The sequence below is a fragment of the Bacillus rossius genome, chromosome 10, assembly GCF_032445375.1.
Source record: "Bacillus rossius redtenbacheri isolate Brsri chromosome 10, Brsri_v3, whole genome shotgun sequence".
Classification (NCBI taxonomy): domain Eukaryota; kingdom Metazoa; phylum Arthropoda; class Insecta; order Phasmatodea; family Bacillidae; genus Bacillus; species Bacillus rossius.
The window spans coordinates 7,795,372-7,867,460 of NC_086337.1; the positions used below are offsets into that span (position 1 = coordinate 7,795,372).

The following is a 72,089-nucleotide window of genomic DNA, read 5'->3' on the forward strand; positions in this document are numbered from 1 at the left end:
GCCTCCACACCCTCTGGAGCTTACATCTGTGGTCTCTTCGTCCTCTGTACTCCCCTCTATGTACTTTGCTTCCCAATTGCCCCCATCCCCCTTCCCCCTTCAGCACCTTGAACATCCTGACCAACCTTTCCACTCTTCTTCTCCTCTGTAACGTTTCCCACCCCAACTCCTTAATCATTTCCGTTGGGCTATGCAGTTTCCCATCCTGCCCCTCCCTCCTTCTCCACATTCCCATCACCCACCTAGCCGCTCTGCGCTGTACCCCTTCCAGCTCCTTCACCTCAGTCACCAGGTAGGGGTCCCAGACAATATGATCTTAAGTTCTTTAATTTATGCTTAAACTGGTACCCCCATGGTCAAAAAATACGCGAAAATGTTGTTGGCCCAGCTGCCCAGCAGATGGAGAAGACACTCTGCTATTGAGACATAGTTTTTAAAGTAGTTTTGAGTGCACCCGTTAAATATTAGCTACCATAATACATAGCTATAATGATTGTGAGATGTAATGAATCCGCTATTATTAGGCAAACAAACCTGTGACAATTAAAACACCATATTTTGGTAGCCACATATTATCTGGTGTGGCATACTAGAAATAATGCATCTCCTACTCATTTATATAGATCATGCTTTCTTATTACAAAACATGAAGTGTCTTTTACACAGTTTAAAACTCTTTTTCTAAACATTTTTATTCGTGAAGTGGTTAAATTATCATTATAAAACTTATTTATCAGCCCACCCAAAAATAGCAAAATGTGTTTTGCTAATCTTGTTTTCAGTTTCCATTTAATTTCTACAGCTCCCCATTTGTTCTATGGCCCGGCAAGTCGACAGTAAACAAACAAGAAGTGAAGTTTATAATGCCGAGATTTACATTTACAAGAAATTATAAACTGTTTGTTCTTTCAAATATATTTTCTTTTATTTTAGGTTCAATGTTAACAGTAAGTTTGTTGAATCTGGATAGTTGCTCGAAATGTAATAATTGGCATAATTTAAATAAAAGCGATTCGGTCTTAACACGTGTTAACCAAAATAGTTATGCTCACAGCCTGTTGATCATAATTATAATCAGTGAACCAAGTAACTTTAAAAGGCGACAGGTAATTCGTGAAACCTGGCTTGAGTTAAGTAATAAAAAATTTGAATATAAACATTTTTTTGTGGTTGGTGTGTTAGGAGTGAATAAAGAAATAAAGAATTTGGTACTCCACGAGCAAAGTACTTATGGCGATATGTTGGTGCTTTCTAGTTTAGTTGATGTGTACAGCATGTTAACACGTAAAGTTTTAGAGACGTTTTTGTGGCTTCATCAAAATGTTTCATTTAGATATGTTTTGAAATGCGATGATGACTCTTTCGTGCGTGTGGATGATATAATTGTAGACTTGAAGAAAAACAGCAATGATAGACTGTACTGGGGTTTTTTCAATGGGAGAGCACGTGTACAGAGAAGTGGCAAATGGAAAGAAACCAATTGGATCTTATGTGACTATTATTTACCCTATGCACTTGGGGGCGGCTATGTTTTATCATCGTCTTTGGTTCAATATGTAGCTGAAAATGCCAAAAATCTCAGGTAAGTCAGCAAAGTTAGATAAATCCGATTAACTTGAACTTTTCCTTAAAAAAAATTCCGAAACTAGTTTTTTGTGTACTTATGATGTACTTTGATTTTCCCCAAAAAGGGAGTGTTGACATTCGTACTGATTCTGAAATACTCAGTTCTTGGTAAATATTTACAATCGCGGTAGATGCCAAAAAAAATGCTAAAAATCCGAAAATACTTTTATTGGTAAATCTGTATTGTACGGATTAGCGCCAAAAAAAATCGTACAAATATGAAATAACTTTCATTATATGCTCTTTTACGTCCTCTTTTCAAAACCGCCTGCGGAGATAAAAAATTCCAATTACTTTTGGAGATATCGCCGTTCTTATTTTGCAATACAAGCCCTATGTAATCATTCAACAGACGCCATTTTATATTTTGCCGTGTGTGCGTGAATGCCTAAATAACAGAAATTTTCTATTAGGTAAGGTTAGTTACATGATAAATACTTCAAAATAAACGGAAATTAAAAATAATATTAATTAATTTTACTTGTATAGTTTTAAGTATTTATAATGTAACTGACCTGATCTAACAAAACGGGACAAAGGTAGATTAGGTCAGGTCAGCTACAGTATAAATACTTTGAAACTGAACGGACATTAAAAATAATAAAATTAATTTTAATGGTTGTTTACTTTTAAAGTATTTATAATGTAGCTGACCTGACCTAACAAACCGGGAAAAAGGATGAACAGTAGGAACTCACGTAATTTTCTTTTTACGTGATGTAGTCGTTCAACTACGTCGCGAAAAAAAAAAAAAAAAAAATCATACTTGTAAACAAGCAACAATGGTGGAAACGCGGGAAGCCTACGATTCACTCATCCTTCTGGACATACCCGAATACTCACGTTGGCAAGCCTTCTTTCAACAGACGAGAGGCCAACGCCCGATCGTGCATCTTCAAGTTTTTTTTTTGTTTATTGTAAATAAATATGCAACTCATGAAAACTAATGGTCAATTAGGTTATGTTAGCTACATTATAAATACTTCAAAACATTGTGGATGGTTGATTTGGTTAGGATAGCTACATTAAAAATACTGTGAAATCATGTAAACGGTTTCCTAGCGCTGGATAGCTACATATTAAAAAGTTATTTGCTAAGCAACCATAAAATGATTTTACAGTTTTTTTAATGTAGCTATACTTACCTAATATAACCAACCATCCACAGTGTTTTAAAGTATTTTTAATTACTTCTTGCTAATTTTAAGAAAAGAAGGCTAGCCAACGTGAGTATTCGGGTATGTCCAGAAGGATGTGTGAATCGTAGGCTTCCCGCTCAAACTACGCATCAGTGCACATCACGAAAATTAAAAAATTCCATATCTCCTAAAGTATTTGGAATTTCTGATCTCCGCCGGGTTTAATGAAAAGAGGAAGTAAAAGAGCACAGAATAAAGGTATTTTCGGATTTTTAATTTTTTTTTTTTTAAAAAATCGCCGAAAAATGAATATTAAAAAATTCGATATCTCCAAAAGTAATTGGAATTTTTAATCTCCGCAGGCGGTTCTGAAAAGAGGACGTAAGATAGCATATAATGAAAGTTATTTCATATTTGTACGATTTTTTTTGGCGCTAATCCGTACAATACAGATTTACCCTTTTATTCTATGCTCTTTCACTTCCTCTTTTCAAATAAACCGGCGGAGATAAGAAATTCCAAATACTTTAGGAGATATGGAATTTTTAAATTTTGAACATGTAGAGTAGCGGTATTTGCGAAAAATAATTCTAAAAATCTGAAATTACTTTTATTATATGCTCTTTCACTTCCTCTTTACATTAAAACCGGCGGAGATAAGAAATTCCAAATACTTTAGGAGATATCGAATTTTTAGATTTTCATCACAATACCTGTGAATTCAGGCGGCCACCATTGTTTCTTGTTTACGAGACGAGTATGATTTTTTTCCGCGTAGGTGAACCGACCATTGTTGCTTGTTTACGTTAATGATTTTTTATTTTCGCGACGTAGGTAGAACGACTACATCATTTTCTACTAATGGCAAAGGAATGTACCCGCCTCTAACGTATCTGAGTTTTTAACGTTTCAAATTTTAATGTTTTATTTGTTGCGCAAGTAATAAGTAAAAAAATTACGTGAGTTCCTACCGTTCATCCTTTGTCCCGGTTTGTTAGGTCAGGTCAGCTACATTATAAATACTTTAAAACTAAACAACCATTAAAATTAATTTATATTATTTTTAATGTCTGCTTAGTTTGAAAGTATTAATAATGTAACTGACCTGACCTAATCGGCCATTTTAATTAATTAGGCATTCACGAACGGTAAATCAAGACGCACATAAAGTTCTGCCATTCCCGATTACACCCGAACCATTTACCTTCGGCAAACCTCGGTTTTATTTATTAATATTTATATTTCTCTGTTTATTTTAATGTAGCTATACTAACCTAACTAACCGTCCATAGTGTTTTAAAGTGTTTTAATGTAGCTAACCTAACATAACATAACTATAATAAAAGTATTTTCAGATTTTAATAGATACTCCTAAACAAGCAACAATGTAGTCGTTCACCTACGTCGCGGGAAAAAAAATCATACTCGTCTCGTAAACAAGAAACAATGGTGGCCGCCTGAATTCACAGGTATTGTGATGAAAATTTAAAAATTCGATATCTCCTAAAGTATTTGGAATTTCTTACCTCCGCCAGTTGATTTGAAAAGAGGAAGTGAAAGAGCACAGAATAAAAGTATTTTCAGATTTTTAGCATTTTTTTTTGGCATCTACCGCGACTCTACATATGATGAAATTAAAAATTCGATATCTCCTAAAGTATTTGGAATTTCTTACCTCCGCCGGTTGTTTTGAAAAGAGGAAGTGAAAGGGCGCAGAATAAAAGTATTTTCAGATTTTTAGCATTTTTTTTGGCATCTACCGCGATTGTAAATATTTACCCAGTTCTTTTTAACCCTCTGATGCATACCCTAAATTTTATCACTTATTACATACCCTGGGTCTCTCAGGCCCACATACAAAATAATTACATTTAGATAGGATTTTGTATACTTTTACCTTACTACTTTAGCACACTTTATTTTACATGAACTATTAATAATTTATATACATCTGTATGAATGATTTTATAGATTCATAAAATTTATCTGCCTTATTTATGATATTGTCAAAAATTCAATTTTGTAATAGTACATTTTTATGAAAGAAACTGTACTCAAATTACTTAGAAGCCTCATTTTTTCACACTTTATATTTACATAATATATTTATATACAACATACCGGTATATGAATGCACACATTTACAATAAATGAGATATTGTATCTGTACAACTTCTAACTTCAACACCTCCATTTGAAGCTTTCATGTTACACAAGGATAAGTTTTGGTTCAAAACATTATTCATTGTTCTAAATGCATTTTTGGCACACAATAAGCTATGTTCCTTGCAAACATTGGTGGTGCATTTGCAGCAAATCATAGCACACTTCCTTTCTTTTGATGAAGGACAAATGGAACACCTTCTCCTTTTTGATGAACTAGATGCAGCAGTTACATTACTAGGTGCGTATTCTGTCTTGCCTATAAACTTTTCCATATCTTGTTGAATGTATTTCTGAAGAAATGGGTTGGCTGCACGTTTAGTCATGTGTGTATCATTTCCAATGATAGATCTTTGATAAACAGTCTCCTTTGGTGTGTGACCCCTTGATGGTAAGTAGGATGTTGAAATCTGAACAAATATAGGTATTGTGTGTGTCAACGTCCAGTATGTTACTGCAAATAACAACAGGCCATCTCTTTGTCTTGCGTTTATAAGTATACAGGCATACTTTTTGGTCCATCAAGTCAACACCACCTTTTGTAGAATTGTAATACTTTATAATTTCTATTTTCTTCTTCGGATGCGATTGGTCAATGGCATTGTCATGGTGCATTGTACTCAACAAAAGCACACAATTGTTTTTTTTCCGGGATGAAACTAACCATTGTCAAATCATCTTTGAATGCAAATTTTGAACGAAACTAACCATTGTCAAATCATCTTTGAATGCAAATTTTGAATTGTACAAAGGTTGAGTTTTACACTCTTTCAGTTCAATTGGAACATCTCGCTTATTTTGTCGCAAAGTTCCTACAGTTGTCAAGTTTTTTTCTAGCAAGTATTCTGCTAGTGGAACACTGGTAAAGAAATTATCAGTTGTAATATTTCTTGATGTATTATGAAGGGGCACAACTGCTGGTTTACTATATTGAGAGCCAAATTCTTCGTTGGCCTTTCTCCTTGTAATTTACCAGTATAAATGCATCCATCAACAGTATAGCCAGTATCAGATTCGCACATCAAAAAAAAACTTAATCCCATACTTCCCAGGTTTGCTGGGCATGTATTGCACCAAGCTGCTACGCCCTCTGAATGAACCTAATTGTTCATCAATTGTTACACACTCTGATGGTATTACTGTATTTTTTCACTGTCATATAAAGAGATCCCATACATACCGAACTGGGGCCAACTTATCTGTTTGCAGCCTGGATTCACGTGTGTGTTTGTCATCAAACCTCAAACACTTTCTTATTGTTTCAAATCGGTTTACAGACATTGTTGCTCTGTAAATAGGGTTTGCACATTTATCTAAAAATAGTTCACGAGCAGCAACATCCAACTCTTTGTAATAACTACACACTAAATACATTTCTAAAAAATTAAAACTGTACTTGTTAGATGTGAATACTGAAACCAACTGGTTTCTCATGTATGTGTAGCAAGCTACTGCAATCTGGTGGCAAGCGATGAACCAACTACTTAGTTCACAAAATTAACCACAGATGACTGGTGGTATGTTTATCCAGATAGCTGTGCGCATAACAATGTGAAAAAAGTTTTGAATTTTTACATTTACCACCACTGCAATAATTACAAAATAGAAAACATTATAATCGAATACTAGTGAGATTCATATATATTGTCACAAGTATTAAAATTTCATCTAATTATTGTATGTAATAAAAACAGTTACATCAAAGTAGTACAGCATAATTTCACTAGAAGGGTTTATTTGGTGTTTACATATGAATAAATAACTTGTACAAAAATTCAAGACTAGAAAATAAATTGATCCAATAGTTTGATATATTGATTTATTTTATAAAATTTAATGTGTTGTAAATGTGTTGTAATTGATCAGGAGAGTTAGCTAAAGTAATTTTTGTTAACCAAATAAAAATACATCAACATTAATTAATATTACATGTCAAAGAAAATTAATTTTATACAGGGCCTGCGGGACCCAGGGTATGTAAAACCGGCGTACAGACATAAATTATTTTTTTCTAAAAAAAATATTGTGCTAATTTTTTTTGTAAGTACATGAAAACTAATGAAAAGCATCAATCGAGGATTACATAAATTCACAAATATATTGCTTTTCAAATATAACTGAAATATCCACAGTAATAACTCAATGGGCCTCCAAGACCCAGGGTATGCATCACAGGGTTAAGTGTGCTGTGAAGACAGAGTTTTATTATATGTTCTTTCACTTCCTCTTTTCATTAAACCCGCCGGAGATAAGAAATTCCAAATACTTTAGGAGATATTGAATTTTTTAATTTTCATAGTTGGGCGATATTTGTAAAAAAAAATTTAAAAATTCCGAAAATACTTTTATTCTATGCTCTTTAACTTCCCTCTTCATACTCGTAAACAAGAAACAATTGTGAATGCCGGATGAATGCACAGGTATTGTGATGAAAATTAAAAAATTCGATGTCTCCTAAAGTATTTGGAATTTCTTATCTCCGCCGGTTTTAATGAAGAGAGGAAGTTAAATAGCATAGAATAAAAGTACTTTCGGAATTTTAAAATTTTTTTAACAAATATCGCCCAACTATGAAAATTAAAAAATTCGATATCTCCTAAAGTATTTGGAATTTCTTATCTCCGCCGGGTTTAATGAAAAGAGGAAGTGATAGAGTATATAATAAAAGTATTTTCGGATTTTTAACATTTTTTTTCGCAAATACCGCTACTCTACATATTTACCCAGAGGTTAAGTTGAAAATGTACCAAAAGTCCATACTATTTTACATCATTGCTGGACTCACAACGCTGCAGCATGATGAAAATATGGTGATGCAGTGGTGATGCAATAAGGTTTTCATCTGCATGACAACCAAAAATAAACACTTGAATATAAAATGTTTCTTGCTGTTACATGATGCTCCGGCAGAGTGGGTCTGACCCTGCGGGGAGGGTGATTTTCTTGTGAGGTGTCGGAGGTGTTGCCGGGTCTAGTTATCCGAGACATAATTCAACAAGTTCACAGAATGGGTGCAAGGATGCAAATACATAGCCTGGCAATCCTCTGCCTCCACGTGGGCACCGCTGTTGGGGGGGCGAATGGTGGTGACTAAGCTGGGATGAGTAGCCTCAGCCTCTGGTAATAGCCTCGCCTTAACTAAAGAGGACCATATTGGGCGTAACCCTGCTGCAGTGCATCCTCAATGGCATGTATGGGACCAGAAATAGTGAATGGGCTTAATCTGCAGGCAACAGTAGATGCGATTGAAATCTTCCTGGGGGGTTCGACTGCCAAGCCCTGGTGTTTTGGATCAGGCTTATGGTAATGGTAAGGACCCAGAATGGCGCTGGCGTGTTGGGGGTCACCCGGGCTTAACAAAGAGCTGTAAACTGCTCGACTAGGTGCGATACGTTCCTCCTAGTCCAGCGGTCAGGAGGGGGGTACCAAGGCAACCCCGAGGCCCTCCAGCCCACGCACGACCTAAGCGTCATGTCTAGCCAGGGCTTCCACGGTCACCGCTGGAGGGGTCCAGGCACGTCCGGGCCTTAATCGGTTGTAAACTTGTCGGGGCAAGGTACGGCAGGTCGGAGGGTCATCTGAGGAGACAAGGACATTCAGTGGAGTAACTCTGAAGCGTGGCGGTCGGTTAGCTTTTTTGGCGAACTGTCTTATGCCGTATAGACACCTAGTTTATAGTAGTATGGGCAGAATCCATGAAAGATTGAAAGGTTTCCCGTTGAGGTTTCCACTAGGCCCTGGATTCTGATTGGGTAGGACTCGTATGTGGTGGTGGTGCTCCGATCGCTTGGAGCAGGCTCCAAGGGTTCTCTAGCTCTATGTGGAGACGTGGTGAGCGACGACACAGCTCCGGTTACTAGCCTCAGTATGTGATCACAGCCGGAGCCCTAATGCCTTTCCCATTTGCATATATGGTGTATCTGTTGCGGCTAAGAGCTCTGGGTTAACAAAAATAGAGAGATTCGTGTTATATACTTGCCAAACATTCAACAGCCATAGAAGATTGCAGGTATTTTTAAGAGTAGTTTGTTAAATTAAAATTTAACATTCAGTTGCAAAAAACTACTGTGCGTAAAAACATTTCAAAGATTTCATATATAAATTTAGTAAACAAAATCCAAAATACAGGAATTAATTGCACCATTTTAACCTTCTTTGGTAAACTTAATTATACACTGAATTCACTACGCCACACCTGCAATGCTATAGAAATAGAAAATATTTCTAATCAAGAATTCTGTTGCAGCCACCATTTTTGATGTGCTGTCATAGCTATGTTAAACGGGCTCAATTCTAGATTGCGATACCGGTCAATTGCGGAAGGTTATTACAAGTAAAAAAAAAAGTAGGTGAAAAGAATGACGTATGGGAAGTTGGCCAATGATGATAAATTGAATGGTGGAACGAAGGAAAATATAGTATATAGTATTGGCAACAGCGAAAGACAAAATAGCACCATAGAAGAAAAAAGACGAATGACAGTGTGAGGTTTGGAACAATAGTAGCAGTCGTTTATATGAAGAAGATTAATTTAATAAGTTGAATTGAATATCATTATAAATTGAATAAATAAGTACACAGTAAGAATTAAGTAAGTAATAAGAAATTTGTTGGATATGTAGGGTAATGAGTGAAGTAGTTACGAGAGAAGAGGAAGGTTATGTTTCTTTATATTGTATCAATTTAACGGTAAAGTGTAGGGAGAGCGATTGTGTGGTTGTAGTAGTGACTAGGCAAGTGACAGTTCTTGTTTAATGATATTGAATAAATTGAAAGTAGGAATGTCAAGTTGTTTTTAGTTGAAATCTAAAAGAGGATAATTGACAACGATTACTGCCATAATGCTAAGAAAGGTGTTTTTTTTATGTCTTTTAGATGTTTATGATTTGTAGTTTTATGTGAATTTCTTTTGATGTGTTAGGTGAGAGGTGTGTTGTGTGTGTTACGTTTGCGATGTTTGGTGAAATAGTTGCTTTGGTTAGGTGAGTCATAGAAGCTATTAGGTAATGTAAAAATCTCATGTTTTCCTGTAAATTAGTTGTCGTGTTTAACAAAGCGAAAGGTTGGTGAGGGTAGGTTGTGTATTTTATTTTAGTAAATTAGTTAATTATAAGTGGAAGATTTGTAAATGAGACTAAAATACGACAATGTTTAATTTTTTTTTTTACAACAGCAGTAGCCTATTTCATTTGTACAAAATAACAAATTTTGTGATTTAAATTTTGTGACATCGTGAAATAGAAAATAGGCCCACCTGGTCTAGTCTGTTTTGCGATACTGATATTTCAATAATTACCGTAATGAAAATTCTAGGTAGGGCCAATCCATACCAAGTGGTCCAGCACTGGTTGCTCGACCATTTTAAGAAAATTTGATCAATTGTGCATTGTTAACATTATGTGTTGACAGTGCAAAACTGGCACAATTAAATTTTTATTCTCACTGGTTTGATTATGGCAGCCATTTTGTTGCTATGGCGCGCGACAATTTTTACATTAACCAGGGTTTACCTACATTGCCATATCTTAGCTTTGGTAGGTCATAGCATGATGAAACAAAATCTGAGGTGTTAAGCACATTATATACTACAATTCTGATCATAAACCATATGACCAGAAACTAATGGAAACAGAGTGCATTGTTCCTGCAGACTTCGCAGAAATCTTTTACATTCATTATCCAAGACGAGATTCAGAGCTACCACTGGGTAAATCACCAAGCAACTGTTCATCCCTTTGTATATTATTACAAAGAAAATAAGATAAGCTTCTAACCCAATGTGTTTGTGTAATCAGTGATCATTTAGACCATAACCCAACAACAGTGCATACATTTCAATCTCATCTTATGAAACACTTAAAAGGCACTGTTCCATGGGTTCAACATATAATTTACTTCTCAGATGGTCATCAAGTCAGTATAAAAATAAAAGGAATTTTATGAATGTCTGTCATGGATTTTGTGATACAGTGGAAGGTAAACATAAATGAGTCCCAACTGTGCATCCAAACTTAAGCATTAACCCGTGACTGGGAATTTTTTTTAGCAGTAGGTATGTACGTAACCTAATGTAAAAACTATTGTTAATATGTGTATCAATCGTAATAATTCCTTTTTTTACTTAAGGTAATCTGCTATTGCATGTAATAAGTCGGTGCTCCGCACCTCAATATGGCTAAAAAGCCTGTCAAGGTTGAAGCTTGGGTTTGAATGCATAGTAGAGACACTCATATATTTATAAACTTTATTGACCTTCCATTGCATCACATAATCCAAATACAATAAATACACTTTTTAATCTATGAAGATCCACATGATTGGCAATGCAATTAAAACACAAAATGGCGTGTATGTGGTGAATGAATGGTCAGGTATGGAATGTAAAATTTAAACTTTAATTTTTCATAAACCACTAGGCACATATAAACACTGGTTTCAGGGTAAAACAAGGAATATCTGAGTACTGAAATACACCATTTTCAGAATTTATTTTATTTACGGTAAAGCTGTGATGCTAGATTTTTATTCTAGTTGTGTCAAGTGTAGTAATGTTTTTTACGTGGTTTTAATGTGGACATGATTAAAAATAATATTATAAAGATTATAAAGAATATTATAAAGATTATAAAGAAAGATTATCTTAGGTTACTTGCACATGAATTTATTTGAATTTGTACACTATTTTGTTCTATTACAGATTTAGGTTGTTTGTAATTTTAAGAAGTAGGTCATTTCTTTGTTTACAGTCTAATGCTTAAAAAAAGGTCTTGTCAAATGAGTTATTTTTTTAATTCTACTGATGTGTGATGAGCAAGATATTGAGATTTCAATTAGGGCCTACTTGCTAAAGGTTTTCAATTTTGTAGCATAGTGCAGTAACATGGGAGGGTCTTGATAGTGCTTCAAAACCATTGGCCTCATAAATAACAGGGACCCTTTAATTAGAACCTGTCATGTTGTGACAGGTATCAATTTTTATACCTTGGGCGCCACCACGTAGATGGGCACGTGGTCCCGGCTACCGACTCTGTCCCAGGGCCGTGACGTGACCCATGTGGAGCTAGGCTCGACTTCCCCCCCCCCCCCGCTAGCACTCACCGGCCCGCTCTCAGCAGCGGGCACACTACGTTACTGCTCGTGGGGTCTTGAGGCGCCCCACACACCTCCGTCTCTGTGCTGGGGAACTCGTGGTCGAGAATTAAGTGCAACGAGTCTGGTGAATATTGAGCTTTATTGACGCCGACACGTACACTCACGACGCATACAGAAAACAGCACATAGTCCAGGTTTCTTGCTGACCAGGACACAGCGTGGCCCGGCCCCGAAAGTATAAGTCCGCGATTAATCTAAAATGCTCCGGGGAGCTTTAATTAGTTAAGTTAAACAGTCTGCCGCTGGGATAGGCCTCGAAGGTTGATTGAAAAAGGTTTAAAAAATAGTTACGATGGTGGATGTTAATGGATCAGATGGGAGCAATAGTTGAAGTCGTCGAGGTGCTGAGATGCATCCTGCCCCGCACGGCAAACGGAAGAGACTGTCCCAGGCCCTGGGTGTCTTGGCCGCAGGAAGTGATGAATTTACCATTAGTAGATTAATATAACAGACAATTAAACATAAATATTTAAATCCTTTTAAAATTACAAGTTAATTTAGATTTAAGTATTACAATTACAGTTATTTCAGTATTAACTACATTATTTAAAAAGATGAAGTCTCCACTGCTCAAGTTAATGTGGGTGCCGAACACATGCACACACACACACACACACTTGTTGGTGGGAGGTTTGAAACAGAGGGTGTCGGTGGGAGGAGAGGGGTTCGGCAGTGGCATGAGGCACATCGGGCTTAGGGAGGACTTAACCCTGGTCGACGTCAAATTGACATAACAACAATACTTGCTGCTATTACAGTAAACAATTGCAGTTTCTCTTTCAGCTGGAATTAAGGTAATTTGGGAGTGGAGGATTTCTTTGAAGTCTCAAAAATTGTGGGAGAAATAAACAAAACAAAGGTTAGTAGAAATGAAAAAAGAAACTAATTTGAAAATATTTATTTTCTCGTACTAAAATTGCTAATTGAGATAATTATCCTTTGAGTTTGATCCTGATGGTATGACATTGATCCTGATGTAAAAGATGTGTGCTGTTTTAATTTACTTTGTTGAAAATCCAGTGCACTTGATCCTGGTGGCATGATATTGTAGTGAAATATGTAGTGGGAAATGACCTTGAAGTCTGCCAAAATTGTTTGCTTTAGACAGTTGTAAATGAGTAAATTTTGATGCCAGGTTATAACATCCATTATTAAACATTATTACGTACATTATCATTGGTTTTAGTAAGTGTATTTGGTAGGTATGAGAGCAGGGACTGGAGATTAGGGGATTTGTGGTGGCCATCTTGGATTACATCACTTCCTGCAACCATCTTGGATTCTGTCATTTTGTTTTCTAGAACATTCCTAATTTTTCCAATTGAATGCCCCACTCCTGTATGTTGCACTTTTCATTACATCCACTATCTTGAAAATATTTTATTACAAAAATTAATATATTTAATTAAATTATACCAGCATCGTCTGCTGGAGGCAGCCATCTTGTTTAGTGGAGACTGCCATCCTACCTACCCCATTCCCAAAACCCCGTCACAGTACTTTCCATACTAGCCATCAAATACTCTGTCCACCACACAACTATTTGCACACACAGCTCTCGGGATACATGTCTAATATCCCACCCACCACAGTAGCAATATCCTCCTCAGAGTAGAGGTGTTCACAGGTACATCTGTGATGTCTTCCCTGGACTCTTCATTTTCGTACATCACAAGAGCTTCTTCCCTGCCACTAGCCTCCTGCCAGCTCGCTTAGGACTCCCCCTCAACCATCTCCTCATAGCTGGCACGACACATCTTACCAGCTCTTTTGTTAACTACGAATGATACAACCTAAGGGTGCAATGGTTCAACTGTCCCCACCCTTCTACCCTTTCTATTTCAATCGTTGTCATGCGTGCAAGCGCACGCACCACTGATGCACGACCTTTGACGTCAGCTGATCTACCCCTCCCCCTTACACTGACCCTTTTCCAGTGAAATGCCTCAATCTTCCTCTGACCTTCCACCATTCCTCATTCTTCACTTTATTCCAGTCTTCTCTCTCCTGCACTCCTTTAACTATCTGCTCTTCCCATCTCCTTCTTGATCTTCTTCCTGTGTATTTCAATGCCATCGTTTTCCTAGGCAGCTTCTCTTTTCCAATTCTCTGCACATGTCCATACCATCTCATTCTCACTTTTTCAATGATGTTATTCAAGTCCTGTTCTCCTGCGCTTGCTTGCATTATCTCATTCCTGGTCCTGTCTTGCCTCGTAACTGACCACATATTTAATTCCTATTGCTCTGATACTCCCAGCACCAGCATCTCTTGTATCTACAGTCCAAGTCTCTGCTCCATAAATGACTCTGGGCATAAAATAGGTATTGTACAACACTTGTTTGCACTATAATTGCACCTCCCTCTTCCATACCAAATCTCTCACATCCTGTAGAATGCATACCTATGTTGTCCTCACCTTACAGTTTCCTCCTTGTTTTTGCCCCCTCCCTCCAATACACTTCCTACATACTTGAAGGTTTCTACCTGTTTTAACTCAGCATCATCTAATATGATGTATCTTCTAACTGCATTCTGGTTCCTCATCATGATCGTCACTTTACTCTTTTTAGTGCTGAATTGCATACCACATTTCCTCACGTCCTCTGTTGGCTTGTTTAAACCACTTCATCATCCCTCTTCCAGTTCTCACATTGCTACTATTTCTCTTATACATACTCTTCACTCTACTTATTAAATCTCTATATCATTATGGAAGTATAATTGAGAACCAAGAAATATACCTAAATCTTTAAAACAACAGGATTTCTTATTTGATTTTTTAAATGTATATATTCAAAATCAATTTGCTGGTAATTCCTAGAGAAGGTTATTTTAGTTGTACCGTAACGTGGGGTGAGTTTGATATGTTTGCTATGCTTTTGGGGTCATATTTGTTTTGATATTTTTTTTTTTGGGGTGAGATTGATCCCCTAGTACAGGGGTCGGCAACCTGCGGCTCGCGAGCCACATGCGGCTCTTTGGATGTAAAGCTGCGGCTCTTTAGTTCCGTACCAGAAATACTGCATCACCAGGTCATTTATACAGAAAATACTTTTTTTATTACAAACCAGTAATAAGCCTGGTTTGTTTTTTCACGACTGTTATATTTTACTAAACAATATGTCATCAAGCAGTTAAATTATCAATTCAAAGCTATCCATCCACCCGAGGTTTTCGGTTTACTAGTACTTACGGGCCCACCCAACAGATAGGCTTATATATGAATAAATGTTTCTTATAAATAAATATATTAGTTTTTTTTATCAAAAAAACTTTATTTATGCAAGTACTATTTATTGTTGGCAAGAAAATTTTTGTGGCTCTTTAAAAACTCTGAAAGTTTGTAAATTGTAATTTTTGGCTCTTCCGACTCAAAAGGTTGCCGACCCCTGCCCTAGTATAACACATGCATGTTAGCGAATTAACTGTGTACAGTTTTTTTTTACTTTAGCATTGTTGAAAGTTAAAAAGATAGTAAAGTAAAAGGACAAAAAAAAAATCACAGCTTCTAATCATTAAGTCTAACAGTTTAACATGGCATGTTTACAAAGATTTTAAAAAATTAAGTTTTTTCACTAAAATTCTAGGAGATAACTTCAAAAAAAAGTTTCAGTAGAAATTATTTTGATAACATAGTGACACTTGATTTAACACTCATGAACTTCTATTTGTCCGCTGAATTTGTACTGTAACTCGTTGCCTGACTGTAGAAGGTAGAACAGCTATAATGTCAGAAGTTGTAACAGAGAACACATCTTCCTCGACACTCTTAAACACTGTTTTCTGTGTGTCGATAGATTTAAGTCCCATAACTCTGAACTCAGTCTCGTCGATTTGGTGCTGAATTATAGCAGCATACTGAAAATTTGTTGATTTTCGCCTACCAGACAAAACTTTAACTAAAACAAAAGTTCCCGTCTTCAGCACTTCAGAACTTGGTTGAATGTACACTAATGGCTATGCTTCATTGTAATTTTTAGCACTGAAATCTTCAACACTTTCTGCATGAGATACACAAGTAGATGGAAGAGGATCATCTATGTCGGAGTCTACTATTGCAGCAGCTGTTACACTCGCCCCTGCTGTTATATTAAGTCTCTTTCTTTTTCGCTGGCGTACACTGCCGTCTCCCTGGTGTCGCTGAGTGCTGAGGTACTCCACAAGAGAGTCATGTATGGCTTTATCACATACCGATTGCCCTGGTAGCTTTCACAGAACTTGGTCTAGGTTTAAAGGGCACAGACCAGTTGCTTTGAAGCCACTAACTAAATTTTTGCTAATGGAGTTCTGTGTTCCATTCATTCTTTTAAGAGTGGAATTAAGCTTTTTAGGATATTCTTGCTTAGGGATTCCGGTTGATCTCAAACTTCTCATTTTGAACAGTGTAAGTTCAGTACACCATGCTGACTTAAGTGATATAAAAAAACACACACAGTTGAATGACTTCGTCTGTAAAGTGCGAGGCTAGGTTATCTCCAACAAGTACCTTTCTACCTTCAAGTCGCCGAGCATGTGGAAGGAAGCATGTTACTAACCATTCAGTAAATGTCTGGGCATCTATCCACCCATAAGTTGTATGGTTATATCGTGCACCCAATGAACAGCATGGTTCAGCACAGCATGGTAGCGCTTTCTTGCCGAACTGAAGCGAACATGGCCGAAGCAGACGGTGGAATTCTCCCAGCGCTTCTAAACCTAGCAACGCTTCTTAAACAGCATGTTTTGTGTGTCAACGAGTTATTTTCTTAATAGCGCACAGCGCACAGTATTGGGCCCCAAGAAGATAATGTAAAAAATACATACACCTAACTGCACGAGTCAAAGTAAAATACTATTCTGAATAAAATATTTATTTAAAAAATACATTGTCTGGAAACTGCCTGGGCAAGCACTGCTTGCCTTGCTTGCCCAGACGAGACGCCACTGGTGGCTACAGACCTGGAAAACCGGGAAAAGTCAGGGAGAACAGGGAAATGTCAGGGAATTCTTGCTAAGGTGCAGGAAATTTTTTGTTGTAAAGTATTTTTGCGATTTCTTATTTTTACACACTATTTTAATATAATGCATTTTATTTTATTAAAACTACATACAAATTGTATCTACCCATTTTACTCCCACATTTTTTTCCCTTAAAAAACAAAATCGCGAAAATTCAGCGTACGTGCTTCCATTTGGATGCTGGCCCACCGGACCGTGCCGTAATCAGTGTTGCCAGATTGTAAATGACAATGTCTCGTACCAAGGAGCAAAAATTCTCGTACGACACACAAAAAATCTCGTACACAATGGTATTGTAAAAGCAAAAGTTTAAATGTGTTTCTACAATATTTTTATATACTTGACATTTGAGTTACAAGCCCAACAAATCTAAACAATTGTCAAAATCCTATGATTACATAAGTAAAACATAAACAACAACAATTTTCTCAACAATACAATTATTCCTGCTATTCACTCTTTTTGCATTATTTATTTCGTAAAAAATATCCAGTTTTTTTTTATTTTCGTTAATTTAACATACAGAAATACTCTAAATTGTGAGTTAGGGGTTGTGCATTTAACATTATTCTGACTCTGGGTTATTTCCTGTGCTAGACAAATATAGTTTGGCACCTGCTAATAAAAAACAAACACTATCTTTTAGTCGGTGTCGCCTGTGTTGCCAGTCAAAAAAAAAAAGTCAACGCTGTCGGGCAGGAGCTTCACTTAATGATATTAAGTTACAAAAGAAATGTTATTCACTTGTTTTGATAAAACTTTACAATAAAACTAATATAAATATCTTACTAGAACCCGGGTAAAAAAAAAACCTACACTGATAGTGATCTTCAAAATTCTCGTACAAAAGCGTACAAGATCCAACTATACCTCGTACAACGTGCACATGCGAGAATTCCCGTACGTCTGGCAACACTGGCCGTAATCCTCAAGCTTCTTGACTGCGCCGCAGCCGGATCTTGTCGAGCACAAGAGTCTAGCGGCAGCACCGCTACTTCCTGCAACTGGCTGCAAATGCCGAGCCTTTCCGAAAGTTGGCCGAACGGGAGCGCCTACCCCCGGATGTTTTTATTTTTATTTTTACGTGCGCGTTTTTTTCCCTCCAGTATAAAAAAGCCACACAGACCGTTTAGTGGATGGTTGGTTATATTAGTCAAGAATAGCTACATTAAAATATTGTAAAATCATTTTATGGTTGCTTAGCAAATAACCTTTTAATATGTAGCTATCCAGTGCTATATAGGAAACCATTTACATGATTTCACAGTATCTTTAATGTAGCTATCCTAACCAAATCAACCGTCCACAAAGTTTTAAAGTATTTATAATGTAGCTAACCTAACCTAATTGACCATTAGTTATTATGTCCTTACCTGAAAATTACAAGTTGCGTAAAATTGCAAGGGAATATGGGGCGTCCCGAGAATATTTGTTGAAGACAAAGACTTCCTAGTCCTTACCTGAAAATTACAAGTTGCGTAAAACTTCAAGGGGATTTGGGGGCGTCCCGAGAATATTTGTGGAAGAAAAAGACTTCCTAGATTTTATACGGCATCAAAAATATACAAATCCACGAAGTACGTTTCTTCAATTAGGTATTTTCCTCTAAAAACAATTACAAATAAATACCGTTGCCTTGTGTATTTCCTTTTAACAACACCTCCATATTTAATTACACTGAACAAATAAAAACCGAAGATGCACGTTCGGACGTTTTGCTCTCAGTGAAAAGAAGGCTTCCCGTTGCGGGATCGCGCCGCCGGCCCCGGAACGAGCGTGAGCGGTGCGGCATTTGCAGCCAGTTGCAGGAAGTAGGGGTGCTTCCGCTAGACTCTTGTCGTCCTGCAGTGTTGCCAACCCTAGGGATTTATCCCCAGATTTGGGGATTTCACGGGTCATCTAGGGAACTAGGGAATTATTTTTTCAAAAAGGCCTTTTCTAGGGAAAACTAATATTATTGCCATTTTACAACATGGGTGTTCAAAACTGAAGGCAATTTTTTGTAGATAGTTAAAAAAAATGTTTAATTTGTCAATTGTTATCACATATTTTTGTGGTTTCTCAAACTTACCTACAGGAGGTGCTTCCCCTTCTTTCATGTGATTATCACTCCCGCGCTTTGCACTTTGGGAATTCCCCTTCATGTCTTGCTTCCATATACTTACTGTACCTTCCCAGTTTTAGTGGCGTGCGTTAAAGATGGGCAGAACGGTTCTTTTGACCGAATCGGTTCTTTTGGATCAGTCCCGTGAAATGATTCGTTTAGAACGAATCGTTCATCTCGGTCAATTCGTTCTTTTCTGTGTATGGGATCTGGCTCTTTTATCAAGTGTCGTAACTCGTTCATCCTTTAGAGTATTAGGTACGTGTTTTTGTATTTGAACATTGCTTTCCGTAGCCAGTGAATCACAGTTGCGTATATGAAACAAGATTATTTATATTTTATTACTTTTTAAGTTACAAATATTAATATATAGGCTATTTACACTCTAGTGACAGTAAAATGTTTACATGTAGACCAACACATTTAGAGAAAAAAAGACAAAATTTAATACTACTACTGCGATTCAGTATGAAGAGAAACAAATGATGTACATTAATTAACCCAAAAATGGTAAGTGTGAACATTTGTAGTTACTTTCCCTGTTATTTTTAATTCATACAGTTTTTTTTTTTTTAAGTTTTTTATTTCAAATTTGTGTATGTGAATGTGAAAAAGCAAATTTAAACCACTACTTAACAGTTGACATTTTCAGGTATAGATACTTTTCATGGTACCCTATTTTATTTGATCAGTTATCGTTTGCTCTTGTGAACATGCGCACGCTGTGATTACTAATTCTTCAGACTCCTGACGTCATGAATCATTTCACGAACGAATCAGACCGGACGCGTGGCCGGTTCTCTCATCTCGTTCTCTCGTTCTCTCCGCGTTTTCGTTCTTCCGAATCTTTCAAGGTACCGGCTCTCAAAGAGCCGGTTCTTTACATCACGAACGAATCGGAAGATTTCGTTCTCTCAAAGATTCGTTCTTTTTGAACGAATCGTTCACGAACGACCCATCACTAGCGTGCGTGGTAGACTTGCGCATAATAGTTCGCGACCGGGAGCGCTCCTTTTAGTTCGCAGCTCCTTGGCGAACTAGGTCGCTCTTTTAGTTCGTCCGCTCCCATCTCGAATTCAAAGAAGACAGGTCACAGATAGTTCGTTCGCTTTGCTACCGCTACTGCAGGCGATCTTCTTTGTATGTTATTATAGTTATTTTTTTTATAATGATCAGTGTTGTGAACGCCTAGATTATTATCCTTTTTTGGGTTATTATACATCAAATGAGTAAATAAAACAATAATTTACATAATTGGGTAAAATGGCGCATATAACAGTTCTGGTTTTATTCTTCACTTAACATACACTATAATCGAAAAATATTAATTTATAAAAGGATTTATTTTATAGCTAGTTTAAGAAATATTATTTATGAAATGCGTTTATTTTAGTGAATAAAATACCGTTTTATAAATATACAAATTATATATTTTTTTAAGAAATAATTAACAAAAAATGCGTTATTATGTACACGCTACAAAATTACGTAAATTATTAAGAAAAAAGACCCACTACTCTTCTAATTTGTTACATTACAATTAGACATAGAAAAACTAATAAAAACTCTTAAGTAAGATTAAGAATGTGTATGTTCATTAGGACCTATATATAATTCACTAAATTTAGCAAGTTCAACAATTAACATACACTATAATCGAAAAAATTTAATTTCTAAAATAATTTATTTATTAGATAGTTTAAGAAATATTATTTATGAAATGTGTTTATTTTAGTGAATAAAGTACCGTTTTATGCCTATAAAAATACAAATTTTAATATTTTTTAAGTTTTAGAAGTAATCAACAAAAAATTGTTTGTCTGTAAAGTCGGTTTACGGACGAAAGTTTAATGTGACAACGTCATAACAAAACATTGATGAAATGATAGCATACTTTTATGAATAAAATTTAATCATTGTTATTGAATTATCACTATTTTGTATTTATACAAAGAAGGAGTGAAATGAAATCTACAATTTAATTGATAAATTTACTTTTATTTGCACTCATTAATTCAAATATGTTTATTACTTTAACGAAAATATTATTTTAACTATAACTTTTATACATGTTTGCTATTTAACTTCTTCCAATCTGTGTTATTCTGTTAAGGATAGGACGATGATAGTAACAGTAGGAAACGAATGGGAGTGTTTCAAGTTTAATGTGCCTCGAAAAAGTCAAATCGATGGTTGTTCCAATCGAGTGGAAGAGAGATAGATGCGGCGCAGGCGTACAATGAGCGTAACGGGACACAGCGTAACGTGACAATGTGCGTAACGCGACACTTTTTCGTGCATGCAGCCGGCGTTCATCGATTTATTAGACGTCACGTCAAAAATAATTTTATTGAACAATGGTTTTATATAAGTCAAAATTTTAATATTAAAGTTGTCATCAGCTGTCAAAATTATTTTATGAATATTGAAATCATTTTGTAAACACTGATATAACTACCTAATGTAATTATGTCTGACAGCTATCCGACCAGAGCAGATAACGATAGCCAGCCAAGAAGACCAGCGACAAAGCCGTAATTAATACCCGAAAGGGAGAACGAGTGACGACTTTTGATAAGTGCCAGATCATGTGCAAAGAACTAAAAGAAGGAGATCGGAAAAAGAACGAACTAATGAACTGAGGAGCGAGGGATCTGGGAACTAGTTCGCGTAGTTCGTCTGTGGGAGCGCTCTTCCGAACTAGTTCGTTCGCGAACTACACAAGTCTAGTGCGTGGGTTGCTACTGTTAAGTGCTACATGTTTTGTGACCAGTTGAAGCAATGCTTTCAGGATAGGTGTGTTTGGTATTAATATAGTAAGGTATTTGGTGCTATTTAAGAGAATAGTTAATTTTTGTGGCTAGAGGAAGTGTCGACCTAATTGTTTCTAATTCTAAACTCAATCTGGTAAGTAACAATATATTCATATTAATTAAGTTAACAGTAAAATTAATTTTATTAAAATGTTATGATTTGCTTTAATTTTTTTTAGATTATTGCTACTTTGCGTGTGAATAGTCCATGATAAAAAAGTGACCAGTATTGCGGCATAGAACTGAATTATATTTCCAGGATAAAACACCTAATTTTAAAATTATTTTTGATATCTTGCAAATATTTTAGTACCTAAGTGTAAATATTATCATAAATTAACTAGAGATATTAACATAATAAATCATACTTCCACTTTGGAAGTTTGTCTTATTGGTTCACATTTAAACAAGCAAGAGTCAGTGAAATAGTGTTTCAAGTTACTTCCAGCCAGTAATAAATTTATTTTATTTCAAGACTCTGGTGTGTTTCTGGTCGTCTATGTATTGCTACACTGGCTAAGTAAGGTAAGTTTAACAGATTTTACTAGTAATTTTCATGTGAATATTCGCTGTTGTTTTGGTTTATAGTTCAGATTTTCACCAATGTTATATTCTTTAACTAAACATTTTTAGATGTGATTGAATTTTATTATTGTTTTTTTACCATCTAGGGATTTTTTATTGAAATCTGGGGGGGGGGGGGGGGGAAATGTGTGGTTTCTCATGAGAGTACAGGTTGGCAACACTGTCGTCCTGCGACCAGCGAGTAGGGATGCAACATCGCTCTTAAAAACATCGATATCACGAACATCGATGTTCAAACGAAAAAGCATCGATGTCAAAAAACATCGTTCTGACAACCGATACATCGATGTTTTAACCGATGTTTTTAAATATCAGGAAAAACATGCCAAAATGATTTAAATTATAGTATGTAGCCAAAAACCATACCTACAACAGGTTCCTGACCACAATATCCACAAGATAGCTGTGAAAGTTGAGCTGTGACCATAACATTATATAGCGGAGAAATGAAGATAAAGGTGTACTGTACTGCCCTTAAGTGGTTTCAAGATTCTGTATCGGTTGTTTTATGCCTAAACATTACTCAGAAAACACGCCTTTTATCCATTTTCACTCTACCAAAAACACAGTTTAAAAACTTAATCCGAATTTAAAAGTACCTACATTTCGGCATTCAGCGAACACTTAAAAGCTTTTCGTAAACAGACCCCACTCGGATATCTTGAGTAGTTTTCAAATCACGTTTTTCCTGAAGCTCTGCGCACCGTATGTGTGCCCGGGCAGACTGCAGCCTTAAGACACAGACTTACTTAAAATAAAATTACCCTTGTTTTTTATGTTTTTAGTTATCATTTCATGAATATATTGTAAATAGTACAGATCATGAGAGATCTATCTATCCAAAAACCATTGCGATACGACATTTAGTTTTCAAGAAACTTTTTTTTAATTTTCTATACTTATAAAACTTACATTTTTAAGTATAAATAAATGTTGCAAATGCTAAAACATTTTGGTTGGTATCCTTATCATGTATTTCCAGTATTTTAAGAAGTCTAAAATCATTTTAAAAATAACTATTTTTTACACAATTTATTTTTAATTGAAAAAATAGGGAAAAAGCATGAAGTGTATGTGCAGGTTTAAAATGAAACATTAATTTTCTCGATAGAGCTAGCGAGACCGTATCGGTACCAATCAATAGCTTGTATGTACAACAATCTATGAAATTGTCTATAAAGTCTCGCTGCTTTTTCCCTATATTTTTCAAAATTTAAAAGAATATTCTTATGTAAACAATTTTTTGAAGGGTATTTATTTTTTACAAATTATTTTACACATCTCAAAGTACTGGAAAAAAATTGATACTGATACCAACCAAATAGTTCAGTATTTACAACATGTTTGATACCTACTTAAAAATGTAGGTTTTAAGTAGGTATAGACAGTTAAAAAAATGTATCTTAACAACTAAATGTCGTATCGTAGTGTTTTTTTTATATATTCAATAAATATTCATGAAATTATAGCCAAAATATTGTAAAAAAACTAGGGTAATTTTAATGATGAACGATGTCGATGTTTTTGGACTTTTTCGTCGATGCATCGGCGATGTATCGCTCTTCAAAACATCGATGCTAACATCGATGTTTCATGACCGATACATCGATGTTTTGAAAACATCGATGTATCGTTTGCATCCCTACCAGCGAGTGCCGAGCCGTTGCCTACGTTATGAATAATAACGTAGGCAACGGCCGAGCACATCATCAACGTAATGGCGGACGGACAGTTCGATCGTTCGAAAACAATTGTCTTGGATAGCCACTGCACGCGTGTGCCTTGTGTGCGTGCATGTTGACTAGTTGGATGTAGTTTTCCGTGAATAACATCGTGGAATTTTGTCTGTAGTGTGAACATAAACAACTGGTATTATTTATTTATTAGCTGTCTTGAAGTGCCATCATGCAAGGTTGCCATTCGACATGCCTTTGCGAGTGATAACTGCGATTTCTCATCATGAAGAGTGCTTCTGTGTTATGAACGTCGACAGTAGTAATGCATTAATGTTAATTCTGTAGAAGACTATTTGAAACGCCTGTGTTTTCGTACCATGTGCGTCTCTGCCTGAGAACGGGAGCAGATAGCAGTTCCCGAAACGTCGCTTGTTTCTGTTTTGGAAAAACTATTGTGTTTGTTTCGTCTTTTCGTTTTGTCGTGTTTTTGTCTCGTTTCAACTGTTGTGCTGAATTTTTTTTGGGTTCAATATTTTTGTGCTGTCATCATTTGTGGTTTTTTTTTTTTCGATCTCTTCTGTTTTGGAAAACTATTGTGTTTGTTTCGTCTTTTCGTTTTGTCGTGTTTTTGTCTTGTTTCAACTGTCGTCATTTGTGGAGTTTTTTTTCGTTCGCTTCTGTATTGGAAAACTATTGTGTTTGGTTTGTCTTTTCGTTTTGTCGTGTTTTTGTTTCGTTTCAACTGTTCTGCTGAATTATTTAGGGTTCAATATTTTTGTGCCGTCATCGTTTGTGGTTTTTTTTTTTTTTTTCGTTCTCTTAGTCCATTATTCTTTGTTCTTTCCTGTTGACAACAAAATGTTTTGCTTAATTTGTGTTTTTTTTTGTTTTTTGGGTATTTTTTTAGTTTTCTTCTACAGAAAAAGTGCTTAGCAATGGCGTATGTCCAAAAGCTTATCTGAGATTCAAATCGGGAAATTACCGGATCGTACCATAATTATCGTACACACATTAAAAACACAGATATTCCTTCGTGCAACAACAACCTAAGTCAATTCCTCAAATTATTGCGTATAAAACAGGAAAAAAAAAATTATATATGCATTTTCATGAAATTATAAGTGTTAATAAAATGGTTTGCAAGACAGTTTTTCAAAATTAAATAAAAATATAAATGTTTAATTAGGATAAGTAATTTTCGAAATTGAGATTAAAATTTGAAAATAAGCGTAATTTTGATATGTAAAAACTAACTAGGCTATAGTGCAACATTCGGGTGGTGCAAACGTTTAAGGAGACCTTTGTTTACACCACACAACCTTCAGAATTGGGGGATGTCACCATTTTTACCACGAGCCCCCCCTTGTGGCACCATATTTTACGAGGCACCCTTTGAGGTAAATGTGTATTTTTTTTAAACGTGTCAATAAAAGTAAATTAATTAAAATTAAACTAGACAATGGTGCAACATTCAGCTTGGTGCAAACGTTTAAGGGGCCCGCCTACCTAGGCACACATACGGTGTGCAGAGCTTCAGGAAAAACAAAGCAATTTCAAAACTACTCAAGATATTCGAGTGGGGTCTATTTACGAATAGCATTTAAGAGTTCGTTGAGGGCCGAAAAGTACTTTTAATTTCGGATTAAGTTTTTAAACTGTATTTTTAGAAGCGTTAAAATGCCTAAAACGCGTGTTTTCAGAGTAATTTTTAGGCATAAAACAATCAGTACAGATTATTGAAAGCACTTAAGGGGCTTGCATAACACCTTTATCTCCATTTCTCCGCCATATAATGTTTCGGTCACCGCTCAAATTTCACAGTTATCCTGTGACGACGAGAAGACTGCGCGCCAGTTCAGAGACTTGCGCTTAGAGGCGATACCGCGCTAGAAGTACCAGCGAGCGTCGCACTTATCATCCCGCCTCACTAACACATATACACCCCTGACGAGACGGGCCCCTTAAGGAGACCCTTGGGTACACCACACAATTTTCAGAACTGGGGGATATGGCACCATTTGTGAAAAATGTGTGTATTTTGATGAGTTGTCAATAACAAAATTAATAAAAATAAAACTAGACAATGGTGCAAAATTCGTCTTGGTACAAACGTTTAAGGAAATCCTTGGGTACACCACACAACCTTCAGAACTGGGGGATATGGCACCATTTTTTACCACGAGCCCCCCTTTTGTGGTAAATGTATGTATTTTTTTCAGACTTGCCAATAAAAAAATTTATAAAAATTAAACCGGACAATGGTGCAACAATAAGCTTGGTGCAAACGTTTAAAAAGACCCTTGGGTACACCACACAACCTTCAGAATTGGGGGACATGGTACCATATTTTACCACGAACCCCCCTTTGAGGTAAATGTGTGTATTTTTTTTAAACTTGTCAATAAAAAAATTAATAACAATTAAACTAGACAATGGTGCAACAATTGGCTTGGTGCAAACGTTTAAAATGATCCTTGGGTACACCACACAACCTTCGAATTGGGGGACTTGGCACCATTTTTTACCACGAGACCCCTTTGTGGTAAAGGTGTGTATTTTTTTTCAGACTTGTCAATAAAAAAAATAATAAAAATTAAACTGGACAATGGTGCGACATTCGGCTTGGTGCAAACGTTTAAGGAGACCCTTGATTACACCACATATCCTTCAGAATTGGGGGATATGGCACCATTTTTTACCACGAGCCCCCTCTTTGTGGTAAATGTGTATTTTGATCAGACTTGTCAAAAAATAAAATCAATAAAAAATAAACTGGGCAATGGTGCAACATTCGGCTTGGTGCAAAAGTTTAAGGAGACCTTTGTTTACACCACACAACCTTCAGAATTGGGGGATATGTCACCATTTTTACCACAAACCCCCCCCCCCCCCTCCCCCGTGACAAAACGTTTATTTTGATCAAACTTCTCAATAAAAAAAAATCAGTAAAATTAAACTAGACAATGGTGCAACATTCGGCTTGGTGCAAACGTTTAAGGGCGCGGTTGAACAGAATTTTCAATTTGGCACCATTTATAGCTGTAATTTCTGGCGTTAAAATATGATTACTGGAAATGGTATTCATGTATGTAGATAGATTAATAAAGGTTATTTTAAAAAGTATAATAGGAGTTCCAATGGTTAATATTTTTTTCAATGTGAAAAAATTCCCAATTTATAATGCAACATATGTGCTGTAATACATGAGAATTTCAAAGAAAACTTTTAAAATAAAAAATGAAACTATAAAAAAAATTATATTATAAAAATAATCACTTTTTCGTACGGAATTAGCTCCTAAACTTTGAATGGAATATTATATTAAAGTTTTAAAATAATTTATTTCTCTGTAGTAGCATTTAATCAAAATTTTGAAAACTACATTTTTTGATCGAAAAACACATTTTAAACACATACTTCACATCGTTGAAAGAGGAAATTCCGTAGATTTTGAATTGGTACTTGCGGTTTACGTAGCCCGTATAGATTTTGAATGGCATGTGAAATACTTGTGCACCGCGCGCGGCAGCGTTCCGGTGTACTTCGAAACGCGCCGAAAGAATGCGCCACGACTAGCAAACCACGAAGGCCGCGCTCAGTGTTGCCAAGTCCAATTTTGTGTCTTCGCAGAGAGAGAGGAACGGGTTTTTTGTGATCTGTTGCCGTATTGCTTTGCAGTAAATGTGATATTTAGCTCAATTTTAATTCTGCAGTTATTATTATAACATATATATTTAAATAACGTATTTTGAATAGAGTTACCTTGTGAGGGAGACTAAACAAGCTTTGCAAATTTAGTCTCTGATTTAATTAATAATGTAAAAATTAGTTCATTTTCACGAGAATGGGCAAAGAGAAAAGCTCTTATCACCGGTTGAAGAAATCAAAGAAAGCTGTCGCAAGAGAATTGTACTTTCGGAATAAGAAAATTGAAAAATCAAATGACTAAAACACTCAAGATGTTGAGCAATCGCCGCTTGCATCACTGTTATAAACAGTTTTGTTAGTTATGCTTATTGTTACGCTAACATTGAATTAGGTAACATAGTATTTGTTTTATGTTTTTCACGTAAGTTAATTGCAGTTGCTCGAAATATTCAAAGCGTTTATTGTTTTCGCGATCAACACATTTTCTATTTAAAAAAAAAAAACCAAGTGAAGGATATAATTGAGACCTTTGTTTCTTGTTTGTAAATTTTATTTAATCCAGAATTCTAACTTCACCATACTAATAATAGTTGCAGAACTGTATAAATGTGAACACTTGAACGGCAGCGGCCAGTGTGAGCTAGGCGCCGGCCTGCGGTGCACGAGGACCCGGGCTCGGATCCCGGCTCGGGCAGAGCTGTTGTGGTGTTTGTTCTTCACACCATACTGCGGAAGGCAATAGCGAAACCATCGCAGAAACATGTCACGTAGAGAACCTTGGAGGGAAGTGGTTCTCTCCCCGACACCTCTCGGGTCGATACCTGCCTTCGTGGCGGATCACGCTTTCAATAAGTAATAGTATGGTAATATCATTTACCGAAGGGAGAGGGGTCAAGGCCATAACAGGGAGTTAGTTTTAACCGGTGCAAAGTATTCAAATAATTCCTAACTGAACACTTTGAAAAAAAAAAATATGTACTGTCCTACTATACACAAATTTATGTAAACATTTTGCAAACTGATGTATCCTTTGACTACAAAAGCTTATTTTACTTATTTTTTGCTTATTTGAGCACCTAAAAGTTGCAAAATACGAAGAAACTGCGATAAGTTACTGACTGTTTAAAAATTTTTGAGTGCAATATTATATTGTTACGGCCGCGACGAGCTGCAGTTGTGCGTGTTTCTGTGTCGTTTCGGCCCGCCTGTTCCTTCCCCTCGCCAAAGTCATTTTCTCCTGCGACATTCTACACTTTGGCGGTGCGCACTATCTTATGTCTGGCTCGCGTGATATCTCACCCTTTGTTATACATAAGTATGATATATACATAATTCTATATTGTTTGGTTTGAATTTTATGAAACACTTCCGTGCTTCACCACATGTAGCACGTACATGGCATTTCAATTTCTCCCCTCACGATAACAGCAACAGTCAATCTTTTTATAATTGAGTGTGTGTGTATATATACACACATAGTAATTTATTAATTGGAAGTCGGAAGGGACCAGCAGCTATATTTAAGATGTGTGATGAATGGGGCAAACCTGGAATACTTGAACGAAAGGGAGAAAAAAATTGTGGTCCTTGCGAAAACCAGCCGACCAACAACTTTGTTAGGACAATTGAAAAAAAAAATTGTTTACCCGACCCGGAATCAAACCCGTAACACCTTCACAGCTATTATAGTAGTAGCTACTGTTTTAAATTATTCACGATTTTCGTTGAGGCAATTCTACAGGAAATGTTGTGCTTAAAATAAAAAAATTAGTAATAAAATGTTTTCCATGACTTAAAAGGAAAGTAATGACACTAATATACTACTGGCTTCAGTTTCTAAAATTAGTCTTAAACTACCACTTGCTAAGCGTCCGATTTTCGGATGAGACATAACGTGACGTTCAGTGTCGGGATTGTAAACCTCTTTTTTTAACATGAAATCCCCACTTTTATAAATTGATTTCTGTCATATTTCCTGTAGCATTTACGATATTACACACTTGATTAGTAGCAGACTGTGCATACGTTTTTTTGATCTCTGCTGATATTTGTGAAATACTTGTTATTTCAGTCGTAATAAATTACCGTGATACCTTTGACACTGACTCATTACTGTCAAGATAATGAACATTTGACCATTTTAAATATAACAGTGTTTAAAGTATTTTTCATGCAGAACTTTTTCGTTTTACTTTTTATACCGATAATTAATGTTACCTTTCATATTTTCAGAATTCATAGTTAAAAATTACGGCCTATGAAGTGAAATGCACTATCTGCCTACAATAGAAAAAGCCACCAAAGTAATTAACCTTAATTGTTATTTGTTTCTGCAACACTGAAACGTTTGTTTTTTTGTAATTTATTTATTAGCCTTTATTTCAAGCAGTTAAAATAAACTCATTTCTTAAAACACACAAAAAAATACTGCATGAGCGAATGGCGCTAGTATTCGTACAACAAAGGTTGTTGCACAGTATCGCAGTAGCCTAACATGTGTCCCATTCGCGTTTTTTGCAGAATACATGCGCGGATGTACCACTTCGGACATACGTATCCCTCAATAATTTATAGCTGCAATACACAGAGTTAGGTTATAGTAGCCGAGGACTGTGACCCTCCGAGCCAAGTCCAGTGAACACGCAAGGCATCTAGACTGTTCGTTCAACGAGAACGTTTGGAACCATAATGTGGGTCCGCAAACATGGCCAGTGACAACTACTATGTATTTGGAGGGTCAGTAGCACCAGCTGTAGCATGATCCCGGATTTAGGGGAGGGCAACCGGGGCGAAAGCCCCGGGGCCTCCACAAACGGAGGGCCCCCACAAACGGAGGGCCCCTACAAAATGAAGGCCCCCACAATAGAGACTTCGGAAAAAAAATCTTTCAAATTCCGACAAGTAAACACTAGTATTTATGTATGTTTTTTTTAAATACTAAGAAAATCTACTTGATTTCAAAATAAATTATTTATTGGAAATCTCGACTGAAAAAAATGTTTCATTTTATTTGGAAAATAATTTGGGGCCAGGGGGGCTCCGCTCCTCTGTTGCCCCGAGGCCTCCAGACCTTTGAATCCGGCCCTGATGATCTTATTCAGGAGAATATCCAACTTCTGTATGCTTCCATGTGAGATTGTAACACCATCTGTCTCCATGTTACTGGCTGGCCCATGCCTACTAAGACATTGCATCTTACAAATGTTGGTCCCCTGCAAAACATGATTTGCGTATTACAATAATTTGAAGTGCTGTGTATTCATTTTTCCAATGTCTGTTCCGCATGCGTGCTATGGTACTTTTAGAGAAAACAATTTTTTTTTGTTGCAAATGTGAGCATTTTGATGTGGTTTGTTTTTGTAGATTAATTCATATGTTTCTAATTATTAGCATTTATTGTTCCGAAATTTGTAAATTAATATAGGGTAACTTGGTAACTACTACTAATTTCATCGGGCCTATGATTTGCGTCTATGCCTGGACATTAATTACTGCCTTGTATTATTGCCACCTCCATTCTCATGTCGATTTTAGCTCATATTACGTATTGAATTCCTGCACAATATTTACACAACAAGGCACTCTGGATTTTAAATGGATTGAATGTTTAAATATTGCGGTATTGCATTGAAAGTTAATGTGACCAACCAATTACATTAAACAGTGTGGGATTGGGATAATCAGGAAACTAAAACTAGATGTGTTATTTCTCAAAATTTATTTCTTGATATGTAATAAAATAAATGATAGAATAATGTTATATCTTGCTTATCCATTGTAATTTCTCTATTCCTGTGAATACTATTAACGTGGTTTAAATATAAAATATATTATTTGCGTACTGCCACTGAAGATGACAATGTGGGAAAAACGTTGTACTTAAATAAAATGTAAATTAAAAAAAAAATGCTAATAACAGCCAGCAAAATCTAAATATTTTACAGTTATTAAACAAACTCTATGTACTGCATTTCTTTAATTATTTTTGTACTACCTGTCCTTCAATGTTTCCTGCTGCGTTTGTGATTTCCTCATCGTGTCCCGCTGTTCCTGATCATCGCGCTAGTTATTAAAAAACCAAAAAAAGCTTTCCCTGGTATCCAACAGTACTTTCGGCCATTACAGTAGTTACACGACGCGGCACACACACTTTTTTACCGTGGGAACACAGCGCACCACAACTCTGCAGAACGCTTATAAAAAAAATTATTTTTCGGTTACAAAACCACGGATTTCTGAGTACCACGGATTTTCGGGGTCCGGATTTGCGAGAGTTTACTGTATCTGTTTAAACGTTTGCACCAAGCGAATGTTGCACCATTGTTTGGTTTATTTGTTATTGATTTTTTTTATTGACAAGTCTGATCAAAATACACACATTTACCACATAGGGTAAAAAAGTGCCATACCCGCCAGTTCTGAAGATTGTGTGGTGTAAACAAAGGTCTCCTTAAATGTTTGCACCAAGCCAAATGTTGCACCATTGTTTGGTTTATTTCTTATTGATTTTTTTATTGACAAGTCTGATAAAAATACACACATTAACCACAAAGGGGGGCTCGTTGTAAAAAATGGTGCCATATATCCCAGTTCTGAAGGTTGTGTGGTTTACCCAAGGGTCTCCTTAAACATTTGCAACAACCCGAATGTTGCACCATGTCTAGTTTAATTTTTATTTATTTTTTATTGATAAGTCTAAAAAAAATACAAACATTTACCACAAAGGGGGGCTCGTGGTAAAAAATGGTGCCATACCCGCCAGTTCTGAAGGTTGTGTGGTGTACCCAAGGGTCTCCTTAAACGTTTGCACCAAGCCGAATGTTGCACCATTAAATTTTTTACAAGTCTGAAAAAAATTACACACATTTACCACAAAGCGGGCTCGTGGTAAAAAATGGTGCCATATCCCCCAATTCTGAAGGTTTTGTGGTGTACCCAAGGGTCTCCTTAAACATTTGAACCAAGTATAAGTTTGCACCATTGTCTAGTTTAAATTTTATACATCAAAATTATGCTTGTTTTCAAATTCGAATCTCAGTTTCGTAAATTATTTATCCTATATAAACATTTATATTTTTATTTAATTTTGAAGAACGGTCTTCAAACCATTTTATTAACACTTATAAGTTCTTGAACATGCATATATAATTTTTTTTCCATTTTTATACACCTTAATTTAAGGAATTGACTTAGGCTGTTGTTGCACGAAGGAATTTCTGGGTTTTTAGGGTGTGTACTATATTTATGGTATGATCCGGTAACATATCTTCAGTCCCATTGCACAAATCTTTCAAAGATAATAAAGTTTTAAAAAACTGCAGGCATTTGAGTTATGGTTTAATATTTTTAATTTTTCTTGTCTTATTAGAGTTATTACAATTGTGCAACTTTCTAAAATCACTTATTAAAAAATGTATTTCAATATGATCTAGAGGATTCTTATTGTGCTATAAATTTCAGGAGTTTATCATAACAATATATATAGATTCCATGTCAAATCAACCAAAAAAAATTACCGTTTTCAACCCGACCTTCTCAGATTTGTCTGAATTTAGGTATGGTGGTAGCCCTAGTAAATACTAACATAGAGCAATTTTTATTTTATTATTATCCCTTCCAGTTTTTGAGTTGTACAGTTCCAAACATGGTCAAAATTCGGGGTTTTTTGCTCGCAATCAAATGTTGATTTATTTATAGGTTGAGTTCTAACAAAGCTGGAACACTAAAATAAACTCATTTTTGATCTTATTTGCTGGGTCTAAATTTGATATACAACATAAAAACAGTAAAAAAAAATTCACTTTTCAAAAAGTTTTAAATTGTATATACTGGTTTTTGAAAAACTGTACTTTTAAAATTCTGAAAAAAATATATGTTATAGAACAACATACTGACTATGAAAGCTGAAAGTTTTATTATGGGATGCCGATGGGTTCAAATTAAAATACAATTTTATGTAAAAGCGTGGGTCACTATTTTAACCTGCTGCAGTAAGGTTAGTAAATTTGCTTTGGAATATCAGTAAATTCAACAATAAAGTAGGCCTTGAAGTAATTTATAATATCACCTACCTAATATAATTAATATATTTTATTTTGGAAAACACTAATTGTTTGTGGTTTCATAAGCATATTTTTCAAAACAGTTATGTAGTTAAAAAATTGTATTGTAGCATATAAACAAGTAGGATAACTTAACAATTCTGACTCTCTGAACTGCACTGCAAATTGTTTTAACTGTTGCAATTGAACTGTCTGATGATTCACATTATTTAGCACATATTAAAAAATATTAGTACACTATATGTAAATATTGTACGGTTTTGAAAATAGTTTCCACTGTGCAAACCATCTATAAGGTTGGGGGTTGACTCATTGAATAAGTCTCGAGCATAGGAGCATTACACAATGCGAAAGGGTGTATGTTCTATAAGTATTACCTCACTCAGGTGTGTGTGTGCAAAAACAGATGAATAAATATATATAAATATAATAATATAACATATAGTGTTATGTTGTGTTTTGGTATCTCTGCACCTAGCTCTATATCGATCAGCTGATCGGTCGCTCCACTGAAACGTCTGTATTATTATAATTATGGGCGCCACTCTTAGGTGTATAATGTCAGATGTTTCTAAAGAATAGATAAGACAATGCACATAAGAGAAAATTTGTAAAAGTTTCAGGACAAATAGTTAAACTGTCGAAACAAGGAGAATTGGGATATATTAACATACATAATACAGACAATAAAGTACAAACGCGATTTCTGGGTCGTATTTAATAAAATAATAAATATTCAAATTAATAACTTGACATATGGCAACTAAATATGTGTTTTACCATGCTCAGGAATTAGGTTGCACACATGAATACATATACAAAAATCCGTTTTATCCCGTTTGTAAAGTTTGTTGTTTTCAGTTTTGGTGCGGCGAAAAATGAATAAATTATTGTTTATACTTTCAAAGTTCACTTCAATTAAGATGTACCGCGGCGTAGTTCATTATATGTGCCGGCAAAACACAGTGCGATCCTATCCCGTTTAACCTTTGGGTATAGGAATTGGATTGTGTATTCAGAGTAAAATTAATTAAAACACGTCTGTCTTTAGCATGTTGACGTAATTTCACGTATTAATCTAATGTTTTACATTTGTAGGGAAACAGATATGACGATTTTTGTTCGTAGACACTGTCTTTGCGATGGAGGAAATTGAGTCAGATATTACTCACGTATTTTCACTTCTAAGATCGCATAAGTTCTGATGCGCTCTATAATAATTACATATAATTAATGTAAACGTCGTTTGGAAACATCCTTTTTCCTTGGATGACCTAAATAGCTTCGTCGAATATCGGATTATTAAGGTATCCAAACCCCGGCGATTTTGACTGTGACGCCACAATTTTATAACTCTCCATTCTTAATTTTAGTTCCAAACACTTAATTATCGCAACTCGGTCTCCCATTGGCCGGAACGAAAACACCGTTAAGGTAAATTAACACTTTATAATAAAATCCGACTTCACCCAAAACGCCTTAAAGTGCCGAAACGTCACAAATTTAAAATGTTATTTTCCAACAATAAGCACTCTTTTATATAAAATCTGTGTCAAAAGCTTAAATCACCGTCAAAACCAATAAGGCCCTTGAGGGGTCTATTCAAATGCTGCTTAATTGTCAGCTTGAATTATGTCAAAGATTCCGACACACGTAGACACGTTCAATTACACAAAATAAATCGTTCAAACGGAAAAATATAAACAAACAACGATAAATATAATAAAATGTTAGTAAATAAATATTTCGTTTACTTTCTGTGCGTGAAATAGTCATAAATGTAACAGCACAGTTCTTCCAGTGGCAGTTTTTGGATTTAATGTTGCCTTAACATCACTGCTTCTGATATGTAAAATGTCAAGATGGCGAGGAAATGAGAATGATGCTGCCGGTCCATGCGGATGCAAAAAGCTAACCTCAGTCTCATCATTTTCTTCACTTTTATCAAGTACACATGCCATCCACCAGTGGTCATCGTATTTACAGGCATTATAGCCACCATGTGTTATTTTACTGAAGGGTACAGGATCAGTGTCTAAATCAGTAACCAGCACAACTTCACTTTTGTCTGAGTTAGAGTACAGTTTGGTCTTGATTTTGTTTTTTGTCAGAGAAATGTAAGAGTGCAACTTCTGGTTTCCAATGATTGGACAACATTTGTCAAATCTTTCTTTGAGGCTGAGTTCATGTCTTAAATGGTCTTCTGAAGTAGAGAACTGAAAGTGAATGCCTTTAATATTTTCTTTAGCAAACAAGTAAAATTGTTCAGGGCTCAGGATCTGGTCAGAGAGAGGTCGTTGAAGACTAGCACGAGCTGTTAGTCTCTTGACAGTCCCCTCCACACCATCACTGGCTCCTTTTCCATGGGCAGTAGCAGAAAAATACCATTCAGCATTGATTCCAAAATCTTCTTCATCATGGCATAAATTAATAAAGTTTTTTTTTGTTCTTATACTGAGCTGCTGAGCCGTCTGAAAAATAGAACATTTTGGTAGGTTTCTTACCAAAATATCCAGTTAAAAAGTCAATTAAATATGATTGGAATAGATGTAGTGCCACTGTGTCATGGGTCAAATGCCCAGATATTACAACATAGGGTTGGGTGGGTGAAAGTGATACATTAACAAAAAATTAACTTTTTGATATACAAAAAATTTGAAGAAAATACATTTGCTTATTTATACGTCCCCATTCCATAATGAATGTTATAAACATTTAGCTACATTTTATAGGAAATGAAAAAGTCTCAAGAAAGAAATAATTTTACCAAAAAAATTTTCATGTCTAGGTCCAGCAACTTTTGTTATATATTTGTGTGCATAGAAGATAGCTTCAAAATTATAGTTTTAAATGGTGCCGGAAAGTATCCTCTATGTTTTAATGCTTAGAAAGATAGTCTAACATCTATAACTTAGATACTATTACTGCTTAAATTTTTGGGGTGAATATGATACAGAACATGGGGTTAATATGATACACAGCATAGGGTGAATGTGATACCATAATTTTAGGTAGTTTTATATTATTTATTCATATTACTCTAAAACATAAAAAATGTACATGTAGAAATACTAGTTTTTAGTAAGCTGCTTTTATTCCTTTGATATTGTTGTATTTATTATAAATAGAGAGAAAATCCTTATTAGGACCACAGTATTTCTTCAATTTGTTGTTGACTGAGAATATCGTTCAATAATTGGACAGTATGTGGATAAATGATCAAAATTGTGTGTAGAATTTGTTTGACTAGTCACTAGTTGCATTTATGTACTGTGACAAAATGTATGCTTCTTTAATATAGAGGAAAAATATTCACTCTGTAACATGGCTTCATATTTTATGTCAGAACTCGAGGACCACTAAACTGATTGTCATTAAATTTTTTGTGGGTGATACACATGTATTTGACCTGTCTCACACGCACCCCACCACACTGATAGCGTTGCTAGGAAGTAGGATATAATGATGTATCTCATTCACCCCATCTGTGTATCATATTTCCCCCAATCGCAGAGTGAATATGATACACTAAATTTATTTTTTATCAATCTAACTAATTAATCTAAATTTTTATTGAGTTAGGGTTAGGTTTCTAAAGCCCTAAGAAATGTGTGTAATTTTTCTCAGTGTTGTGGTGCTCTTAGTTAAAATAATATTCAAAAAGGTTTGTTTTTTGTATCATATCCATCCCACCTGACCCTAACTGATATGTTTGATTTCATTATCATCATTGTAATAGGCAACAAAAGGGTGGACAGTTGCTTGAGTGTTCGTCCAATGGTAACCTTGAACCTCATCTTGTATTATAAATGTGTAATTTTCTGAAAAATCAGTAACTACCAAAAACTCTCCTATCTTGAGGTCACACTTTGTGTTTTTTTGAAAATTATATTGTTGTGTTGCAATAAAGGAGTGTCGTTTCAGCAAGTCCAACTTTTCAATCAAACAATCGATAAACTCTTCTGTTGGTTGTATCATTGGTTTTTTAAAGAAGTCCAATCAATGTAACCTACTTTTTGTAAGTTATCTGGTCAATGTTGTTAGAGTCTAGTGTTGTTTCGAAAAACTCTCTTAAAAGTCCAGACCCAGGACAGAATTCACACTCATTGAAGTAGCAGCAAGGCAATGGGGGATTGCACATAACTCTAGCAATACAATGCTTGTATGTTACTTCTTCTCCGGTTAATTTGGATATTCTGCAACCATCCAGCATAAGTTTGAAGTTCTGATGTGTTGTACAGACACAAACACAGTGCGTGCCACTTCCACCTGCTAGCAAACAGTTTTAGGCCTTAGTTCAGCTAATTTTGAGAAACCTATTTGAACATCCGTGAACTGATCTTTAAACTTTGCATAAATTTCTTTTAGGTTAGTTAATACTAATCTTTTTTGTACTTGTTTTTTTTCCCCATCCATTACTGTTGCAACTAAGTCTCTTTTTCCAGGCATGGATATACTAATGTCATCAGAGCAATAAAAGTTTTTCACCAATTCAACAGTTGTTTTATCAAGGACTTTTTCAGGTTTTGGGTTGGGTGATGACAAAATTCCATTCTCTTTAACTAGCTCTTTAACTTTCCTGACCAAATAGTTTGAACATGAAAACTCTTCCTGAATTATTGCTACTGGCCAACTTTTAGGTAAAACTGTTAACACTGTTATTTTCTCACTTCTGGAAGAACAATTTTTTTAATTTTTCTTTTAACTGAAGAATAATTTCAGATTCAGATGTGTTGGCTTCTTTCTTTTCAGGCAGAGGATAATTTTTCAATTTTAGTTTTTGAATAGTTCTTTTCAGCTAAACGCTTTTTCTTAATAGGTGTCTCACCCAATATTTGCAAAGAGTTGTTCAAACTGTCTACAAAAACATCAGTTATAATGTTCTCTGTTGAGTCTTCAGAACTTTGAGAGCTCTGGGATTCTATATCTAATTCTGGTTGAGGCCTAGTTACAATTTTTGATACTTTTTTTATGCATTTGTCACAGACTTTTTGAGTCAGCACTAAAGAGGGTAATTTTTTTTTATCATACGCTCATTAACATTTCGTAAGTTCTTCTTGTGATTGTTATGGCCTTTCTGACTGAATGGATTACAGCATAATGCAGAAATTTTCGGCATTGTGCATAATTTACTTAAATACAGTGTTGTATTGTTACTGAATCAGAAAATAAAATAATAAACACAAAACATAAAGCTAGTAGTTTGCAGTACAGGCCTAGACTTATAACTAATACTCAATTGTCCATAATACAGATAACTGGCCTACCAATTGCTACATATAGTATATTGTCATCACATCTGAACTAAAACATATTTATTTTAAACTAAAGGTCACACTTTAGGTTGTAAGAATCACTAATAAAATTCAATGAAGAATCCTAAACAATTTAACCATTTGCCACTTCACTCTACAAACTAAGTAACTTTTATAGGTTATGTCAGGAATTAGAGGAAAAACTTGAGAATTGGAGGGAAACAAAGAAACCTTGATAATTTCAGCTGATTTGCAGTAAAAAAAAAAAAAAAAACTTTAATCTTATTTACCCTATAACTACAGGGAGAGTAGAATAAGAACAAAATAAGCAGTGAATTCCTATGATAAAAATAGCCACTCTTCTACATAAAATTGTATTTTAATATGATCCCATTGGCATCCCATAATAAAACTTTCAGCATTCATAGTCAGTATGTTGTTCTTTAACATATTTTTTCCAGAATTTTAAAAGTACAGTTTTTCAAAAACCAGTAAATACAATTTTTAAAAAGTTTTTGAAAAGTGAATTTTTTTTACTGTTTTTATGTTGTATATTAAATTTGAGCCCAGCAAATAAGCTCAAAAATGAGCTTATTTTACTGTTACAGCTTTATTAGAACTCAACCTATAAATAAATCAACATTTGATTGCGAGCAAAAAACCCCGAATTTTGACCATGTTTGGAACTGTACAACTCAAAAACTGGAAGGGATAATAATAAAATAAAAATTGCTCTATGTTAGTATTTACTAGGGCTACCACCATACCAAAATTCAGACAAATCTGAGAAGGTAGGGTTGAAAACAGTATTTTTTTTGTTGTTGATTTGACATGGAATGACCCGACAGTAAGTAAGTTACACCTGGTTTTGTTTCAGGTTTTGAGTTCAAATTTGCATAAAGAAAATGTTTCCCTATTGAACAGTTTCATTCTTCAGGAGAATGTCAAAAGTCTGAAGTATATTGGTGTATTCAGACTAACGATGCACACTTCCATGCGTGCTTCTGGAAAATGTGTGGATCTCTTTAAATTAATGTTTCCTTATAGTGACATTGTCCAGAAGATGCAGCTAGGATGAGCGAAAATTGGGTAGACTATTTTGCATGGAATTGCTCCATACTTTCACGATGAACTTGTAGATTTGTGCTTGAAAAATCCACAGATAGTTGTAGGATTTGACGAGTCCTTAAACAAGGTTGCTGAAAAGGGACAGATGGATGTTACGGTACGGTTTTGGAACAATAAGCTAAATTGAGTATCGACTCGGTATTTGAACTCTGCATTCTTAGGTCATGCTACATCAATTGATTTGTTGACACCGTTCAGTAGTGCTCTCTCGAGTTAAAACAGATTAACATATTACAAGTGTCAATGGATAGACCAAATGTAAACAAAAAAATTTTGCGTGAACTCAAAAGTGCAGATGTTAATTTGAAAGATGTTGGAAGTTGTGGCTTGCACACACTTCATTGTGCCTTTAAAGCTGCTGTAAATGTGACCGAATGGAAGATTATTGAATTTTTGAGAGCTCTTTATTATTTGTTTAAGAATGTCCCAGCACGTAGAGCTGATTACATTCCTTTCACTGATTCTTTGGTATACCCAAGAAATTCTGTTCGGTTCGGTGGCTTAAAAATGTCCAGGTTGCAGAGAGAGCAGCAGAAATCCTCCCCAACGTGCAGAAGTATGTGACAGAAGCCACAAAGTTAAAGAAAGTACCAAGTTGCCAAAGCTTTCAGATAGCCCAGTCAAATTAGTTTTTTTTCCTGCATTAAATCGTGTAGTTCCAAAAGTTTCAGCAATGTATAGAGGGTGATCACGTGAACAACACCTAATAAAGTCCCACCGATTTCCAGTGCCGCCAGGTGGGGGGGGGGGGGGGGGGGTTTATAGGTCCTTTTTTTTTCAGTTTTTTGCGGATATCTCAAACGGTGAGTGGCACAGAAAATATTATAGTTATCCAACTTAAAGTTTTTTTAATTAACTGCATATTGGTATATCATGTTTATCTCTATGTGTTACCGTCTCAAAGCAATGAGCAGGCAAAAATGAAAAATATTTGAAAATTTTGTAGCGCCTCACGTTTTTCGTCAAAGTTTCCCACACAGTTATTTTCCATTCGATGTTACAGGAAATTCGTTTGTTAATAAGTTGTAGAACATTCCCTTCAATAATATGTAGCATTTACTAAATTATCTACAAGCAGTGAAAAGTTGAGCATTTTGAAGTTGAGGGGTAGATTTCGAGATTCAGCTACTTAACTGTTCATTTTTTAATTTCCGTTTTCTAGGGCTTTAACTCTCCGGAACATGTTATTTATTGTTCATGTGAACAAAAATAGTTTTTTTATTTCCAAAACAAGTAAAAAAAATATATATGAATAAATGTATAAATTATATAATATGAATATATGATATAGTATTACATATTTTTATGATATATTCATATATAAATGTAAACATATTTTATTTATATAAAATGTAATTTTTCCCACCATAGTTGCAAAATGGTAATTAGTTAAGTATCAAACACTATTCATAGCACATTTTGTCCATATTTGCATGTACATATTGCACATATTTATCGTGGGTTCCAACTCGTGTCCCTAATCATCGCTATACACTGTAAAAGCATGTCGTAACCTATATACCAAGGCACCATAATTTTAGTATAAAAAAGTAACCACTGGTGGAGATAAAAATATGTAATAATTTGTATTTTCTTGGCTTCTTGGTGTAGGCCGTGTCAGGAGATTGTCTTGCGATATTTCGGCAGTCATTGCCGAAACGTCGCAAGACAATCTCCTCACATGGTCTACACCCAGAAGCCAAGCATATGCAGATAACGGCGAAAGTCTGCGATCTTTATTAAGTAATACCCTAAATACTTTAAGTAGTTAAACATGCAAAAGTAAAAATATAGGTTTACACAACTTAATTCCCGATCACCCTTCCATCCTATCAAACGTTTCCAGCTGTTCCTACTCCTCTTGAATGGGAGGACAGTTAGTGCAAGCACCGTGGCAATTACCACATACAGGTGAGCTGTGTATACCGGCTTTCCAACCTGTGGTGCAATAGGGGCCTTGGTCTTAATAGGAGTAAGATATCCCCTATCTTCTCTTGTCCAACCCCAACATTCAGGGTCGAGGGATTCATTTCCAAACCACTGTTGGACCGGTAGGAACACTCTGCACGAGTGATGTAGAGCAGCATCTTTTGTAGGCAGCAATGAAGACAAGTTTGCTTTCATCTTGGCTGACGATTTGACGAAGCACATGTACCCGTGAATATAACAAAATATAACTACATTTTTTCATCAAACAGCATGCTTCAACTAAGTTATTACATGCAACACAAAAATGAAATGTACCCTATGATGATTGAGGTCATGCTCATGGGGTGGGGCCTGATACAACAGTAGGAACATTGTTCCCCAGCTTCAGCAATGTCTCCTGGAGTGGATGTGGAGTAGTAAAGCACATCAGCGATGTTTTTTGTTTCGTTGGGATACCGCTGAAAACATTTGACTATGGCTGCTTTACTTTTCCCATAAATTGCAAAGTGGTATCACATCCAGTGAAGCCATGGATAAAGAGAATGTACTGGCTGAATGGCAAGGCCTGAAGTTGTTGGGAGTAGTACAGCCTGTCTTCTGTGTTACCTCGTCCAGGCTTCATGAAAAACGCATTCATGTCTGGTGGTGTGAGTGCCACGAGTAAGACAAGCAGGCCTACGTCCTCGCCAACTACTACCACAGTTGAATGAGAGTTATTTTCTAATCCACACCTGACAATGCTGCAGTCGGCATCTCCTTTGGCTATGGTGAACTGTATGCCTTTTGCACCCAAAGCCTGTGCTAACATACTAATCAGCTTTGTTTTATTCCTTTCGTTGGAAAGAAAGTTTTCCTGCTGAACAGTAGCCACCATGCTCTCATCAAAGTCTATGTCCACTAATGTTTTACATGATGCTCTCCTATACTGTTCAGCTCTTTTCGTGGAATTGGTGTCTTTTTAACCTTCGAAAACCACAGCATAGTTGCAGCCGTAATGATTGATGTAAGACACATATTGATCGCAGATGGATGCGAACTTGGTGTTGTTGTTCCACTTAACTCTATGAAGGAGGAAGCCACCATCGATACTGTGAAAGTGTTTTTAATGTGTACTCTTTGATTGCATGAAGGTAAGGTATCGTAGAGAGCTGACGTTTTCGTTTTTCTCATGATCCCTTCATCAAAAAGAGTCATAGGGTATGGGGCTCACACTTCAACAGCTCTTCTACATCCCCTTCATTTTTCTTTGAAACTATGGTTCTTCGGAAAATCATTAAAGGCTCGACCACCATTACTTCGTTGTCCAGTTTGACAGTGTTGTTCATAGCAGCCAAATGGACTACTACATTGCTTAATTTCTGCAAAGTTCATTCCAAAAAAAAGTTTTCATTGTACGGGTTCCAATTTCCAATGCTTGGTAACAGTTGATGTTGATGGTTATATTACTCCAGTTGAAAGGGACATCAAATAATCACGTTCAGCAAAGCAGGGTGATCAGCCAACCACTGTGCAAGCTTCCTTCTGTCTTGGTCATCTCTGCTTATTCGTGATGCTCGAAAGTCAACATGCTGTTCTCCATTCATAGAATGGATTCCGGCAAACTGCTCTAGTGAAGAACATATGGCTGTAGCTGTGCATGCTCCTCCAACCCATTTCGCCAACACAGAATCACTAATGCCTCTCCCTCGTGTTAGTCCCCCTTCACTTTTCATGTCACGCATCAGTGTCACTTCAATTGCCAAATCAGACCACACTCCAGCCATTGGTGTATCAGTTCTGTTTACAGTGAAATATCCACGATCTATGAAATCCTCTTTAACTTCAGGGTAGCGAGTTGTTAGTCCAATCATGTCCTGAACATAGAGATGTGTACATTTCGCATAATGAAAATGCCCACTGGTATGGAAGAATGGAATCATCTGTTGGGCGCATGTCAAGTGGCCTTCCCAATTACCAGTCCGCTGTGCTGCAATGAACTTTTTCAACACCACCACCATTTCAAAGAACTGCACCCATAAAGCTGATGTTGGCCCAGCATCTTTCAAATGTAACAGCTCATTGCTCAATTTCTGTTGAACGCTGGCAAGGGAGGCATTTATTTTGATTTTTACTGAAGTTATTTCTTCCGAGGTTTTAAATAAGGTCAATAGTTCTTGCTTGTCATATGATGTAATACATGAACCTTCTAAAATGATGAGACAAAGCTGTCTGCACCAGTAAATGTCCTCTCACAGCTTTGCTGTAAGTCTTTCCACTCAAAATTTTGTCAACCAAGTTAGGAGCGAAAACACAGCACAACAGTCCCTTCAGCCCACTCCCCGCCATTGTTTGACCAATGCACCCCAAAAAGGACATAAGCATATGAAACCCACAAAGTATCATTTCCACCTTGCCGAGCAATGGATCATCATAGCTTGAAGCAACGATTTCCCATGCTCACGAGAGTTAAAGCCCTTGAAAACGGAAATTAAAAAATGAACAGTTAAGTAGCGGAATCTCGAAATCTACCTCTAAACTTCAAAACGCTCTAACTTTTCACTGCTTGTAGATAATTTAGTTAATGCTACATATTATTGAAGGGAATTTAATGTTCTACAACTTATTTTCAAACGAATTTCCTGTAACATTGAATGGAAAATAACTGTGTGGGAAACTTTGACGAAAAACGTGAGGCACTACAAAATTTTTCAGAATATTTTTCATTTTCGCCTGCTCATTGCTCCGAGACAGTAATACATAGAGATAAACATGATATACCAATATATATGTAATTTAATAAGCTTTAAGTTGGATAACTATAATATTTTCTGTGCGACTCACCGTTTTCGAGATATCTGCAAAAAACTGGAAAAAAAAGACCTTTAACCTTCCCCTCCCCCCCTGGCGGCCCCGGAAATCGGTGGGACTTTATTAGGTGTTGTTCACGTGACCTCCCTCTACACATTGCTGAAACTTTTGGAACTACATGATTTAATGCAGCAAAACCAACATTTTTAGTCCTATTTGACTGGGCTAAGACTGTTGCATCATCTGTTAAAGATAAAATGTTGACAGCTAAACTTGCTTTCTTTGTTTCTTTAGCAAGTGAAATTGAACCTTTCCTTCGCAAGTTTCAGGATGATGTGCCTCTAGCACCACTGCTTTATGGTTCTTTAAATAGTGTTTTGCATTCTTTAATGTCAAGATTTTTAAAAGCAGATGTTATTGCTGCAAAGTCAGTGTTGTGTGACATTGATGTTCAGACAAGAATGACTTGCAACCTGTAAAGAATTTGGATATTGGGTATGCTACAAGAAAAGCTCTTCGCGAATAAAATGATGTGGTTGAGAAAGACATCCTATTGTTTAAACGATATTGTCAAATTTGTTTGCAAAAGATCTGCAGTAAGTTATTGGTTCGTTCACCTCTGAAGTTCAAGTTGACCAAAGCCATATCATTTTTAGATCCAGCAGTTTCTGTTCTACAGGCAGTGCGTGATGAACGAATGAGGTGTTTCTTGGAGATATTAGTAGCAAACAACTGGATCTCTGGCATGACCGCAGATCGCATAGATCGTCAGTTCAAGAGTATTTTCAGTCTTCCCAATTCCAGGGAATAAATGTTGGCATTTTGTGTGAAAGATCATAGGTTAGACAGATTGTGGCTTGAAATGATTCCTGAGACTGGTGATTACCAAGATTTGACTTCCGTCTTAAAAATTGTATTTATTTTGTCTCATGGAAACAGTAGCTTGGAGAGAGGATTTTCGGTAAATCGAGAATGTATAATTGAAAATCAGAAGGAAATGTCTCTTGTAGCACAAAGACAGGTATATGATGTTGTGCTAGCTGAAGGTGGAATTGAAAAGCTACACAGATAACCAAGAAGTTACTTCGTTTTACCAGAAATGCAAGAACCCGTTATTCTGAAGAAGTGGAAAAGCAGTCCAGAGAAGCAGATGAGGAAGAGAGAATTAAAGTGGGAAAAAAACGAGCTGCATCCATTGATAAACAGTTGGAGTTTAAGAAACAGAAGTTGTTGGAGGAAGCACGAAAGCAAGCTTCTTTGATCGAAGAAGAAATCAAAGCCCTAACAAAGTAACTGTGATATTATGTTGGTTTTTTAGTTTAAAATGAACTGGTAAATTTCTTTTTTAAGTTTGAGGAACCTCGTCTAAAAACTGAAATGTGTCTTCAAATTGTACACTGGTGACATGACTAGGGTTCTTGAGGCCGGAAAAAAACCATGAAAAATTGGGAAAAAAACACCGAAAACTTGGTTTTTTTCATCAGTACACAAATTTTATGGAAAAATCGGAAAAAATAAAAATTTACATAAATAAATAGATGGATATAAAAACCCTTTACTTTCACATTAATGAAAATGATTTATAGCAACATGGTTACATAGTGCTCAGCATTGTTTCTTAATATATTATAAGTACACTTTTAAAAAGACTGAATATATAAATGAACATGTACATACAATTCTTGTAGTAGGCACTCAAGACAGTAGGTAGGTTAGGCCCTAGGCATTATATCACCTGTGGCTGTATCTCTAGATCCAATTCTGAGTCTGACTCTGAAATGTTTGATTCCTCCTCCTGACTTTGTCCATCTGCAACATGTTCTGGTTGACAGACACATGACGAATGACAATGTACATTAGGAAAAGACCTCCGCCTAGGAGTATTTTCTTTAAATTGTAAGTTGCTTCTGATGGACACTAGCTTCTGTACCTTATCTGCAGTCAGGCAATTTCTAGTTTTAGAATGAATTGCAGCAAACTGAGACCAATTTCGTTCACAGGCTGCAGTTGAAGGTGGTAAGGACAATAATCGCACTGCCATGTGAGATAGAGGTTGTGTAGTGCACAAACCCTGTCACCATATAACTGGTGTAACATGTTTTTCTGTGCTCCATATAGCATCTCTTGACCAAAATCCTGTTGATGTCCTGAATTCAGCAAGATTTTATAATAAAGAAGTTACATCTAGTCCAAGATTCGGTGTTAGTTTGGTGATGAAATCTATGGCGGACAGCACTTCATCATCATCTAGCATAACTCCTTTGTATCTTGGATCGAGCAAGTTTGCAGCACAGTGTATAGGCTTCAGAATGAAGTCTTAGCGTTTCTGCAGTACTTTCACAACTTTGGCTTCTTCGCTTTTCGTCAAGGGTGATGCTGCAGATGAAGATATTACTTCTTTACATAACTCAGATATGAAATGTGGAACTTCAGACAGAAGTGCACTGTCTGATTCAGACTTTGTTAGAGCTGTCACAATTGGTTTTAGGAGGGACAAACTTGTTGTAATTTGTTTCCAAAATATATCATTATCAATTAAAAATATTAAAAATACAAATTTATACTGTAATATACTTACCTCTTTTAATTTCCAAACAGAAAGTAAACAATCTTGCTGCTGTAGGCCCAACACTTACAACAATGTCTCAACTCTCACAAGTGATTGTCTTATAAAGAAGTTTGGCCAACTGCCAACAAACAAAACTCAAAACTACTAAATTTCCTTTAATAAAAACATAATAGCCTACTTAAATATTTATAACAATAAAAGTAGATTCAATAATTAATAATATTTAATAAGTTAAGTTTGAATTTATAATTTTTTTCCAATTTTTCCAATTTTTTGGAAAAATCTGTTTTTTATCTGGTTTTTTTCCTGAATTCAATTTTTCCGGAAATTTTAGAACCTTAGACATGACTGATATAACCATCATAGCTTTCATTACATATTTTTGAATAATATGTGTGACTGTGTGAACTTCATTTCAAAATTTGATGTATTTCATGAAAGTGATATTTGTTAACTCAAGTAGAGCACCAAATTTTGTACCTATGATGTAGTGGTTGATAACATCAGAAAGGATCTTTTTTTGAGTAATGTTTTCATTTAATTTAAAGTGCAATATAATAAATGAGGTTGGTAATTTACTGTTTGGATACAATTTGCATTGAAAGAAATTCTAAGGGAAATTTTTAAGTTACGTCACAGCAAAGTATTTTAACAGTTGGAAATTTCAGGGAATTTTTCGGCAGAGTATCTGTAGCCACCCTGAAGTGTTTCTTTTAGCACCCACTCAGAAATCTTCGGAACCTTTCAGTCCCCGCTTCCCCTTTCTTTTGAAAGTTTTAATTAAGAGTCGTTCCTGCCACACAGAGACTTTGCACCGCACTATCAGACTGACCACTTCACATCCTCGGCCAGCCCACAGCAAGACTTCACTTCTGCCGTCACACGAGAATGTAGTCGTCTCATAAAGGGATGTTTTCCCTAAGTTTTTTTTAGACCTTAATTAGTCAGTTGTGTTCCATGTAGAAATATTTTGCTAAATTCGAATTTCTATCAATGATGAGTGCGCCCGCGTCAACCGCGCTTGATCGGGACGGTCTTTCACCTCCCGGCGGGCACATGTTCTCAGTGCTATGAACTACACCCCGTTTTGGTGAGTTTTGACAACCTCTCTCTTCCCCGACCATAATTTTTTTGTGAGCATTTTTGCCCGTTTAATGACTGTCTGTGAATTAGTTCTAATCATGTGGGATTTGGCTTGTTCACAGACAGGGTTCAAGAGCCGGAGCAAGCATGGCGACCGCATATTTTTTTTCCTGTCCTCGGACCCAGGACTGCTTTGGCGCCCTGGTAGTCCAACTACAGCGTGAAATATCATCTTCAGCTACCTAGTTCCAAAAATCATATGTATTTCCAAATTCTCCGTTAGACCTCCAGCGTGCCAAAATGCGATAATTAGAGATCTATTACACAACGTGCCAATCATTATAATCCTGGGATTGTTTATTCTTGTTGTTAATTGTTTATTCTTATTTTTAACTATGGTGGAAGTCATCTCGTAATATATTTACAAAGGGTCGACCCTACGAACCAATATTAACCCAATTTTTGTATTAGCAACCATTGTAATGGCTAATGAATAATGCATTAGTCAATTTATGTATGTCAAGGAACTAACTTCTTTATCATGTTAATTGTTTTAATGTTTTTTTTTGGCTGAGTTTGCAGTAACAAAAGTAAAATAAATAGATTCACAGATATAGATGAAATTGCATTTGTAATTTATGTGTTTGAAACTAAAAGATCCACCAGTCTCCGAAAGTTTTTCCAAGGAGACATTTATGTTCCACCAGTGTAGAGAGCAGAGTGTATCAGCATCACCACAATTCATTACACCTGAATATCGTTCCTGAATGCAGTGGAGACATTTATTATGTGTTTATGTGTTTGAAACTAAAATATCCACCAGTCTCCGAAAGTTTTTCCAAGGAGATGTTCACCAGTGTAGAGAGCAGAGTGTATCAGCATCACCACAATTCATTACACCTGACAATCGTTCCTGAATGCAGAGTAGACAATTTTCTTCTTGAATCGTAAATCAAGTTTGATGCTGTGTCTTATTTGACTAAAAGATCAAATGCTTTTGTGACTGTACCTACAAACCTTAAAATTGGATAAACAAAGGTCAAGGGAATGATTTGGAGCCCGACAGTAATTGTGTTGGGGTGATTCCGAACTGGGCCTTAATTGGCCTGGGAAATGGATTTAATACCCGTTTGAAGTATATTAAGTGTTTTCCTAACAGTCCAGTCCACTTCAGCCACATTATTAGGATATCATCTTGATAATTCACGAATTTGTCTGCAGGACTTTTAAAGTATATAATGTATGCTTCAGGTGATGTATGAGCAGGAGTATAAATGTTACCAAACGTGTTAAGAACTTGGTTTTTGCAGTTTTGATTTTAACACAGATAGCTTTAATTCCTGGTGATCATATTTTCGGGATGGCAGAATGATTTTGACTTTGTTTTTTATAGCAAGCTTTCTTTTCCATCATTCTTAGTGCGTGGTCTGCGTGAGTTCTATATATGTGTTAGTTGTTAAAAAGTAATACAAATTAATACTGTAGTTATTGAATCATGTTTCTATAAGAAAAATTATATTTTGATTAGAAGCAACTAAATTGTCATAAATATTCAAAAGCTTTGATTCTTAAGGCTCTAATGTTCTAGTAAAATATTTACACTCAATTCACTGTGGCAAAAACTAAACTTACACTTTTTTATACCTTCATGCACTCAATTTTAAAGAAACAAAAAATTATATAAAACTGTGCATTTTATTCAAGCTTAGTTTCATACATTTATTGTAAGCACCATAAGACAAAAGACAGCATGTTAACTCTGATAGACATGTGTTGTATGTTGCAGCCTGTACATCAGTGAGGATGTGTCCATGGGTGCGTGGCTCGGCAGCGTAGAGGGAGTTCAGCGAGTCCACGACCCGCGCTTCGACACAGAGGCCACGTCTCGAGGCTGCTCCAACAGCTACCTGGTGACACACAAACACAGCAGTGCTGACATGCAGCAGATGGCCGCGACACTGCAGTCCACGGGTCGGCTGTGCACTGTCGAGTACCGCACAAGAAACTCTTACATATACAACTGGAGTCTACCACCATCCCGATGTTGCTCCCGCACTGGCACAAGTGTGCCCTAACAGGCCAGCTGTACAGGGTGAAGAATCACTCGAGGTGAACTTATGTGTACACCTGGAGTCTACCGCCATCCCGATGTTGCTCCCGCACTGGCACAAGTGTGCCCTAACAGGCCAGCTGTACAGGGTGAAGAACCACTCGAGGTGCACTTATGTGTACACCTGGAGTCTACCGCCATTCCGATGTTGCTCCCGTACTGGCACAAGTGTGCCCTAACAGGCCAGCTGTACAGGGTGAAGAACCACTGGAGGTGCACTTATGTGTACACCTGGAGTCTACCGCCATTCCGATGTTGCTCCCGTACTGGCACAAGTGTGCCCTAACAGGCCAGCTGTACAGGGTGAAGAACCACTCGAGGTGAACTTATGTGTACACCTGGAGTCTACCGCCATTCCGATGTTGCTCCCGTACTGGCACAAGTGTGCCCTAACAGGCCAGCTGTACAGGGTGAAGTACCACTCGAGGTGAACTTATGTGTACACCTGGAGTCTACCGCCATCCCGATGTTGCTCCCGCACTGGCACAAGTGTGCCCTAACAGGCCAGCTGTACAGGGTGAAGAACCACTCGAGGTGCACTTATGTGTACACCTGGAGTCTACCGCCATCCCGATGTTGCTCCCGCACTGGCACAAGTGTGCCCTAACAGGCCAGCTGTACAGGGTGAAGAACCACTGGAGGTGCACTTATGTGTACAACTGGAGTTTACCACCATCCCGATGTTGCTCCCGCACTGGCACAAGTGTGCCCTAACAGGCCAGCTGTACAGGGTGAAGAACCACTCAAGATGCTCTTATGTGTACAATGCAAGTCTTTTATCCCAATGTTCTCTCGTTCAACATTTCCTCATGTATCGGACCCTACTACAGTCTAGGAACAGTTGGTGATGTAAAACGATATATCAAGGCAATATTATTTATAGAACTGAAGTTTGTTATATGTGTTATAATACTATATATATTTTAAATTAAATAAGGTTTTGTACTATAGACAGTATCTACTATGCGTTAACTTTTAGCATCCTTTAGCACCACTGTGACATGACAATGTTGTTTGCTTGACAGCAAATTCTGTTGTTAGATGCAGTGTCCTAAACAGTGGGTGTTTAGTCTGTAAAACATATTAAATAGGGATTTGTCGGTTCTGTAATTTTTTCGGTTCCGGTTCCAGTTCGGTTCTTGGAATTCGGTTCGGTTCTTCTCCGGTTCCGGTTCCTGTCTCATTGGTTGTGAGAATAATCAATCTTTAAGAAAAGAAAAAAATATTTTGCTGTCTCATCTGTAGTATTTTATATAAAATGGTCTATTCCGATATCAAATACATAGGAAATGAACATGCTCAATTGAATGAAATGATTCACTTAAGATTTTTGTTTAAGAAAACAAGTATTTTGACTCTATCAGGATCCAAGCGGTTACATTTTTACACGCTTTATATAGCTTCACCTGTATGTTTGTTTGTATGTTTGTAAACGACTCCTTTGGGAGCGATTTTGACCCACTTTAAACGGCCAGATTTCATTGAAACTTTGTAGATTTATCGAGGACCGATGACAATACACTAATTTGATAAGATTATTCCATTAATCAATTTGCAAAATAAGATTTTTGTCAATTTATATAATTGGTAAAATGAAACAAGGACATACTGTATATGTAAAGAAAACCATTTCGCTCATGTGCGAACTCTTTTCTTTCAGTTTGTCTTTGGCGCGATATAAACAAAGCCTACTAAATATTGTGACATTTAATTAAATGAAAAGTGAGAGCGGGTTATTATTATTGTGAATAATATATACTTTCTCGAAGAGAATATAATCTATATTTGTAAAAATATGAAGAAAAGAAACCTGAAATAAGGGCTTTAAATGTTTCTTTCGTTAAATAGAGAAACAAAATTACGCCTTTGTTTCATTTTACCAATTAACCTAGAGTGAAACGTTATTATAAAACAACATTTTATGCAAATATTTCACAAAACATGGAAAAATTGAGGTTTGATTTTGCTGTGAAACCAAAAGCAGATGGGAAATCAAACACCATATGCATATCCTCAATAGCTACACCTGATGGGCAGATTTTTGAAATTCCACTCGAACACCAACCTGCAAATCTACACCAAGCAGTTACAAATACTCCAAACTATGCCAAGGTCAGTAACTCATTAAATAAAAGACATCAAACATGGAAAATATGGATAAGTTTGACAGATGATATATCAAAAACATATTTGGATAGAGAGCAAAACTTGCAGTTTAAGGATTTTTACCTGGAAGAAATTGAGGAAATAATTTTTAAAATAAGCTTAACACAATAATGAATGAAAAATACTAGTATTATTGTGAAAAAAGCGTGGGGCGCTTTGTATCGAGCGCCCGATGGTAGAGCAGTCGACATGTCATCGGAAGGCTCTGGGTTCGAATCCCAGTCCGGTCTATCCGAATTTTTCTCACATATTGTATACACTCTCATTGAGCGGGTCCTTTCCTCATCCTTTCTCAATCCTTGTGCTTCCCAAAATTCCTGTTACGTAAATGTGGAACGCTTCACGTAATAATTAATCCGTAACTCCCATCATTTCCTGCTTCACAGCATTAATTTCGTACAGTATGTAAGACTGGTCGATATCACTTGTTCGTCAATAACCTTATACCATAAGTCTCACTGTATATATTGATAACCTTAAAATTTTTGAATGGCTTCTAAAATCGAGATTTGACTATCAATACAGCTCTACACATTAATAATTAGTAAAATAATTACAGTTACTTATAGTTATCACGGAATTAATAGTAGATTAGAACAAATACGTTAACAGTTTAAAAAAATTAAACAAAACAAAACTAAAAAGTAAAAAATAAATAAGAGTTTTAAAAAACTAAAAAACACGCTTTTATATAAAATCCAACTAAAAAATAGAAAATAAATTTTAATTTAAAATTAGTGTAAAATAAAAAAAAATGTATTTTATTTAAAGAAAAAGCGTGGGGTGCTTTTTAAGATGATATCAAAATAATAATCCTTCTACTCATATCTGTCAGTAAAATAATTATAACTATTGACACCATGCACCCCACGGTTTTTTAAATAAAATACATTTTTTTTATTTTACACTATTTTTAAATTAAATTTATTAAAATTTATTTTCTATTTTTTAGTTGGATTTTATATAAAAGCGTGTTTTTTAGTTTTTTAAAACTCTTTATTATTTTTTTATCACAAATGTATGCTGCCGTGCTAAAAAGCCTTTCACTAAATACTGTGGAAGGTAGCAAACACAGGTACTTTCTAGCAAGTATTCTCATAGTTGGAAATGTTTTGCAATTTTTCCAGTATTCGAATACGTTTGCGTTGGCTGGTGAAGTATTTTCAGAAAAAAAAAAAGACTGAATTCATTTTCAATGATGTCGTCAGTCCTTTTTCCTTGGAGGATTTGCTAAACAGGTCACTATATTGAGGCCACATGTCCATGCTGCTTGTATTAGTGGTTGGCTGGAGGGCAGATTTAATTTGTAGCTGTCTCACTACTGTCCTGAAAAAATATAATACAAACAACAGAAGAAAATTAGGACAGTTGTGTTGTTTTTAATGTTCACTGCTAAAAAAAATTTAAATTGTATCATTCCTTACAGTTGTGTTCAGAAGCTGCTTTGCTGTAAACAACAATAAAGTTTTTGCAATTTCCACTTTTTGTACATTTCGAAAGGGGTTGGTTTTAAATCTGGGATTTAGTAGAGTTGCAGATGACAGTATTTTATTGTCCTCCATTTCAGTATATTTTATTCTCAGTGAGGCCAACATGTCATTTTTCACCCCTTGTAGTTGCGATCCAATTAGTGCATCTTTCTGAAGCTCATTTTCTGTGACATGAACTAATGGAATAACCTGCAAAAATATATTTTAAAAAATTAGGCTTACATCATCCTATGGCATTTGACTTTGTATGACAAACCATTTTCATTTCAACTTACCTCTGAAGCTGTTACACTTGGTGAGCTGACTTGGAGTGTCCACTGCTGGCCTGTCAGTTCTGGTAAATTCAGCTCACCACTTGTCAGCAAAATAGCCCTTTTCTGCTCCTGTAGCCTTTTTAACATGTGCAACATGCTATTCCAGTGAGTAGGCTCGTCCTGGATATGCCTATGTTGATGTACACTAGCTGTTATTTGGCACTGTTTTAATATCTTCGTAGCACGTGCTGAGTGCTTGAAGTGCCCTACAAGCCTTCTACATTGAGGCAACAAGTTTGTAACAATTTTATGGCTAAATAAGCCATCCTTCAACACAGCTGCAGTGTATGTGCCATACATGCTACATGAACAAATGCAGACTGCTCCAGACCTGCTGTTATGTTACGGCCACTGTCTCTCAGAATTGCCACCACTTATTCTGAAAGTTGCCAATCTGCTAACATCTCTGTTATAAATGAACAAATATTTTCAGCAGTGTGGCTTACTTCAGGAAATGGCACAACTTCCACACACAGGTGATGCAAAATAAAATTTTCATCTAAATAATGACTTGTTAAGCTCAAATAATCATCATTGGATACAGATGTCCATAGATCTGTAGTTAAGGCAACATATTCCTATATGCTCAATTTGTCCTTAACTTCATTCAGAACATCGTTGTACATCTGGGGAATGACTTCATTTGCCAAACTCTTACGAGAAGGCATTGAAAAATGATGTTCTAAATGGTTCACCAGTTCCTTGAAACCTCGATTTTCTGTGACATAAAGTGGCTGCCCGTCTACACAAATCATTTTGGCAATCAACTTTACAATGTCTGTTTGCCACTTGTCTCCATGAAGAAATTTGGTTTGCTTGTCAAAACTAGCTGTTATTGTTTGTTGCCTAGAGCTCGTATACACTTAAGGCCTACACTTGGTTGGATCTACTGATACAACACTTGAAGTTAATGCAGATGAAGACAATGATGAATAAGGATCATTCTCTGTCAACTTGAACTTTTGATACTCACCAAAGTTGAATATTCAAATATTTTTTCTAAGCTTATGCTCACGTTATTTAGAATTACTAAATATTCAATTTCCCTGAGATAATAGTCGTTCCGTTGTTTAACCTGTTTTTGGAATCTTTTGCCTCTCTAAATGCGAAGGAATTGCATAATTGCGTCACTACTGAACTTATTTGGGGACATAATTTTGTGCAAAATAAAATTTTATTTTAATGGAAAACCAATAAAAATAAAAATTCTTTCATTAACTTCCCTAATATTTCATTAATCATTACATTTTCAAGTATAAACAATAATCTATTTTTTCTGCTATATATATGCATCTGCAATAAATTTGTGTTATTTATATGTTCATGAAATGATAATTGTTCATATTAGAACTAGTGGGGACAGTTGTGACAGTTAATGGGACATTTGTGACAGGCAAGGGGACAGTTGTGACAGTTAATGGACACCTTGACACATTAGAGTATGTGACATGTTAATGGATTTACAAGTGACATCTGAGGGACAGTTTTAAGTTATGAAACAAAACACATAGTGCACAATTATATGATACAGCAATGACAAATGCATCAAAAACCATAAATACACTTCAAATATGCAAATAACAAAATGAAAAACAAGCCAAAAGAAACAGAAAAAATGCACTATAGTTTGTTTGAAACAATTTTTATGTAAATCATCGAGCTGCTGCGGGGAAGCGACATGGAAGTGCAGATCGAGGTGCCTATCCAGATGAGACCGGTAGGCACCCCAATATGCACGGCTGAAGTCAAACCACGGGCGGGGTCCATGGAAGGGGAGAGAATCGGTACGAACGAAACCAACAACAGGGGTGTGATCAGATGTGAGCTCGGCCCGGGCCGCGAGCCCCGACACAGCCACCTGTCCAACAGAAAGGAGGAGGTCGAGGACACTCGACCGCTGCCGGACGTGACATGGAATGAATGTGAATGAAGAGGGGGCGTGAATGGCGAGACGGGGGGAACCCTGAACGAGGCGCTGAAGCTGAGTGCCCCGATTGCTCGTGGACACACAGCCCCACGCGCGATGCCGGCAATTGAAATCCCCGCCCACGACCACGCGCGCGTCCAGATGGAAGAGAGCGCGCAAGTCGTCTGCCGGGAAGGGACCATGTTCAGGGAGATAGACGGAGCACACAGTGAGAGGATGAGGAGTCAGATGGAGATGCACCGCCACCGCCTCGGTGTTGCGGAGGGGGGGCAGCGCGCGCTGATGGTGCGGGATGCTAGACAGGATGAGGAGAGAAACACCACCCCCACGAGTGTCCCGGTCCCAACGGTAGATGACGTACCCAGGCACGGAGAAGGGGAGATCGGGCTTGAGCCATGTTTCAGTGAGGAGGACAAGGGCAGGCCGTTCAGTGGACAGGTAGAGCCGGAAGTCCCCCAGCTTCGCTCGAATGCCCCGGGCATTCCAGATGATCAACTTAAGCTGCTGGGAGCACAGTCCGGAGGAAGTGGAAAATGGACTGGAAATATAGTTCGGCCTGGAGAAGAGGGGTCGGAGCCTGCGAGATGCGGAAGATGGCATCGGCAAAGAACGGCAGCCATGGGAGGAGATTCAGCCGGGCGAGCCAATTGAATGTCTCGAAGAACACAGTAAAGGGAGCGGAGGCAGGGAACACAGGCAGGGGGCTCACGGCTGGCGGCAGAGAGGAAACAGTAGGGAGGACAGGTGCTGGGGGGCAGTCCGAAGGTACAGGAAGAGAGGATGGCAGGGAGGGAGCCACACCAAAAGGGGGGAGAGCCGCTGGAGGGAAGGGAGGAAGGAGCGAGGGGCACCGGTGAAGAGGTTTTGGCGGATGGACCTTGCCAGAAATTGCCGCACTAGCTCAGCGTGCAATTCTTGCGTCTCGTCACGAGGCATGTCCACCACCAGATACCGCAGTAGTGGATTGTAATCATGCGGATAGGGCATAAAGTAGTGTCCTGCCGCACTCATGTCTGCGAGCATCGGGAGCTTGTGATAGTGTGGGTTGTCTATGGCGATTACGTTGCCAGCCATCACTAGCGCTGCTGTCTGGAATGCCACGTTCAGTTCTCTTGATTCTTTCCGATGGTTAGCCAACCATGACAGCCAGCCCAAGAATCCAACCGCGTTGGGTGGTGCAAATTCAGGCGGTACGGGCGGGGCAGCGCCTGTTGCCACAATAACCACCGGCATGGCTGGTAAATCAAACACGTCTGCCACCGAAAGCAGTCCATTGGCTGGCACCAGTGTGCTGGATGGCACTGCCAACCACTGGGAAAATCTAATCCCCGCTGCGCCTCCCGGAGGCCGATTGCTTCGACCGCTGCGGCGTTAAGCCTGTGAGGGAGCAACGGCTCGGGTCTCGCTGGCCTAGACCACTAGGCCACGGGGACATTCATTTACAGCCTATTAGGCCCGGGTGCCCCCGGCATGCCAACGGCGTTCTCAGTCCTTTGGGTACCCAGACACCGGGGCTCGGCAGTCCAACCCCCCAGAAAGGTTTCAATCGCATCTGCTGTTGCCCGCAGATTCTGCCCATCCCAGGCTGGGTGGAGCGGGGGAAGGCGAAACACCTGCAACAGTGGTGGGAGCAGGAGGAGGAGCGCGCAACAAGACAGATGAAGTGTCAACGGGAGGTGGACCAGGCACAGAGCAAAAGAGAGAGGGGAGCTGGGGCGCAGGGGGGATCGGGGCCAAAGGCGGGTACGGGGAACGCGCCGCAGGTTGGCCGGCGACCAGCCCCGCATAGGAAACGGCAGCAGGGTATGACGGAAGAGAGAACGGAGGGAGTGGCGGGAACATGTCCTCGTGCGGCCTGCGCTGGGACTGAAGCGGAGCACGGGGCTGCCGAAGAGGTGCTGCAGAGGCGTCCTGGCCCGGCGGTCGAGGCTGTGGTCCCTGGCGACGCAGCTGCTCCTCGATGAACTGCATGTAGGTGGGGCAGGTCCGAGCATTCGCCGGATGAGTCCTCAAGCAGTTCACGCACTGCGGAGGCACGTCGGGCAGCTTCGGGCAGGACCCGCGGACGTGTTGCTGGGTGCAGCGGAGACAGCGGAATGGATTGCCACAGTCCGCTGCGTGGTGTCCCCACCTCTGACATTGGTGGCATTGGAGAGGCCGCGCCGTGCCCCGGAACTCCTCCCATTGGATGGTGAGGCCAGCCAGGTGTCGGACTGTTCGAGCCTTGGCAACCTGCGCGGCATCAGCGAGGACCACAAGGCAGCGGATGAAACCCCGGTGGAGTTTGCGCTCCGACGTGAGGGGCCGGAGAGACTCGGGGCGCACCCCAACAGCAAGCAGTTCCTCCATGACCGAGTCCTGGGAAGTCTCGGAGGGGAGACCCGCCAGGACAATTCTGGGTGATGATTTCCTACCCACAGGAAATGTGTGGCACGGAATGCCATGGTCCCTGAAGTAAGTCAGAAGCGCCTCCCGGTCGTGCAGGCTAGTGGGGTGATAGCGTGGGTAGCCCCGAAGATAGTCAACAGTGAAGTTGCCCTGCAGTTTCTGCCGCAGCGCCCAGTTGCCGCGAATGGCATCGACATTGAGTTTGGTATTTACCACAATTGGCGGCATGCGCCGTGGTGCAGGACCACCATCCGGCGACAACCCGGGCGGGCGAGGGGCCACAGCAGGCGCAGACGTCGAAGGATGACCATGCTGGGTCGGCAGGACAAGACAGTCGGCCGCTGCTGGGACACCCGGCACAGACGCAGGGAGAGTGGCAGCCCCGGGACTGCCACGAGGGACGTTGATGGCCTGGCTGGGCACGCCAGGGTCCGCCACTGAAGACCGGCGCGGTTCCCGAGACAGGGAGCTCGGAGTGGCCTGCGCCGACGCCATGGCAGCACCGACACCATCAGTGGACGGCCCCGGGCAACTGGAGATCGGCCCACCGACAGAGGAGCCCGGCAGGGGCCCACCGGCGGCGAGGCTGCGCCAGGTCTCCTCGACGTGGTGGAGTAAATGGACATCGGGGAGCGAGCCCCGGCACCGTGGGCTCGCGTCAGGGCAGTCCGAGTCAATCCGGTGCAAATCGTCCGGCCAGGATGGCACCCGCGAAGTGGAGGCAGCAGGAGCGCAGCCCCGGGCCACGGCATCAATAGTGGCGTCAACCGTAGAGCTAGCATGGCGCTTCAGCGCCAAGGTGGAGTCCAGCTGGGTGCACTGGGATTTGTGAAGATCGGCCCGGGCAATGGCGCGCGATGAAGGCGTGCTACCACCCTCGTCGTCCGGGCACTGAGAGGCGAACCAGTGGCGAGAGACAATTGCCTTCGCCGCATCCTTAGATATCTTGGCAGGCTTCTTCTCAACGTGGCCACCATGAGGCGAAGTGTCTTCAGAATCTGAACTGGATGAAACAGCATGAGCAGAACGCTGGCCAGGGGTCACCCAAAATTTTTTCGCACTCTGGGAGCGACGTGGAAGGGGCGAGAGTGGTGGTTGCTCCAAAGGAATTGATGATGTGTCCAAGTCGGCCATCTTGGTTGCAGGTTTGGCACAAAGCGAAATAATCAATTCGCCCACACCCGCTATCGATTCATCACCGACGAAGCAGTACCGTCAAATGGGGTTACTTGGGACAGTTTAATTATTTAAAAGATTGTAAAACTGAATTGGTAAATTCTACAAATATTACCACACTTTACTAACTCCAGTGACAGTATGAACATTTTAAATTCCATCAATTAATCTATGTGTATGCTTTTATATTGCCCAAAAAATATATATTTTTCCACTGTCCCACGTTACACTTGGGTTGGTGTAACTTGGGACATTATTAAAATTTTATATAAAACTTTATTTTTAAGATCATCTGTCCATGTTTCACAAGGTTACATAGGACATCAATAGATGGTAAAATAAAAGTTTGTGTGAAATAGCAATTATTAGCAGAGCATCAAAAGTAAAAAAAATTCAACTACCTATTCATACAACAAAAAAAAAATTTACACATAAAAATATACAAATTCATCATTTTTGACTTTTGACATGAGTAGGCCAGTTGCAAAGTAAGCCTTGTCCACAAAAATTGAAAAACGAGTTTATGGTGGTTTTGGGTGCACCTTTGTGGTTGGTATCAGTGACAGTTAAGAAACTGGAACAAAATAATTCTTGTCCCTGTTTAAAAGCAGCACAAAATACCAGTACTGTTTCAAAACATGCCTTGTCCAAATTTGCTACTGTTACAAAACAGGTTATGTCCATCCCGAATACTGTAGCAAAATTGGTCTTGTCCTTTAAAAATCTAGTGTTTTCAAATGCATGGTGTCAAAACGGGTCTTGTCCATTTAACATTATTTAAACATTAGTAAGTGCTGTGAGAGGTTTTATAAATCTACAAATGTTGTGTAAAATAAAAAGGCCGATATTGATGAATATTGTCGTAAATATTATAGTGTCGTAAAACTATTTCACTCGTGTAGTTTTGTACTGGGTAGGCATAAAATAAAACGAGTTTTTAAAATATACCAAAGTGATAAATCTAACATCAACTTCAAACATTAATTGCTTACAGGAGTTGTATACTATATTAATTTATTATCACTTCAGCCATAGCATTAATATTGTTACTTAATTTTGGTTTCGTTTTGTTGAAGGTGCACCAAAAGAAAATCGCAGTGGTGATGTTAGATCCAAACAATTTGCCTTAAAAAAACAAGCTGTCAAAACATACATTCAATCACTACAACTACTAGAATCGCACTACTGTCGTGGCAAATCAAAACAGCAATATTTGCAGAGTTCTCTTACAATAAAGAAGCTTTGGCGTTATTTTAACAAAGCTTCAGACATCAGCCTAAGAGTTAAATATGAATACTTTAGAAAGATGTTTGTTGAGGACTTCAATATTAGTTTTGGTTGCCCATCAACAGATGCATTTTATTCTGTATTCGGTTGAAAGAGGAGATTAGTTACACCCATGATCAGGGCAGCAAACAAGATCTAATTACTCAATACAGAGTGCATAAGCTCAAAGCAAAAGTGTTTTATGAACTGCTTAAGAAAGAAGATGGTGTAGTTAGTTTTAGCTTTGATTGCCAAAAAAATCAAGTGCTACCTAAACTACCTGATCAGTCTGCTTACTGCAGCCGACAACTCTATTGCTACAACTTTACGATATGCCAGGGCACGTCATGCTCCATACAAGATCACCATAGTACTTATGTTTACACGTGGACTGAGCCAGAAAGGTATAAAGGGTCTAATGCTATTGCATCTGCAGTCTACCATCGACTAAGGAACACAAGCCTTGCTGGTCTACATACCGTAAGTCTGTACTGTGATGGCTGTGGTGGCCAGAACAAAAATAGCTCAATGATCGGTATGCTATGCAAATGGTTACAATCATATGCTCCACAAAATGTAAACAGAATTATACTGACGTTTCCGATCACAGGACATTCATACATCCCTCCCGATAGAGTCTTTGGCCTCATTGAACAAGTGATAAAGAAGAGGGAAACCATAGTTGCTCCTGAAGAATACTATAAACTGTCCAGGGAGCATGGCCAGCTATTTAGACTAGTAGAAGATTATAAGGTTTATGATTGGAAGAGTGCAGCTGAAGTAATATTAAAGAAACCTGGTAACTGGCATTTTCAATTTTCTTCGTTCAAGCGGTTCGTAATACATAGTTCAGAAAATGGAAGTGTTCTCGTAAGAGGAGAGCCTAACTACAAGGTAGATAGATGCTGAAGCTGCTAAATCAATATGCAGGCGTGGCAAAACCATTTCATACATAACACCACAAGAATTGAAATTGGGAGTACCAATAAAACCTGAGAAACTAAAAGATGTGGAAAGCCTTTTGTGTAAGCATTATGGAAGTGAATGGAAAGACAATCCCCTTCTTGGCTGGTACAGTTCTATCCTTGAAGACACAACAGTAGGTGAGGCAGAAGATGCTGAAGATGACATTATCATGACAGATGATGAACTTAGTATATAGTATTTAGGACAAACTAAGAAACTGACTGCTCATTGCAAACCTTTAATTTTTTTTATTTGCATATGTATGTTAAAATTGTGTTGAAAACAATGGTAAGCAAGTCGGTTTGTTTAGTGTTCTTAACTTACAATTTAAATGACCTGTCTGTTCCAAAGTCTGCATCTGTAGCTAAAATACACAATATAAATTTAATTAGTTATAATGTACATTCCTTTAGCAAAGTGCATCTTGTCCAAACCCAGCAGTTTCAAAATAAGCCATGTCCAGCTGACTGTTGCAAAATAGGCTATGTCCAAACAATTTTATTTAATTTAAGACACCCCAATTGTGCAATTTGTATGCTACTTTGTGCCGTGGAAAGAAGACTCACTAGCAGTTTGGTAGTATTTTTTAAATCACTGTTAACGCTTGGTAAATGGCGGCAGCAGTTTTTCCTGCATTACGCAAAATGATGTATGCTGGACAAGGCTTACTTTGCAACTGGCCTACTCACATCAAGGTGCAAATTATGCTTACCTATAATAATTCAAAGTAAACTAAACATGTACATTGAACAAATATCTGCCCCTACTCATGACCTTAATTGGGAAAATGACTTTCAAGATTTGCTGTTCGTTTACATCAGCAATATCATCAATAATTGGAAACACAAACATACTGGTTTGTTTTCCTTCATAACATCGTAGGAACTTGCACCGATAGGTTTCGTCATTTTTTGTTGAAAGGACTTGTCCTACAAACATCTTCTCTTTCTGTTTCTTTGTGCCTTCATTGTATAAAAGTTTAACTATCACGAAATCATCTATGTTTGGCTGGATATGTCCCAATGGTTCTTCACAACCCACATGTTCAGATTCTACATCTGCTTCCTTACAACATGTGTCATTAGATTCTTCATCGGTGTTGTCATTAAGCACTTCTGCTCGATAGTTTTCAAAATCCAATTCGTCACTTGTATCGTGAACTGAAAAATTGTCACTGCCAGATTCCGTGTCTGAGTCTTCATTGTTGCACCTCTTTGTTTTTCTCTTCTGCGTGACAAATGAACTTGAGCTAGTTTTATCGGTATGTTTCCTTTGGCTGGAATCTGATGTACTAGGCTGTGGATGGTGAACATTCTTATTGATACTGTTGGCCTTTTCTTTGATCATTTGAGGTGAAATGCTTTTTCCTGCAGCGAGCTGAATTTTCTTTCGCCTTTTCCGTGTCTGTGTCTCTGAAGTCCGTTTTTTCTGTAGAAATTCTTCAAAAGTTGCGGTCCAATGATTGTTTCCTTCAGAAATCTTTCGAGGTTGGGAATCAATGGGATAGATTCCACTTACCCTGAAGCCACTTAACAAGTTTTCACCTGCTCTCTCAGAAAGATTATTCAAACACAGTGCCAAAAGCCGTGGAAAAGTGTCTTTTGGTATAGTCCCACGATGCTTGCTCTTCCATTTCTCCAACACTTTTCTCCATTCAACCTTTAATAGTCTGAAAAACGCTAGATCTAATGGCTGGCACAGGTGAGTTGCATTAGGTGGCAGCAGTACAAATTTTATGTTGTTTCGGTCACATTCTTCAAGTACTGACGTAGAGATATGACTTGAAAGATTATCTCCGATTATGGCTTTTGGCCCTTCACCTAAAGTCTTAAAGTATGGCAATGCCAAAGAGATGAACCAATCCTCAAAAATTGGGCCTTCGAACCACCCTGACTTTGACCTGTTGTACCTAGCACAGCGAGGTCCTCCCTCTATCTAGGTTTGAAACAAGTGATCAGCTTTATAGACAATGTAAGGGGGCAGTGTGTGTCCACTGGCTGTTCCAGCGAACATGACTGACACACTACACTTGGAAGAGTCTACTAAACGTTCTGGGTGTTTGCAGGTTCGTCTAACAATAACTTTCATTCTTCCCGGATCATCACACAAGTTTGTCTCATCATAGTTCATGATAGCTTCAGCGGGAATGTCCCTCAGTGTCACCTCCAGCTCTGAAAAGTATTCTTTGATTGTCTCCTGATCCACAGCAGCCCTGGCTCGCTTAATATTTTCACTCATCCTCACTTTCAGCTGCTCGGATTGCCTCTTTAGAAATGTTTTAACCCAGTCAACACCAGGCATGTTATTTTGGAATCTAGGCTCTTTCACACCAGCCTTGTCGAGGTAACTTTTGACAAGCAGTCTCGTGTCAAATTCTGACATCGGAAAACCCCAATCTGCTGTTTTGAGTAAGGCATGAGTTAATGTTTCTTCTTCAGCTAATGAAAGTACACATGGGCGGCCATATTTCTTCATATTTTTTCCCGTAAGTTTACGAGAAAGTGTGCTCTTCGGTACACCATACTTAGCTGCAGCTTTCCTTAAGGATAATTCATTGTTTCTAATGTCATTTAAAGCATGCTGTAAATTATCATCCGAAAAATCATGGTATTTTCGGGCCCCAACCTGCCGAACGTACTGCAGTGGCATCAGATTGGACCTTTAACAAAAAAACATAAATTGCTAGTAGGTATGTTAATGGCCTTCCACCAGAAACAATTAATTTTAACACCTTACTTGATTGTGAAGCTAAGTGCCAAATAGTAAAAGTGCAATTTTTCATATTACTACCAATATCAGTACTATTTGTTATACAAATCTGCATTGAAATAACCACATTTACTCAAGTGAAGATGCAGTAACGAGTTCATAATTTAGGCACTCATATATTATCATATGCGACTCAAACACAATATATTTGCTTTCAGTCGATATTAGTGCATTGATTTGAACAGGAAATGAAACCAGTATAACTTGGGACAGTGTCCCAAGTAACCCCAAAAACACACATTTATTTAGTGAGTAATTTTATTTTCTCAAGTTGACATTAAAATGATAGCTAATACATGTCCTGGCTTGCTAAGAAGTGAGGTTATAAGTAATTATATCAAGTTAATAAATAACATTGTTTAAGCTTTTGTTAACAAAGTTTTTAAGCCAATTATATTAGAAAAAAAGCCACACTTAGTTAATATTACATAACATATACACCTACCTTAATATTTCATGAAAATGTTTAAAAATCCAAAGTAGAACATGTGCTGTCTGTCGTATTTTGGCACAATCTCAAAGATGATAGTATACATTTATAAAGACTATAGACTGTGGGTCCAAACTGTCCCAAGTTGAACTGAAGTCCCAAGTAACCCCATTTGACGGTATGTTTACATATCACCACGAAATTAGAAACACTGTTTAAAATGTAAGTAGGCAGAACCCCGACGCACAAATACTTGTGCAGGCGCCCTGAAGTACGCAGATGTCAAAAAACAGCACTTCGCAGCACAAAGCACCACCGAACACAACAAACTGAAACCAAAACACGAGCTACCAGTAAGAAGCTGTACACTGGTCCGCAACACACGAGAAAGTGGCCTGAAAGTCTTGGATTGCTCCAGGACTTTCATGAAGTCAGCCAAGCCTAATTGCAGGGCCAGCTGTTCGCGGGCGGGGTAGTGGGCCGTGCTGGGGCCTCTTCGACTGCCATGGTCTCCACAGACGCAGTAGCTGCCCGTGGCTGTGCGGGCGCAGGCGTGTGCCTTCTCTGGGCTTCTGGGGCATGCTTGGTTGCTAGCAGTTTGTCCTGGGCAGGCTGTTGGGGCCTGTCCTCCATAGGCTGAGGGTACTTGCCCTGGCCGTTTTTGTGGCCTGTGAGGTTCTTTTTGTGTGACCTGGGCTGGGGCTGTCTCTTCCCGCGCTGCTAGGGTTTGTTTGCCAGCACCGGGTAGTCCAGCTCATTATAGCTGGGCTCCCAGTGCTGCAGAGGCACAAACCTGTTGTCGCTCGTCATGAACAGGTACTGACCGAGAGTCGGGGGCCCCCATGGGTTCTGCCTCGGTGGGCTGAAGTGTCCAGGAGGCGCTGGTCGCTGCTGCGGGGCCTGCGCTGCCGTTTGCTTGTTGGTTCGCATGTCGCGGCGAAACTGCTGCTCGCGCGCCTTACGGACCTGGGGGGGAAGGTGCCTGCAGCTCGCCTTCTTGTACTCTGCGCAACCCTTGTAATTGGCGCAATCCTGCAGCTTGCAGTGAGCGCACCTGTTGTAGGCAGTCGGTAGCGCAATGGGGGCCACTGCACCACCTACAAACTGGACTTGCGTTGCAGCCTTTGCCTACGTGGCCAAACCGTTGGCAGTTGCTGCATTGGTTGGGGCCGAAGGGACGCTATAGTCAACTTTTATTAGCATGCCGGCGAACTCGCGCAGTGCGTAGATTTTTGCACTGTCGCAGGACTGCGGCACCTCGATCACGAGCGCGTCGCACTTTTCACGCTTCTGTTGGTTCTCGAGGAACAGTTTTGTACTGGGATGTCTGCTGTGACAAACTCCTGCTGGAGAAAGTTGTGTGGGGTGAACCGGTGCACGCCGCGGAGGATGAATTTCTTTGGTATTTCACCACTCTGTAGAAGCACAGAGTGCTGAGCACCTATGGCCTGAAGGGCTTTATCGCGTGGTGGTACTCCGCGATACTCTAGCCGTAGTTATTACACAGAAAATTTGGTCTTTTGTTTCCAACCCCAAGTCACATTAAAAGGTAATGAAAATTGCTGAAAATTTTCAATATTTTGGCATATTTCAAGGTCATTTTTCTTATGTATTCCAAATGTATTTAATATATTTTTATACATTTTATGTAAGCCTATAGTGTTCTCTTTTTATCAGTAAAGACAAGAAACTACTATCTTTTAGTCAAGGCCAACAATCAACTTTTAACAAAACCTCTACGAGGCCTTATTTTTGCACGCAGTAGCGAAGATAATCAAGCCCTGATTCAAAATGGTGGCAGATAAAAATTAAATAATAATAGTTTTGAGCTATTTACTAATAAGACTTTATTGGGAAAAAATATTAAAATTTTCTAAAATGGTCAAGCCACGCCTTGGTGATTTCACACGGAATGACTGTGGGTGAATGATTGTGAGTGTGAGTGAGTGTGTGTGTGTGTGTGTTCTACTCGAATGATAATGGCTTGTGATTTTCTGTGAATTTGTGGTATTTCTGCGCTTCTAGGTTCCGCCGAGAGTGACTTAACCCCCCCCCCCCCGCCAGAGTTCCGCTCTCTAGGGGTGGGGGGGGGGGTGGGGGGGGGGGGGGTAGTCCTTGTGCCAGACAAATTGTTGGTATAATTTGGGGGGACCAAATGAAACTTACAGGACTTGATTATTCGGTCATGAGGAACTGAAAAATTAGTGATAGACATCTCAATATGGTAGCTTTTAAAAATGGCTGCAGACAGTGAGGCATTCAAAGTCATATTTCTCAGCTATGATCAATCCAATTTTAACAATTTTTTTTAAATTAAACATTAGAGTCACGTCTTCAGTTTTGATTCTTAACTAATTTCTTGTAACTGTAATAGTTTTTGAGAAATTTTGAAAAAGGCTAAAATTTTGGCAGTATTGTAACGCTGTTACTGCCATTTGCTGAAAAACGAAGCTTTTTAGCAAAAACAACTATGAATACCAAATGAAGCTAATAAAATGATCTTTAATTTAAAAAAAAACATTCATTTTAATCGGATTTTTGTAGCCTGAGAAACGATTAATTGTTTATGATGAATAAGTGTCCAAGTATCCTTGTCCCAACTGCTAAAATAATATTATTTTGGTATAAATTGGGGGGACCAAACTAAACTTCCAGGACTTGATTATTGGATGATGCTAAACTTAAAAATAAGTGATAGACATCTCAAAAGGGTAGTTTCAAAATGGCTGCCGACAGTGAGTTATTCAAAATCATATTTCTAAACTATAGGTTGTCCGATTTTAACAATTTTTTAAAAACTAAACAGCGGAATTAAATCTTCAATTTTTATGCTTAACTAAGTTCTTGTTAACTATACTTGGATTTGAGAAATTAAAAAAAAAAAAAAGTGCTAACATTTGGACATTATACTGTTTATACTGCCATTTGTTAAAAATACCCTAGCTTTTTATCAGGAAAAATTACATTTAACAAACAAAGAAATTAAAATGAATTTAAATTAAAAAAAGCAATTGATTTTTTAAATAATAGCTTAAGAAATCATATATTCATAAATAATTCTGAATTTTTTATAAGATGACAAAGTTTTCCAGAACTGTATACATAGTAGAATGCTGAACTTGGAATGTAACTTTACATTCAAATGTTTTTATTTAAATTATTGTTTTTTAAGTGTGTTTTGAACTCGTAATCTTGACATGTGAGAAGTATTCAGTCACCCACTTGGACCACTTCCTTGGACTCTAGGAAATGCAGATGGATCACTGAAGAAAACTAATAAAGCTAAGTTTGCTCATCATTTGGAAAGTTTTACATCACCTTGTGAACTACCAAAAACAAAATCTGCTTGTATAATAGATGCAATGTGTTTGCTGCACGCAGTACACGGAGAAAACCGAACTTTCGAAGAATTGTGTAAGGATATTCTTATTCAGGTGTTGAACATAGGGCGCTAAAGTCTGAGAATAGATGTAGTTTTCGATGTTTATAGAAAAAACTCTATTAAATTGTCAGAACGGGAAAAGAGGGATTCCAAAGATGGGATCAATTTTAGCTGCATTAAGAGTGGCCACAAAATAGTTTGTTGGAGAAGGCTTCTGCAAAGTGGTGAAAGTAAGACGTAAGTTAATACAATTCTTGGTGGACTCTTGGCAAGGTGAGCAATGGAAAGAAATGATTGGTGACGAAGAAGATTTTGTAACATTGGAAGAGACATGCATCAAGATCACATCAAATGGTTCTGAAGCTGTGAAAGACCTAACATATACTCATGAAGAGGCAGATACCCGCATAATGCTACATGCTAAACATGCTGCCATTAATTATCCAACAGTGCTTTGTTACTCAAATGACACAGATGTTTGGTCATTTCAGTTGGTCTACACTTGGATATGAAGGCTAACTTATACATTATAAAAGGGATGAAAAATCACATAAGAGTAATTGATGCTGGCAAAATTGTCAAAGCAATAGGTTCAGAAGTTGCCTCTGCAGTAATAGGATTCCATAGTTGGTCAGGCTGTGACAGTGTGAGTTCTTTTTCTGGTAAGGAAAGATCCTGGGGTTCAAACTGATTTGCAAATGCAAAGAATACCTCAGACCATTTACAAGTCCAGGTATTACATGGACTGTTTCTGAAGAATTGTTCAAGACTATCGAGAAATTCACATGTGAAATGTATTGTAGGAAGACAAAAACCGAAAGTGTCAATCAGCTTCGCTATGAATTATTTCGAGCCAAGGAGGGTCAAATTGACAGCTCTCAACTACCACCATGCCAAGATAACTTGAAACAACATATACTTCGTGCTAACTTCCAGGCTGGAATATGGAAGTTAGGCCTTGAAAATGTTCCTGTTATACCCAACCCAGAAGTACATGGATGGATAAAGGACAGTGAAGGACAATCACATATACATTGGATGGTCGGAGCATCAGCGCCGGAAGCTGTACTTAATATTCTGTGTTGCGATTGTTCTGCAAAAAACTGCAATATTACGACTTGTACATGCCTTTAAAACAAATTGCTCTGTACATTAGGGTGTGCATGTAAAGTATGACAAAATTCAAGCACTTTGGAATGAAGTTACGGCCAAGCCATCCATGATTACAACAGTGATTCTAGTACTGACTCTGAGGTTTGAACATGGGTGATGAAGTTAGAACTACGGTGCTTACAGTTGTCAAAATTCCAGAAAAATGTAACGAAAACAAGAAATTGTTCTCCCATTGTGACATAAAGTAATGAGACATAAAATTTAATTTTACTAATCTATCTCACTAAAATCATAAATGCTGTATTAAATTATTGTAAATATATTTCACTTGAAGTGTACAAATGTTAGTTCATCACCTTATGAGAAAGTTATACAAACTAGGAATATAGGTTGAATGATGTATATTAAAAACCACAGTGATTATAAATTACTTCTCCAGTAATGGTAATATATAAAAATTGAAAATAATTTTATTAGCTTCATTTGCTTTTCATAGTTGTTTTTGCTAAAAAGCTTAATTTTTCATCAAATGGCGGTAACAGCAGTACAATGCTGTCCAAATATTAGCACTTTTTTTTTTAATTTCCTCATAACCAATTATAGTTACAAGAACTTAGTTAAGCATAAAAATTGAAAATTTAATTCCGCTGTTTAATTTTTAAAAAATTGTTAAAATCGGACAACCTATAGCTTAGAAATATGACTTTGAATAACTCACTGTCGGCAGCCATTTTGAAACTACCCTTTTGAGATGTCTATCACTTATTTTTAAGTTTAGCATCATCCAATAATCAAGTCCTGGAAGTTTAGTTTGGTCCCCCCAATTTATACCAAAATAATATTATTTTAGCAGTTGGGAGAAGGATACTTGGACACTTATTCATCATAAACAATTAATCGTTTCTCAGGCTACAAAAATCCGATTAAATTGAATGTTTTTTTAAAATTAAAGATCATTTTATTAGCTTCATTTGGTATTCATAGTTGTTTTTGCTAAAAAGCTTCGTTTTTCAGCAAATGGCAGTAACAGCGGTACAATACTGCCAAAATTTTAGCCTTTTTCAAAATTTCTCATAAACTATTACAGTTACAAGAAATTAGTTAAGAATCAAAACTGAAGACGTGACTCTGATGTTTAATTTAAAAAAAAAAAAATTGTTAAAATTGGATTGACCATAGCTGAGAAATATGACTTTGAATTCCTCACTGTCGGCAGCCATTTTGAATGGCTGCCATTTTTAAAAGCTACCATATTGAGATGTCTATCACTAATTTTTCAGTTCCTCATGACCCAATAATCAAGTCCTGTAAGTTTCGTTTGGTCCCCCCAAATTATACCAAATCATGTCATTTTGGCCTCTGGCACAAGGACTGGGGGGGGGGGGGGGGCGCACTTCTCATGCTAGTGCTTCTTCTGCTGGCAGTCTGTCCTGCGTATTCGTGTTGAATTTCGTATATGTCTGTGAGTTGATTTGCGGCGCCTAGGGGGCCTATTGGGGCGGGATGAAAAGGTCTGGCCCGACCTCCCCCCCCTCCCCCTCGCCCCGGCTCAGGGCCCGACTAATGCTGTCGTGTTGTCAAGCTGGGACACCCCTACTCTCACTTCCTCAGGCCTAAGTTTGGTCTTTAATTACGACTGGCTGGCCTGGTTTTGAAGCGAGCCGCCCTCGCCTAGCCACTGCTGCCTGGAAGTGCGTGCGCGGCCGAATTGTGCGGTGGGGGGGGGGGGGGGGGGCACGCCTCGGCTGACCTCGGCTGACCTCGCTGGTACCACACGTGGCACAGGAATATTATCAAGGATGTCCAGCTACTCGGGTCTTCCCCTGCTGCATGCTGGTCGCCAGGCCCCCGTGTGGGGGGGGGGGGGCGGCT

At 37.7% G+C, this 72,089-nt stretch overlaps 1 protein-coding gene across 2 annotated transcripts; it reads left to right on the forward strand.

Annotated features, from left to right (window-relative positions):
- The first annotated feature begins 823 nt into the window (after positions 1-823).
- Positions 824-51,787, forward strand: LOC134535758 (beta-1,3-galactosyltransferase 6-like). 2 transcript variants are annotated; one of them, XM_063374999.1, is made up of 2 exons: positions 824-1,582; positions 50,507-51,787. In XM_063374999.1, the coding sequence occupies exons 1-2, from the start codon at positions 864-866 to the stop codon at positions 50,793-50,795; spliced, it is 1,008 nt and encodes a 335-aa protein (XP_063231069.1). In that variant the 5' UTR covers positions 824-863; the 3' UTR covers positions 50,796-51,787. The 2 variants fall into 2 exon arrangements, 1 of the variants encoding a protein (XP_063231069.1); XR_010075698.1 differs by lacking the exon at positions 824-1,582 and adding an exon at positions 40,456-46,357 and having other exon boundaries at positions 50,507-50,596.
- The last annotated feature ends 20,302 nt before the right edge of the window (positions 51,788-72,089 follow it).

What these genes read in the sequence shown, in the direction of transcription:
- LOC134535758 (XM_063374999.1), top strand. Translation starts at nt 864, where the DNA reads ATGCCGAGATTTACATTTACAAGAAATTATAAACTGTTTGTTCTTTCA. An exon ending in GAAAATGCCAAAAATCTCAG is followed by an intron (nt 1,583 to 50,506) that starts GTAAGTCAGCAA and finishes TGTATGTTGCAG; the next exon opens with CCTGTACATCAGTGAGGATG.